Here is a 72,089-nt window from a genome sequence, read left to right as displayed (position 1 = left end):
TCTTATAGTTGAAAAAGGTTCTTTAGATTTTCAAAATGTTGAACACGCTACAGCACATGTGTGAGGAGCTGGAGTACACAGAGCTACTGGATATAGCAGAGCTACTGGATTTAGCAGCTCAAACCGATGACCCCTATGAACGCATGGTACGCTCCAGCTCTTAAAGCAACAGTTCACCCTAAAATAATTCTAAAATGCCCTAAAATTCTGTTGTCAATTGCTCACCTACAGGTCCTTCCAAACCCATAAGACTTTTGCTTAAAAACACAAATGAGACTGAGAGATTTCTGTCCCTCAATGATTTTCAAAATGTTCTACATACTATTTTAAGAACTGTTCACTGTTAGTTTTTTTGACGTCACTGTGAAAACACACTTTTGAGACCTTTATTTTTAAGTCTGTAGCTAGTTGCTAGTGCAAGATAGTCTGTCAACTCTGACAAACCATAATGGCCAACTAAATGAAAATCAAGTTTAAAAGTCAGTAGTCCAGTTTATCAACCATCAAAACCAGATTATTGTCTTGAATCCAGACCAGCAAAGTAAAACCAGTTACATATGTGACCCTGGACCACAAAACTAGTCATAAGGGTCATTTCTTTAAATAAATTAGCTTTCCATTGATGTATGGTTTGTTGGGATAGGACAATTTTTGAAAATCTGCAATCTGAGGGTGCAAAAAAAAATTGAAATGAAGTTGTCTAAATGAAGCTCTTAGCAATGCATATTACTAATCAAAAATTAAGTTTTGATGTATTTATGGTAGTAAATTTACTATATATCTTCATGGAACATGATCTTTACTTAATATCTGAATGATTTTTGGCATAAAAGTCAAATCGATCATTTTGACCCATACACTGTATCATTGGCTATTGCGACAAATATACCTGTGCTACTTAAGACCTTTTTTAGGTTTTGTGGTCCAGGGTCACATAGAGTTTTATCTTAAAGGCAGTCCAGAGCATTGCTGGGCAAAGTTACTTTTAAAAGTAATGCATTACAATACTGAGTTACTTCCTAAAAAAGTAACTAATTACATTACTTAGTTACTTTTTTATGGAAAGTAATGTTTTACGTTACTTTTGCGTTACCTTTTAAATCTGGGCAGGGCTTGCTTGTTTGTTTTTAATATAAAAAGTACTTTTGGCAAATGTAAAAGCCTTCTTACACCAAAAGCCTCAGGCTTAGAGAAAAGTAAATTCACTTTTGTGCAGTAGACCCCAGAAGTAAAATTTCAACTATTCAGCAATAAAAAAGGTAAACAGATGTTAGATTATCTTGAGTAATTTTTGCTTATTAGTATGGATGAATTAGATCATCGAAGGTCGGCAACAAGGACATCGGTTCATAAAATGGGATTAAATACATAAAGGATATTTGTATTATTTAACATTTAATTATTGCAGGTTTGTGTTGAATTTCACTGTTTTTATTAATTTTGCAGAATACTGTATCTGATTTTTGAGAGTGAGATGAATTAATGCATGTTCACATTTATTCTAGAGCTAAAGTAACATCGTACTCACGATTATTCTCAACATGGGGACAGGAGAGCTTTTAATTAATAAATGAGGGGGAAAGTAACTGGCGTTACTTATTTGAAAAAGTAACTTAGATATTTTCTTGTCAATTAAAAAGTAATGCGTTACTTTACTAGTTACTTGGAAAAAGTAATATTATTCTGTAACTTGCGTTACTTGTAGTTCGTTACCCCCAACACTGGTCCAGAGTGTCCGAGAAGAGACTTGCGCTCACACAGAAACATGCCCACATACATGAATGTTCATGCACTCACCTACATAGGTAGCGATATAACAGGAGCTGTTAGGTGGCTTGTGGAAGGGCGAACAGGGCCTGAGGCAGGAACACATGTCCCTTGGTGACCGGGAGGTGGGTATTTACCTCTGGCCTCATTAAGTCCTTTTAACGTAGCCTAGTTTTAGTGTCCACACTCAGTGACGCAGGCTCTGACACATTCAAGCTCTCGTTCTCCACACTGCAGCGCTGCTCATACCGTAGTAATGATGCTGCAGTGTAGGCGGCTGACTGCTGGACTGTTTCAGACTTTGAGTGAATCTCAAGAACATGCTGTTTTTCTCTCGGCAGATCAAACTAAAAATAGAAGTAAGAAATTATATTTCAATTAAAGATACTGGATGTTCTTTAGTGCATTTTTGCACTACAGTTTTATTTACAGTACAGTTATGAGCCCCCATTTTCATTACGGCAAAGCATTTTAAGTTTTAGTTCATTTCAAATTATTCTGTGTGATGTACTTTGCTGTTAAAGATTATTATTATTATTATTAATATTTATTAAAGATAATGTCACAAAGCACTAAAAATAAGTATTGTTATTATTATTATTATTATTATAATTATGAATTATTACAGTAATGAGATTTTTTCAGTGTAATGTGATTTATCAATTTCCTGAATAAGTAATTTTTTTTCATGTAATATATTATATATCTATATCTTTATAATTAATATTAAATATTATTTATTATTTATTATTATAATTAATAATTCTTAGCTGTCATGAAAATAAATCCACAAAGCACTAAAATTATTATTATTATTACTACAATGGTTACAGTAATAAGACGATTTCGTGGTGATGTGATTTATTTTCCAGAAAAATATTATTCTATAATAATTCATGTTTTTAATCAGCATAAACAGCAAATACTACAATGACACATACTATAAGTACTTTGCTATTTTAATATCATATACTAATAATAGTTATTATTATTGTTATTATATTAATGGTTACAGTAATAAGACTTTTTCAGGGTAATGTGATTTACTGTAATATTTAATGTTTTTTAATCAGCTTTAACAGGAAATGCTATAATGATGTCTAAATATTTAGGAATTTAAATAATATTTTTTTGTAATTATTAATTCTTAGCTATTATTTATTATTATTAATCATTATTGAAGATAATGTCACAGAGCACTAAAAAGAAGTATTATTTTTATAATTATTTTTATTATTATTAGATTTTTTTTTCAGGGTAATGTGATTTATCAATTTTCTGAAAAAGTCAGTCATTTCTTTTCCTATAATATTTTATATATCTATATCTTTATAATCTATTTTGCAATTTAAATATTATTAATTATTAGCTGTCATGAAAATAATACCACAAAGCACTAAAAATATTATTATTATTATTATTATAAATGGTTACAGTAATAAGACGTTTTCGGGGTGATGTGATTTATTTTCCAGAAAAAAATATTATTCTATAATAATAATATGTTTTCAATCGGCATAAACAGCAAAGAATTCATTAACACATATTATAAATACTTTACAATTTTAATATGATATAATAATTATTATTAATGATTACAGTAATGAGACTTTTTCAGGGTAATGTGATTTATCCATTTCCCTGAAAAAAGTCAGTATTTTATTCTGTAATATTTAATGTTTTTAATCAGCTTTAACAGCAAATACTATAATGATGTCTAAATATTTAGGAATTTAAATAATATTTTATTATTATTAATAATTTTTAGCTATTATTTATTATTATTAATGATTCTTGAAGATGATGTCACAAAGCATTAAAATAAGTATTATTATCATTATAAATGAGATTTTTTTCTCCATATTATTTTATGTAACGTGATGTATTCATTTCCTAAAAAAAAAACAGTATTTTTTCTCCATATTATTTTGTTTTAAATAACAGATAATATATATATAAGTTAATAAATATTTTGCAATTTAAATAACATTTATTATTATTAATTATTGAGTATTATTATTAGTAGTAGTAAAAATAGTTACAGTAAAGAGAGTTTTCTGGGGTGATGTTATAATAAATGTTTTTTCTTTAATAATTATTGTTTTTAATCAGCATAAACACTGCAATGACACACTGTAAGTGCTTTGCAATTTTGATAAGATGTTTTAATAATAGTAATAATAGTAATCATTATCATGTAACTATTATTATTATTAATGATTAAAATAACGAGACTTTAATGTAAAGTAATGTGATTAATTTTCCTGAAAATAGTGTCCCAATGCACACAAAAAGATTTTGTTTTGACCTGAATCTATGCACACTGTTTGTGTGGATGTAAGGCTCTCTCAAGGCACATTTATCCTGTTATCTAGTTTCAGTAAGCACTGCTTGGTCAGTGTATAGAGCACACAGTCTATCTGGACTCCATGGTTTCAGTGGTAATGAGTGTATTGACAGCTTGCTTTGTTTGTGTGTGCAGGCAATCGTTGCGGCGTTTGCAGTTTCAGGATATTCCTCCACCTATTATAGAGCGGGCAGTAAACCCTTTAACCCCCTTCTGGGGGAAACATATGAATGTATCCGTGAAGACAAAGGATTCTGCTTCTTTTCTGAACAGGTATGAATTCATATCTCTCACACACACTGCAGTACCTGTTCCAGGTGAGTTCCTGTCCTTCACTGTAGCACTGCACCACTTTCACTGTGTGTGTGTGTGTGTGTGTGTGTGTGTGTGTTTGCTGGAGGCAAGGCCATCAATAGTCCTCTGGCGAAGGCTCTTCCTTCGTGACTTGAAAAGGGTCTTTGTCAGCAGTGAACTTTCCCACAGGCTGTGTGTGTCTGACATAATGCAGTGTGTTTATCGAGGGCCGTGATGAGAGAGAAACACTTGCACAGACTCAGCGTAGCGTAATCCATCTTGCTTTATCTCACATCCACACGCTGGTGTAAACTGACCGACATGTGTCTCTCTCCACTGGAGTCTGTTGATATGTAAGAAATAAACTGATACCCCAGCCCTTCATTTTATCATTCAAACTTTTGTTGTTTTCGAAACCGAATCAGATGAACGATTACTTTTTATTTCACTATTGACCTTTACAAAGGATAGCATTTAGGAACATTTTAGAGCCAATTTTGTATGGCTCAAGGAGACTTAAAGGGACAGTTCACCTGAAAATGAAAATTTGTTAAGTTACTCACCCTATTTAAGTAGATGAACCACTTGAGTAGAACAGTAAAAAATATTTTTAGCTGAAACTGTGATCCTTGGTAATTCATAAAATGAAAGTCAGTTGGTTTCTGATGATATATCGAGGCCTGTGCATTATTTGCAACATTATTACTTGTAACCTGTAGCCTCAGGTAAACAGTCTGGAGTGATGTGTGGTTAACAAATGAATCATTCTTTTGAACTGGTTCTTTTTGGTGAACGAGTTGAACCAGTTCACCAAATTGGACTGAATCATCTGAAACAGTTTGTGGCTTGAACAGTACAGATCTACAGGTTACTCAATTAAAACTCATTGGACCAGTTCATCCAATAGTTCAGACTTGAATGAAGGTGAAATGAAAATTGTTATGGTTTCTCGTGGTTTATGTGAAAATGTAAGTAGATTAAGAAAATTTATAAACTTTAAACATGTAAAACATCTACGTTTCACATCATTATTTGGTGCTATAATAATATAATTGCGTATATGCTACGTAAATTGCATGATTACGTAAATGAACTAGTGAACTGAAACGGTTAATTGAAGTGAAATGTCTAAAATAAGTTTGCAAAAAATAATTGGATTTCCCCGTTTGCCTGAAGTGATGGATTATATCGTAATATTTCGAGAATAAAGTCGAAATATTTTGAGAATTAAGTAAAAATTATGAAAATAAAGTCACAATGTTTAAAGAAAAAAGTCAAAATTATGAGAATAAAGTCAAAATACTACGAGAATACTGTTGAAATATTTCGAGAATTAAGTCGAAATTACGAGAAAAAAGTTGAAATATTACGAGAATAAATCGAAATATTATGAGAATAAAGTTGAAATATTTAGAGAATAAAGTTAAAATTAGGAAAATAATGTCAAAATGTTTAGAGAACAAAGTCAAAATGTTTTGAGAATAAAGTCGAAATTACGAGAAAAAGTGGAAATATTTTGAGAATAAAGTTGAAATATTGAGAGAAAAATCTAAGTATGGGAATAAAGTCAAAATATTACAAGAATAAAGTTGAAATAGTCGAAAAGTCGACTTTATTCTCATAATATTTCAACTTTATTCTCTTAATTTCTACATTATTCTCGTAATTTTGATTTAAAATTATGTAGTGTTGGCTGTTTATACTGATTAAACCCATTATTATTACAAGAAAATTATATCACATCACCCCAGAAAAGTCTCATTTCTGTAACCGTTTATTATAATAATAAATGTTTACAGAAAAATTTCTAAATTAGGAGAATAAAGTCTAAATATTTCGAGTAAAACATCGAATTTACCAGAATAAAGCTTAAATATTACATGAATAAAATCTAGCTCTAATCTAATCCCTTCTGATGTTCCTTTACATTTATATTGTGCTATATACTTGAAATAAAAAGGAAAAACACATTTATAATTTGTATTTTGTGATCAAATTTACAGAATTTCTGAAAGCAACAAAGCCCAAAATAACTGAGATTACTGGATGTCTGGTGCACTACAAATAATAAATGGAAGACGTTAAATATTATTTTCTAATAATGTGCTGTATTATACAGTGAATACAACAGCTTGTGAATACTCTCTTCTATACCTCAGAAAAGGCAACAATCTAACTAATGTTAACAAAGTGGAATATTATTTCCAAGCATACTGTTCCTGCAAGTATAACACAATGTATGATTTCTGCTAATAATCTTGCATATATTCAATTATAAAACGGTTAGTTCCATTCCTCAATTCTGATTGGTCAGCAGCTGTGTTTTATCAAAGACTATAGAATACCAAAGACATGTCACTCGTGTAGTTTTGAATGGGGAAAAATGCAACGGTCATCATGGCCGCGAAGCTCCGCCTTCTTAGTGAAAGAGCCAATCGTTGATTAGTAAAGTCAGCGCGTCACTGCAGCTACCGTGTGAAGTTCCGGTTGCTATAGAAACAGTCGGCGCTCTAGACGCGCGTTCAGTAGTGCGCATGTGCACTGGCTCATCTAGCCGGGAAAATAAGCGTTTTTTTAACGCTATTAAAGCACAAGGAACTATATTTATGAGGCAGTTCTTGTTGGATTTCTGTGGAGATTTCAAATATGAAATTTAATCGTAAGTTTGGCAAACAGTTTTGGAGAATTTGATGTTTCCCCATTCAAAGGGATAGGAGCTGCACTTGTATGCCCGAGAGGCGTTTCAAAGATGGCCGCCGAGTGACATGACTTGTCTTAAAACGACTTTGGTTTTATTCACGATACAGCACGGCTACGACCGCTTCACTCAACGTTCTGTGTATCATTGAACCTCCTTAGCAACCACCCTTAGCAATGTAAACAAAGCTTTAGCAGTTAGGGACTACTTTTTACAGCGGAAGGCAGTTAATGATTTTACTTTATGAAAACGTACAACCTAATATATATATATATATATATTAATATATATTTTTGATATTAATATTTTTATTGTGTGGTAACCATTTTATAAAAGCAATAAGGTATACAGCACGGCCTCTCGTACCTTATTGCTTAAATAAATTCTGGTGGCCTTACAACTTTTTCCGGTGCTCCAATCTAGGCCATTTGCGTGTGAAGGTTATGCTCTCAAAATATTAGAACTTTAATTGCTACAATTTAGTTCTCAAAACATTTCAACTTTATTCTTTAAACAGTTTGACTTTATTCCCAAAACATTTGTACTTTATTCTCAAATTATTATGACTTTATTGTCACTAAAATGCCGTCGCAAGTGATGGCAGCCGCTGACTTAAATTTTATGACTCACCAAGGCTCACGGTTTCAGCTAAAAATCTTCTTTTACTGAAGAAAAAAAGTTCTACAGTACTTTTTAGAACACTAAAGTAGGAGACAGTTTTCATTTTTGGAGTGTTTCTTTAATAAATTCTGTGCTCAAAGTGCAAATCTAGTTCACATGAATTTATGTGAATTCATTATGTTGTAGAAATGCTACTAGATGTGCTTGACTGTATCTTTCTCTCTTTGTACAGGTGAGCCACCATCCGCCCATCTCCGCTTGTCACTGTGAGTCACAGAACTTCACTTTCTGGCAGGGTAAGACTTGATACCGCTCCTATGTTTTACTCTCAACACCTTTTATGATCACACTCAAGTGTGTTTGTTTGTGCTTCAGACGTCAGATGGAAGAATAAGTTTTGGGGCAAGTCTATGGAGATTCTCCCCATCGGAACAGTGAACGTCATGCTGCCCAGGTACAAGCTCTATCTATTTCTCTGCACCGTTTATTCTCCCTGCATGTGTCCCTTCATCTGTTGACTCTCTGACTGTCATGTTTTTTGGCATATGTCTATAGTTATGGGGATCACTACGAGTGGAACAAGGTGACGACGTGCGTCCACAACATTCTGAGCGGGAGGCGATGGATCGAACATTACGGCGAGATCACGATCAAAAACACCCGCAACACTACCTACATCTGCAAACTCACCTTTGTTAAGGTACATGCACATCTGCAGTTGTTTTTATAATCATATCATGAGTCAGAATATAAATGTGGGGTGTCTAGAGAATCCCAGCCCTAATGTGTGTGTGTGTTTGGCTCCAGGGAAACTACTGGAGCTCGAATGTAAATGAGGTGCAAGGATCAGTGATGGACCAGGAGGGGAAAATCATTCACAGACTGTTTGGGAAATGGCATGAGGGTCTGTACTGTGGAGTCCCACCTTCAGCCAAATGCATCTGGAGACCAGGTATGTACACTCAGTGTCCAGGATGAACACTTGCCATGTGCCAATTGCTAGTAAAAATAAACTGGCACAATATAAGGCCCATTCTAAAGAACTGGTCCAAAGTCAGAGTTGAAAAAAATTGTAAGTATGCAAATTGTATAATATCCAAGATACACATTTCTAGTAATTGTGCAATTCTCATCTTGTATTTTCAGAAAGTTTTGGAATATTTGTCCTTTTCCCAATTTTGTCACTACGCAAACACGGCAATAATTTAATTAGAATAATTAGTTATATTGACCTATTACGATTTTTCTACTTTGTACATGTAGCTCCAATTCCAAAATACAGTCATGTGACAACATCCACATCACTCGTTGGCCAGATTTGTCATTGAACGTATTTTCTGAGCTGCTAAACAATTAGAAGAAATTGTGGCGTTCTTCTGAATTTTCAAAAGTTGGGACCTAAGATTATCATCAGACCAAATTTATGAGGCTCCGCACCTCCTCACAACTCCAAGTTTGTCCGCTGCTATACTTGTTGGACTTCGGCAGCTGGATTAGTCCAAAAAGGCGCAGTACTTTTTGTGGTTGGGTCTGTTATGGAATAACTCACAAAAAACTGTGCTTAAGTTTAGAAAAGTGGTGTTCGGAAGTGACGTTCCTTAAAGTCACACACAGATTTTTAACACATTTAGCTCGAAATAATGGAGCGTTTGTACTCACACCTTGAGAGAAAGGTACACATGAATATTTCCTGATCATAAATTTATGGATTTACTTAAAATCAATCTCGGCCAGTAGATTAAAACATACAGTAGTGGCATGAAAAATGGGTCACATTTTTGTACACAAAGTTTCGTAATTTAAGAAAATATAGAATAAATATATTTGTTTAACTTCGCTTTTAAAAAAAAGTCAATACAAAAAAAATACAAAAAATATTTTAATATCATTTCCATAAGTTGAAATTTGGGGGTTAAGGTTCGGGACAGCCACCTCCCAATTAAAAGTACCCATTAAATGATGATTATATATATATATATATATATATATGAAGCTTACTGATATTTTAAATATTATTGTTGGTTTCAATAGATAATAGAAGGATCTTAATAAACATCTAAGATTTGAATACTTAAATGTTTTTTAAATGTGTTTTTTGGTTGTGGGACAGCACCAATTCTGTAGACTGGCCCATAAATGTATAAAATATAATAAAAAGTACCTAAGGTTATACCCTCACTTAAGTAAGGTAAGTGGATCAAATCAAAGAGATACAAGCAGTCTGCTAATAAAAAAAGATCAAAATCTACTCTGTCACATTTTTTTTAAACCTACATCTCATGGGGCAGCCGTGGCCTAATGGTTAGAGAGTCGGACTTGTAACCCAAAGGTTGCAGGTTCGAGTCTCAGGTCCGGCAGGGATTGTAGGTGGGGGGAGTGAATGTACAGCACTCTCTCCACCCTCAATACCACGACTGAGGTGAGTCCCTTGAGCAAGGCACCGATCCCCCAACTGCTCCCCGGGCGCCGCAGCAATGGCTGCTCCGGGTGTGTGTTCACGGTGTGTGTGTGTGTGTGTGTTCACTGCTGTGTGTGTGCACTTGGATGGGTTAAATGCAGAGCACAAATTCCTTGTATGGGTCACCATACTTGGCCTCACTTCACCCCCCTTTCCCTTTCCCCTCATCACTTACCACTTTATTAATACGTTAATACTTTTATTCAGAAAGGACACATTAAGTTCATCAAAAGTGACGGTAAAGACTTTTACAAAAGACTTTGCATTTTAAATAAATGCTGTTCTTTTGTTGAGTATTAAAAAGCACAACTGTTTTAAGCATTGATGATTCGAAGAAATGTTTCTTGAACATCAAATCAGCATATCAAAATGTCTTCTGAAGGATCAACACGTCATGAAGATTATGCTGAAAATTCATTGACTTTTTTGCTATTTTACTGTAAAAAATATCTAAGTGACCCTAAACTTTTGAAGACTAAGAAAGTAAGACTTTGACCAATAAGTAACTACCTAGAAACTGTGACAGAAAGTACATGGGTACCCAGCGCTCAGATCTGTTGTAATTGAATAAAGTACACTTTATTGGCCAGTTGGAAATATCCATGATGATAAATGCTCTCAGTTTAGCACTCATTTGCAGTTATGACCTTACACAACACAACAGAGGGCAGATCTAATGCTGCGCAGGCAGTCGAATGTTTGAGAGTGATGCTAATGCTAATGCTAATGTTCCACTTACAGCGACGACTCCCTTCGGTGTGCAAATGAATGTTGTGTTTGTGTGTCCAGGGTCTATGCCCACAGACTATGAGCTGTACTACGGCTTCAGCAGGTTTGCTATAGAGCTCAATGAGCTCTGTCCTGAGCTGAAGGAGCTGTTGCCACCAACAGATGCTCGATTCAGGCCGGACCAGAGGTATATAATGTCTCATATTACACTCTTACTATAAAAACATACTGGCAGAGGAGAGTAACCCACAGCCTCAAAAGAAGAATTCACTGTAGTAATGATTTCGACCTTGTTTTTGAAGGATTCCATAAAGCTTTGCTTATCTTTGTAAGGCTTTGACAGCTGTGGCTTTTCATGTGAAAACCTCAGCTTATAAAGACTCGATGAAATGATGTGACACATGGAGTATTGATGTATTTACTATTGAAACCGCAAAGTGAATGCAACATAGGTTAAATAGATGAGGACAATGAAGATGTTTCATGAAAAGAAATAATTCCAGTCAGTTGCTTTGTAACAAATTGACCAGAAAACCACTTGCTATTAAGACTATTGATGACTATAAGGCTATTTGCAATTACTAGTGGATGGCAGATTGTATTAGGCAGTGCGGCATTGTCATTTTGGAAAGCATTTGATTAGACAGACAAATCTATACACCACTATGTCTATATTTTAAGCATATTTTGCTTATTTTAAATGTGTTACCTGTTAAAAGTTAAAAAAATAAATTTTGCATCCAGGACAGGCAAAAATTGTTGTTTAAAATCTCTTTCAGTATTGTTGTTATTAACTAGATCTAAAACTATAAAAAATATCAGTATTAGAAAATCTAATTAAAGCTGAAATAAAATAATATATAAATATTAGATGGAAAAAAAAAATTAAGTTAAAACTAAAATAAAATAAAGGAAAAAAAATCTAAAAAATGTCTAAATTAATTAATTGAAAACTTAAAAATATAAAATTAAGTATATAAATAATGCTAAATTAAAACTGGTCTCTTTATTTTAGGGATATTATAGTGCTAATATAATTTTGGAGGAACGTGTATTTTAAAGGAGTACTTCACTTTTAGAACAAAAATTTACAGATAATGTACTCACCCTCTTGTCATCCAAGATGTTCATGTCTTTCTTTCTTCAGTCGTAAAGAAATGGTGTTTTTTGAGGCAAAACATTTCAGGATTTCTCTCCATATAATGGACTTCTATGGTGCCCCCGAGGTTGAACTTCCAAAATGCAGTTTAAATGCAGCTTCAAAGGGCTCTAAATGATCCCAGCCATTAAAAAGTATATAAATTGTATTTTTTTTTTTAGAAAATAACCCATCTTTTGCTAGATAAGACCCTTCTTTCCTCTGCGGTGAACGTTTAGAGCCATTTGAAGCTGCATTTTGGAAGTTCAAACTCGGGGGCACCATAGAAGTCCACTATATGGAGAGAAATCCTGAAATGTTTTATTTAAAAAAAACATAATTTCCTTACGACTGAAGAAAGAAAGACATGAACATCTTTTCAAAAATCTAAAGAACCTTTTTTCGACTATAAAGAACCTTTTCTGCATTTGAAAGCTTCCATAGATGTTCAAGGTTCTTCAGAAAACCATTGATCTTAATAAAGTGTAGGTGAAACTGTCTTCTTTTCAAAATCAGCATGATATTTTGAGTAAAAATACCTAACGAAATGTTAAAAATGAACTAATGAAATAGTCTTTCATGTCACATTGTAATTAAACTCAATATTAAAGTGTATCGAATGTATATTACTGCTCCCTGAGAGTTTCTTGCTTAGTTCAGCTCTTTCAGGCTCCTAGAAACCAGTGGAACAAAGTTTGCGCTGAGTAATCATCTGTGGTGAAGCTGTGGTTTAATGTGTCTCACAGGTATCTGGAGGAAGGAAATGTCCAGATGGCATCAGCTGAGAAACAAAGAATCGAAGAGCAGCAGAGAAACAGGAGGAAGTGGCTGGAGGAGAACAACATCAGACACCAGCCGCGATTCTTTAAGTGAGTGCACTTCATCTTCTGGCCTCGTCCTCTTCTGCTATTGAACTCCTGTCATGCAGACGGGACCTTCTCTTTGTATTGATCTGTTCCAGCTCTCAGGTTTTAATAAGAATTCATCCATTTTATAGGCAGTGGGCAAAATTCATCACTTGAAATAGGACAAAAAAAATCCTTTGACATTTCGGTTGAATTATAGGGATAGTTCACCCAAAAATGAAAGTTCTGTCATTAATTGCTCACCCTGATGTTGTTACAAACCCATAAAACCTTTGTTCATCTTCAGAGCACAAATTAGGATATTTTATTCTCATAGCTTCATACCATTATGGTTGAACCACTGATGTCACGTCGACTATTTTTATTGATGTCCTTACTACTTTTCTGGCCGGTAAATGTGTCAGCTGCGTTGCTGTCTATGGAGGGACAGAAAGCTCTCGGATTTCATCAAAAATATCTTGATTTGTGTTCCAAAGATGAATGAATGTCCTACGTGTTTGGAACGACGTGAGGGTGAGAAATTAATGACAAATTTTCAATTTTGGGTGACCAATCCTTTTAATCACATGCTGTTGAAGTGCAATTCAGAGAAATTTGTTACAAATACTAATTTGTAGTCCCTAATCTGTAATCTCCCAGCACCCTAGATTATATAGAATAAAATAACATCGATATTTTAGTTCAAAACTGAAACTAAAAGATCATGTCTTCACTTTCTGCTTCTGCTAAATATTTTCTGCTAAATTGCAAAAAAAAAAAATTGCCTTTTTTAACCCATTATTTTGACATGTATATTATACACTTATTGTCATTATAAAGCTCAATAGTTGTTTGCACAAAGTACTAGTGGTATTTGCAAACTAACAGAGCTATTGGAATTTTTTTTGTAACCCATAAGATTCAACCGCAAATGTATTTTTAAATGTAACAGAACTGAAAGTCTGTTGTGCAAAGCCAGTTTGGAAGAGGAAATTCTGTAATTCATGTGTGATTTATTACACTGAAGCTGGGTGATTCAACCGAAAATATATATGTTCAGATTATAAACATACAAATGACAGACTTACTATGACAGGGCTGAAATTATGTAACACTTTCTTCAGTGAATGATGAGAAGAAGAACACTATTTTCCTAACCTGGGGCTGGATTCAAACTTTTTAAGACACTCCAAAAATGTTTTGATCTAAACATAAACTTAAAATTACATACAAATTTTCCATTCATTTAGATTACATACAGTCAAGCCCGAAATTATTCATACCCCTGGCAAAATCTGACTTAAAGTTCCCTTTTTTTTTTTTACCGGAAATGACACAGGATTCTCCCAAAAGATAATAAGACGATGTACAAGAGGCATCATTGTGGGAAAAAAAATATTACTCATCTTTTATTTACATTTGAACAAAAAGTGGCATGTCCAAAATTATTCGTACCCTTCTCAATAATCAATAGAAAAGCCTTTTTTGTCTATTACAGCAATCAAACGCTTCCTATAATTGCTGACCAGCTTTTTGCATGTCTCCACTGGTATTTTTGCCCATTCATCTTTAGCGTGAGCTCCAACTCTTTCATGTTGGAGGGTCTCCTTGCCATCTCCCTGATCTTTAGCTCCCTCCACAGATTCTCAATTGGATTTAAGTCAGGACTCTGGCTGGGCCACTGCAAAACCATTGCTAACCATTTCTTCACCACTTTTGCTGTGTGTTTTGGGTCGTTGTCGTGCTGAAATGTCCACTGGTGCCCAAGGCCAAGTTTCTCTGCAGACTGCCTGATGTTGTTGTTGAGAATTTTGATGTATTGCTCCTTTTTCATGGTGCCGTTTACTGTGATTAGGTTCCCTGGTCCACCGGCTGAAAAACACCCCCAAAACATTAGGTTCCCACCACCATGATTGACAGTGGGGATGGTGTTCTTAAGGTTGAAGGCTTCTCCTTTTTGACGCCAAATGAAGGCTACATCATTGTGGCCAAACAATTAAATTTTTGTTTCATCTGACCATAAAAACAGAAGACCAGAAGTCTTCTTCTTTGTCCAGATGAGCATTTGCAAAGGCCAAGCGGGCTTTTGTGTGCCTTATCTGGAGAAGTGGTGTCCTCCTTGGCCTGCGTCCGTGGAACCCAGCGGTGTGCAGTTTCCGTTGGACTGTCTGCCTTGAGATGTTGCCACCAGCAGAGCCCAGATTCATCAGGACGGGCTTGGTGCTGATCCCGACCACGTCCTCTGAGATTTTTCACAGTGCGGAACGTCTTGTATTTTTAAATAATACTTTGCACTGTAGCCACTGGAACTTCAAAACATTTAGATATGGTCTTATAGCCCTTTCCTGACTTGTGAGCAGCCACAATGTAGGGCTGGGCGATATGGCAAAAATGTAATCTCGATAATTTTTTTTCCCATATTGAACGATAACGATATACATTTCGATATAAGCTGTTGATGTTGCCAGCTTTAAAATAGTATCCCAACAATGACTAAAGCCACAAAAATGAAAAGGTTCATTAAATTACATTTAAAGTATAATTTATTAACAAAAACAGATTACAGATTTGGCCTTAAAAATTAAAACAACTTACTAAAATAAATTAAAAAAATAAAAGTTGTGACAGAGTATGGTAAATGAGAGTAAATGTACAAAATGTAAACAAAATTATTGTAAAAACATAATTTGTAACACAATTATTTATTTATTTATTTATTTATTTATTTATTATTATTATTAACACAATTGTTTATTTTCTCTATTATAGGTTGAGCTATTTAAATTAGAGGCAACTACTGCATTTTGAAACAATCTACAGTATAAATAACAAACAATTACGACACAGTTCTTTCTTAATCGTATTAAGTGCAGACAATTCAGCCATAACCTAAGTAGGCTACTCTCTAAATATTCAAAGTGCAAATAGAGACCGAATATTTCAAGCATGATACAGAGCTATAGACATACACAACCTATCATAGCCTACATACTAATAACAGCCTAGATATGTCATGTAGCCTAATTTGCGTGCATTGGGGAGTCACTCTCTAAACAAGGGGGATTAAATTGCTTTTGAATGCGCGTGCGTTTTTTGCTTTCGGTTTCAGTTTTAACAATCGCGCCAAACTCTCAGCTGAGCTAAGAGTCACTTTTGAGGTAGCCAAACCACTTATATAACGGAATTCGTGCTACCTTTTTTTGTCGACAATTTCAGCATCTTTGGATAATAACTCGAAGTTAGTTTCACTTTCGTCGCTGCTTCCTCTCTCTTTTTTTTTTTCGTCCTGGTGCTTTGCTTCGCAAAGTGCGGTAGGAAATGAACTTTGTACTTTGACATGCACACGCACGCTGTACGCTGATTGGCTGTTGTCGCATATTTCTACTGTGTGATTGGCTCTTAGATTAATCCATATCGAGCAAAAAATGTCTAGAGCTTATCATCGTTATTAACATAAATTTTATCGCGATTCGATATGATATCGTTTATCGGCCCAGCCCTACCACAATGTGCAGCCGCAGGTCCTCAGTGAGCTCCTTTGTTTTAGCCATGACTGTCCACAAACCAACAGCAGAGAGCTTCTGTTTTTCACCTGCTGAGTTGATTAAAACAGCTGTTCCCAATGAATCAGGGTAATTAGAATGCTTTAGAACAGCTTGACTATTTGGAATTTGAACTTTGGATTTCCCCATAGATTGGGACAGTTTGCAAAGGGTATGAATAATTTTGGACATGCCACTTTTTGTTCAAATGTAAATAAAAGCTGAGAAATATTTTTTTTTCCACAATGATGTACATCATCGGAGAAGCCTGTGTCATTTCCGGTCAAAAAAAAAAAAAACTTGCCGGTTGAATAAAAGAAACTTTAAGTCAGAATTTGCCAGGGGTATGAATAATTTTGTGCTTGACTGTAGTTTTAATACAAACATATAAATAAACTTAATGTGATTATATGCATCAGTCATAGGTGAATGAAACGATAGGTGATAGGTGAATTTATGTGATAGTTCCCAGTGTTAAATAAGCACTGCTCATGTGTTTCCACACTACAGAGTGTTCAAGCAGCATTGACGCAGTATTGGAGTTAATGAGATAATAATGTGATGATCGACCATTAATGATGAACACCTGCTGTTAATAAGCAGAATCACCAATGGAAAGAGAAACACAAGAACGTACTCGGTTACTAACGTAACCTCTGTTCTCTCTAGAGAGGGAACGAGTACTGCGTAAGTATCTTACGCTAGGGGAAAATCCTTTTCTGCGAGATATTGAAGCCAAAAATTATCCTTAATTTTGAAATAATGTAAAGCGCGTTGCAGCAGCATACAGACATAGGCGAAACAGCTTGCGCGCCTATTGGCTGCTCTGCGGCAACTGCAGCAGCCTATTAGAGCGAGGCCTGACGCGACGCCAGATCCAATGGGGGCATTTCGCGCCCTTTGCGTCGCTTCGCGCCCTTTTCGTAGCTTCCCGCCTAAAAGGGCGTGGTCTAGACCTATAAAGATCGCTCGTAGGCAGCTATTATCTGGTTTTTCATCATCGAAGCAACCAGAGCGTGCGCATGCACGGCAAGATACGCAGTACTCGTTCCCTCTCTAGAGAGAACAGAGGTTACGTTAGTAACCGAGTACGTTCTCTTACGAGAGGTCTCTCGTACTGCGTAAGTATCTTACGCTAGGGGACCCAGTGTAAAACGCCGTGCATGCTGAGATCTGACACCAAAGACCCAAGGGCGAAAGCCCGGGGTTCATACAGTTCATAATCACCTATAGAACTCACAGGGAGTCCGGGGAAGAGGGAGGGGCAACGCCGCACTCTTCCACATAGTGCAGCGTCACTCAGATTGCCCAGACACATCTCGTGCTATTACTTTCACTGTCGACCCTAGAGCTGTGCTCAGTAGACGCAGCATTCCGAGCTGATAACATCAGGTCAGACAACACTGAACATCTAGACTGACAGCAATCTGGCCTGTAAGGCGGGAACCTCCAGGTTGTAAAACCTTATAAATGTAGACGGAGAGGCCCAGCCCGCCGCCGTACAAATATCTTGCAAGGCAATCCCACTCGACCAAGCCACGATGAGGCCACGCCCCTCGTGGAATGTGCTCTGACACCCAGCGGGCACTGCATGCCCTTGGAAGCATATGCCAACGCAATAGCATCAACTATCCATCTGGATAAGCTCTGTTTCGACGCGGCCAGTCCCTTGGGACGCCCGTAAAACGAAACAAAAAGCTGCTCTGTCTGTCTAAAAGCAGACGAGCGAGACACGTAAGCTCGTAATGCCCTGACTGGGCATAGGAGGCTCGCGTCCGTTTCCTCATCATTGACCGGTAGGGCTGACAGCGCGATGACCTGTGCCCTAAACGGTGTGTTGAGTGATTTTGGAACGTAACCATGTTTGGGTTTGAGTATGACTTTAGAGTCATTAGGTCCAAATTCCATGCACGTCGCGCTCACAGAGAGTGCGTGCAAATCCCCTATGCGCTTCACTGAAGCGAGAGCCAGCAGAAACACAGTCTTAAGAGACAGGTATTTCAAATCAATCGTCTGCAGAGGCTCGAATGGTCCACCTTTCATGGCCTCTAGTACCACAGAAAGGTCCCATACGGGGACTGAAGGAGGTCTGGGGGGATTTAGTCTTCTAGCTCCCCTCAGGAAGCGAATAACTAAATCGTTCCTTCCTATTGACTGACCTAGCGTTGTGCTCGAAAACGCTGTTATGGCCGCCACATAGACTTTGAGCATGGACGGGGTTCTGCCCTTGCCCAGCAGCTCTTGTAGAAAGGAAAGCACCTCCATCACACCACAGTTAGTAGGTGACGAGCCGCGGGCTGCGCACCAGCCCGAAAACACTGACCATTTTGAGGAATAGAGCCGTCTCGTAGAAGGGGCTCTAGCCTGCGTGATCGTGTTTAATACTCCTTTAGGGAGTTCATCATATATTCGCTGGTGGCCCAGACATGAAGGGACCACAGCTCTGGGTGAGGATGCCAAATCGAGCCGCTGGCCTGAGAGAGAAGGTCTCTCCTCACTGGTATCGGCCACGGGGCAGTGCTCGTCAGCTGCATCAGCGCTGGGAACCAGGGCTGGTTTTCCCAAAACGGCGCTATCAGCAGTATTGAACATCCTTTTTCCCTGACCCTCTCTATCACCTGAGGTAGGAGAGAGACGGGGGGGAAAGCATAGAGATGACGGCGGGGCCATTCGTGGGCCAGCGCGTCTCTGCTTTTTGAGTAAAATTCTAGACAGTGAGCGTTGTTCGGAGACGCAAACAGGTCTACCTCCGCTCTGCCGAATTTTTTCCACAGTAGTTGTACTGTCTGTGGGTGTAGAGACCATTCCTGGACAGTCTGTCTGGCCCTATGTTTAGAAGCCCCGGCACATGCGCTGCTTTCAGCGAGCGCAGGTTGCGCTGAGCCCATACCAGGAGGCGTTCTGCAAGTCTGTATAGGTTTTTGGACCTGAGACCGCCCTGGCGATTTATATAGGAAACCACTGACATGTTGTCCGAGCGGACTAGTACATGGTTTCCTTTTATCTGGGGACAGAAGCGCATCAGCGCGTTCTGTATACTGCCAGCATTTCGAGGCAGTTGATATGCAGGAGCTTTTCCCGTTCTGACCACTGGCCAAAAGACGGTCTGCCCTCGAGCAGAGCCCCCCATCCCGAGGTGGACGCGTCCGTAGACACCACTTTTATTCTCGAGGAAGTCCCCAGGCTTACACCTAACTGGTACCAGTCGATTGCTCTCCACGGTTTCAGGGCTGTGACACATTTCTGATTGACCGTGATACGAAGCCGACCGGACGCCCACGCTTGACGCGGGGCGCGCGCTTTCAGCCAGAACTGCAGTGGGCGCATACATAGCAGACCCAGCTGCAGAACTGATTACGCTGAGGCCATGAGACCCAGCATTTTCTGAAATTTTTTGAGCGGGACAGACGCGCCGCAGCGGAACGAGCCCGCTGTGCGCTGAATGTCTGCTGCGCGCTGTGGTGACAGCCGCGCTATCATTGACAGCGAGTCCAATTCTGTGCCCAGGAAGGTAGTTTTCTGACTGGGGGACAGGGAGCTCTTCGCCCAATTGACTCTGAGACCCAAATTCTCGAGGTGATCGAGTAACATGGTCGTATGCTGTACAAGCACTGAGCGAGACTGCGCTAGAATCAGCCAATCGTCCAAATAGTTCAGAATGCGCACGCCTTTCAGTCTGAGAGGAACGAGCGCTGCGTCCATGCACTTCGTAAATGTACGGGGTGCCTGGGACAAACCGAACGGCAGGACTGTGTACTGATATGCCTGGCCCTCGAAGGCGAATCTCAAAAATCGCCTGTGACGTGACGCTATCTGTATTTGAAAATACGCGTCTTTCAGATCCACTGACCAGTCTCCTTGGCGAACTTGCGCGAGGATTTTTCTGGTCGTGAGCATCCTGAACCGACGCTTCACCAGCGCTTTGTTCAGTTGCCTTAGATCTAATATGGGTCTGTGACCACCGTCTTTTTTCGGTACCAGGAAATATCTGCTGTACAGCCCCCCTTCGCTTTGAGCTTGAGAAAGGGGCTCTATGACCCCTTTGCTCAATAGTTTCGCCACTTCGGCTCGAAGCAGGTGTGCTGCTTCTGTCTGCATTGTGGTCTCGACGCGCGCTGTATAGCGGCGCGGGCGTCGGTGAAACTGTAGCGAATAGCCTCCTTTTATAATGTCCAGCACCCATTTCGAGACCCCTGGAAGCTTTTCCATGCGTTTGCATGAATAGCTAGAGGTTGAATACGAAGCGCGCTCCGTTCTATCCGTATAACGGAGTGGTTTCGGTATGCTGTGGCACCAGAGACGTGCTCGTGACATTTGGGGCGTGGGGCACGCTGATAGCGGGAACTATTATGTCTGTGTGTGGATGTGGTTGTGTGGCAACAGGCACATTTAACACACTGCAAACACCGTTCGCCTGCATACACGTTAGTTTCGTTTTACAGAAACCTTTTGACGTGCATAATGTGATGTCTGTGGGCACTGTGAAGTGGGCACGTTTACCACATGTGAAGCGCAATCGATCTGAGCCGATTTTATGTGCGCAGGGTCTGTATGACAGGTTGTGCTTGTGTGTAGAAATGGGCACTGGAGGAGTGGGCATTTTGACTACACGTGAAACACCATCGGCCGTGGCCGGGACTCCAGAAAATACACTCTATTGGGGGTTTATCTGGGTAGCCGTGAAAACAACCTTTGTGTGCAGGCAAGCGGGCGACAGAACCGGCTTGTTGGCTGCAGCAAACACTGGAACAGTCACATTTAACACACTCCAAACATCGTTCGCTTGCATGGAGCGAATGCACGCTGATTTCATGCAAAACGTGCTCGTGACATTTGAGGCATGGGGCACGCTGATAGCGGGAACTATTATGTCTGTGTGTGGATGTGGCTGTGGGGCAGCGGGCACATTTAACACACTCCAAACAACGTTCGCCTGCGTAGAGCGAATGCACTTTTGGTTTCGTTTTCACAGAAACCGTTTGACGTGCATAATGTGGTGTCTGTGGCCACTGTGAAGCGGGCATATTTACCACGTGTGAAGCGCAATCGATCTGAGTCGATTTTATGTGCGCTGTGCTTGTGTGTAGAGATGAGCACTGGTTAGTGGGCATTCTTACGACACGTGAAACACCATCGGCCGTGGCCGGTTGTGAAGCGCAATCGATCTGTGTCGATTTTATGTGCGCTGTACTTGTGTGTAGAGATGAGCACTGGTTAGTGGGTATTCTTACGACACGTGAAACACCATCGGCCGTGGCCGGTTGTGAAGCGCAATCGATCTGTGTCGATTTTATGTGCGCTGTGCTTGTGTGTAGAGATGAGCACTGGTTAGTGGGCATTCTTACGACACGTGAAACACCATCGGCCGTGGCCGGGACACCAGACAATACACTTTATTGGGGGTTTATCTGTGTAGCCGTGGGAACGACTTTTGTGTGCAGGCAAACGGGCGACGGAGCCGGTTTGTTGGCTGCAGAAAACACTGGAACAGTCACATTTCCTGGAACTGGACGAGCGAATAACTTTGGTGGGGGTCCGGCAACAGTGGGACTCGTACACCGTCGTTTTCCCAGTTGTGCTAGGACGATTTCGGAGGCTCAGGTTTCAACTCAATCCTGGGCCGCGGGCCGCGTCTGGCGGGGCGGCGGCCAGACGAGAAAAACGTCAGAAAGCGTTAACCACGGGTGCCTCTCAGCAACGGTGAGAGACCATGTTACGCAGCGCTGACGCGGCTAGGCGGCGGCGAAAGCGCGGCGAAGCAGATTGACGTCTGACGGCAAGCTTTAGAGGGGAGGGCCGACTTAGCACGCCGTCCAGCGGAGGGCAGACATAAGTGGGCTGCTATCGCCTCTTCTGAGCAGCATGCGCGTTCCCGCTTTGGCGGGAAATGGAAATCCTCTTCCTCCTTCATGGCCCCCCTCGTCAGCGGCGTCGATGGAAGCGGTGGCATACAGCGGCCGCTTTACGTCCGGAACAGAGGCTGACGAGGTCGATGAAGCAGGCGGGCGAACCGGCGAGTTTTGTCGGCTGGGGGAAGTGTCCGGGGCCCGCTGGGCACGGCGCTTTTTACGGCGCTACACCGCGGCGGGCGGGGGAGCAGTCTCAGTGAAGAAGGCAAGGCAAGTCCTCAGAGTCACCATTGGCATCTGCACGAGCCGTATGAAGGCATCTTTAAAAAGACGCTTTGCTCTTTTTAGAGAAACAGTGTGTATCGCAGCGGCGACACACACTGTAGATTATAAAGGATATAGGCGCCGGAAAGCGCAGCAGGAAGGCACGGAAGGCGGCGTGGCCAGCAGCTTCAGTGGCTCATCCCGCTGAGATGCTTGCAGTCAAACGGCGGCTTCTTATCCGGCTCCAGCGATGCGTGTGCTTCGCTTGAAGGATGAAAAATCAGATAATAGCTGCCTACGAGCGATCTTTATAGGTCTAGACCACGCCCTTTTAGGCGGGAAGCTACGAAAAGGGCGCGAAGCGACGCAAAGGGCGCGAAATGCCCCCATTGGATCTGGCGTCGCGTCAGGCCTCGCTCTAATAGGCTGCTGCAGTTGCCGCAGAGCAGCCAATAGGCGCGCAAGCTGTTTCGCCTATGTCTGTATGCTGCTGCAACGCGCTTTACATTATTTCAAAATTAAGGATAATTTTTGGCTTCAATATCTCGCAGAAAAGGATTTTCCCCTAGCGTAAGATACTTACGCAGTACGAGAGACCTCTCGTAAGAGAACTACAACTGACTTTAGCCACAGCCAAGATTTCAGAAATCACCTGAAATAAAACAACTCCATACTTTATTTGAACTAATTACTATTGCCTCATTGCTATTATATATGTATTTAAGTCATTTTAAAGGCTATTGTTAACTAAGGTCTATTTTATTATTACAGTTTTTTTTTTCAATTATCCGATTACTTGATTGTCAGAATAATCGACAGATTACTCGATTACTAAAATAATCGTTAGTGACAGCCCTTATGCATTGCAATATTACTCGGGACTAATCGGCAAAGATGACAATGTGTTTCTGACACACTTGGCTCTGCTAACACTCACAAATATGTTTTTAAAACAACAAAAACTCTATTTATGCAATCTCAGTGTTATATTGTATCATGTTTAGCAAAATATTAGCTTTTGTGTCTTCATTGTTTTTCATACAGGCACTGTATGAAGCAGTGCATAAAGGTTTTCTCTTTCTGTACATAAAAAAACATCAGTGTATTTGACAAATGTTGAATCTAATCCACTTCCTCTGTGAATAAGCATGCAAATACTCCATTTTGAACTCCCCCGACTGCAAGCGGGGAATCTCGCTGATTGGTTAAATCCAGCCGCAGCCGAAGTAGAACAAAACCAGTCTTTGAAGTGTTTCTCATCAAGTTCACAAATCTGCCTTACAGTCTAACAACACTAAAACCCATAAAACTACAACCTATTTGAGACTAACTTAACCTGTGCTTCTTCTGTGTAACAGGAAGGTTATGGACAGTCACCAGAGGGAGAGATGGGTGTCTAACAGCACATACTGGGAAACACGCAAGGACCCTGGCTTCCTCAAACTAGAAAACCCTCAGCTGTGGTAGATCCAGATACCTGTGCTGATGACGCCTTCACTGCTGACTGCAGATGCTTACTATGCAGAACAGGAGCAGCCTGGGACTTCCCTCTAGATTTGGATTTTATCTCCAGAAACGGACTGAAAAAAAAAGACTCTCTTCATATCACTTCGGCAGGCTCCGCCTCCATAGTCTCCCTCTCCATAGTAACAGAGACAGCGCTGTTGTCAGGGCAACAGTGAGAGCTGTAGAGCTGTCCACATGAAGCCGGTTGTGCTTCCTGTTAAGTCCTTGCCTTAAGAAGTCGCTTCTCAACAACAAAGTTTTACGCTTTTAGTGAAATTCCCTCCACTTCTTGGTTGGACTCGAATTTGCTCTTGGTTCCATTCTGCATGTGTAGATGGCAGCTTTCATCGGCAATATGTTACATAGACTACATTTAGACGATTTTAGTGGTATTTTTGTAAACGACCAAAAGAAGGGAATTGCTTTGGCAGTTAAAGCTGTGCCGTGACTGAAGTCGAACTCTCCCTCCTCGTATTCGACGGCAGCCATCAGAGGGGCGGCTCAGTGTGCTGAACTTGTGACGGTTTTATAATTGTGCGCGCCACCTTTCGAACCCTTCCAAAGAATCAAGCCTGAAAGAGAGTTCCTGGACCCAACCTGCAACACTGTGCAGCAAGACCACCAGACTCATGCCCCAGGCCTCACAGACTCCTGTATCTCTGTAGCTGCAACTGTACATTAGCGCTCTTCATTTTAAAGCAGACGTGTGACATTTATGCACCGCTAACGGCACCAAATCAAATTCAAGAAATTATTTTTTTTCCAAAACAGGTTCTACTAGCACTCGCCACCTTCAGAAAAACTAGTCATTGCCCTGCGAAACAGATTATTACAGGTAGTTTTTGCCCTAACGTCACGCCGGTCATTAAACCAGAAGTCAGACGCACACTGGATTTAAAGGAATAGTTCACTTGAAAATTAGATATCTGTCATCAGTTTCTTGCTCTCAAAAGCCAAGAGACTTTCATTCATTTTTGAAACACATTATTTTGAATAAAATCTGAGCAGCTTTTGTTCTTCCATTGACCAATTTTAGGTAACCAAAACTTATAAGATCCAAAAAGGTTATAAGGTCATTGTACAGTTTAGATGTAAATAAACATAAAATCAGTTCATCATGTCAAGTGGCCATATCTCTTCAAAAGATTTGGATTAAAACACTTGAGACATTTGTGATGGATTTTTTTTTTTTTTTTTTTTTTTTGATCTTTTAAGTTTTGGTTACCTGGACTGACAGTGGAACAAAGAAAACTATAGAAGCCCATTTCCGCCACTAAATAAAAAAATAATAAAGGTAATTGTGACTTCTCTCACAATTCTGGCTTTCTTCTCGCAATTGCAAGTTTATGCAAGTGTGAGAAAAAAAAAGTCTGAATTGTGAGGTGTAAACTCGCAATTGCAGGAAAAGTCAGAATTGTGACAGAAGTTACCCTTTTATTTTGTATTTACTCTGCAAAACAAAGTCAGAATTGCGAGAAATAAAGTGGCAGTTCTGATCAATAAAGTCAGAATTTCAAGCTATAAACTCGCAATTCTGAGAAATAAATGTGCAATTCTGACTTTATCAGAATTGCAAATTTATTTCCAAGAATTGCAAGTTTATAACTAAGATATAAACTTGAAATTCTGAGAAATAAAGTCACAATTCTGATAAAGTCAGAATTGCAAGATATAAAGTCGCAATTCTGAGAAATCAGAATTTTTAGAAATAAAGTCAGAATTGCGAGATATAAAATCAATTCTGAAAAATAGTCACAATTCTGAGAATTAAAGTCAGACTTTCAAGATAAAAAGTTGCAATTTTTAGAAATAATGTCAGAATTGCAAGATATAAACTAAATTCTGAAAAATAATCACAATTCTATGAAATAAAGTCAGAATTTCAAAATATAAACTCAAAATTCTTAGAAATAAAGTCAGAATTGTTAGATATAAACTCAGTTTTAAAAATTGTGACAATTCTGTAAAATAAAGTCTGAATTTCAAGAAGACGCAATTCTGAGAAATAAAGTCGCAATTCTGATAAAGTCAGACGTGCAAGATATAAACTGGCGATTTTGGGAAATAGTCACAATTCTGACTCTGAGAATTGCAACTATTTCTCAGAATTGTGACTATATCTCCCAATGGTATTTTTTTCTTAGAATTGCAAGTTTATATCTCACAATTCTGGCTTCATAACATACAATTGCAAGTTATTAAGTCATAATTGTGAGATATAAACTCTTATTTCTAAGAAAATAGTCTTTTTTTCTCCCTTGAAATTGTACTGTATAACTCTCAGTTGTAAGTTTATATCTTTCAGTTTTGAGAAAAAAGTGTGATGAAAAGTTGCAATAACCTTTTTTATTTTTTATTCAGTGGCAGAAATGGGCTTCCATTAAAATACCTCTCTGGTTTGATAAACAGTATCTTAATTTGTGTTTCAAAGATTAACCAAAGTCTTATAGGTTTGGAATGACAACTGGGTGAGTAGATGATGCCAGAACATTCATTTTTGGGTGAACTATCCCTCCAAAACACACAAATAACCAGCAGACATGTACACTACATAAGTGTACACCATATTATCCCTGAACCCGCTGTTCTAAACACAAACTTCACAACAAGAGCGGCAGTGGCCTCTGCTGGGTTCTCAGTGCTACTGCATACTAATTACTTCAGTGCCCAACATCTCTGCTTACAGCATATAGGAGACAGATGTCAGGAAAGACCTGAGCAAAGTGTGGCCTGGAAGTCTATCGTACTGCATACTACACAGTATTTCACATGACCTCACCACATGTTTAATTCAGAGAAGTTGACATTGTTCGAAATTTGTGTATTTCCAATAAAACTTTTACCTTTGGAAGTCAGATTATATAATAATTCAAAAAGATTAAAAAACAGGGTTGATATTTGCAGTTATTTCCATCACGGAAATGGAAAGGGAAGACAAGCATGATGTATTATGGGATACATTATTCGGTGTACTCAGGTTATACTAGTATGCGGTAGTAAAAGTAAAATCAGTATTCTAGTGTGTGTTTCTGAATTCAAAAATCAACGTAAATTGTTTAGATATTTGGTGCATACTAAAAAAACTTGCATGTTGTGCAAACAAACTGTAGTATGCGAGTATGCTACGCTGAATAGCATACTACTAAGTACTGCTTCAGCTGTATAACTCACAATATAATATTTACAGTTGAGGTCAAAAGTTTGTATCCCCCTTGCAGAATATGCAAAATGACTAAAATAAGAGGGATCATATAAAATGCATAGTATTTGTTATTTAGTACTAACCTGAATAAGATTACACATTAAAGACGTTTACATATAGTCCATAAGAGAAAATAATAGTTGAATTTAAAAAAACGACCCTGTTCAAAAGTTTACATATGCTTGATTCTTAATACTGTGTTGTTACCTGAATGATCCACAGCTGTGTTTTTTGTTTTGTTTTGTTTTGTTTAGTGATTCATGAGTCTGGTGTTTGTCAGAAAAATCCTTCAGATCCCACAAATTCTTTGGTTTTTCAGCATTTTTATGTATTTCAACCCTTTCCAACAATGACTGTATGATTTTGAGATCTATCTTTTCACACTGAGGACAACTGAGGGAGTCGTATGCAATTATTACAGAAGATTCAAAAACTCACTGATGCTTCAGAAGAAAAGCAAAAAAACATGTTAAGATCTGGGGGTGAAAACTTTTGAACAGAATGAAGATGTGTAAATTTTTCTTATTTGCCTAAATAGCATGTATTTTAATTTAGTGCTGCCCGTCAGAAGCTACAGAAAATACCTACATGTTTCCCTTAAGACAAAATAAGTTACATTTACCCTGATATTCAAAATCCTAAAGGTTTTTTTTTTCTTCTGATGAACAAACAAGGTATTCATGAACAACTAAAAAAAACACACACACAGCTGTGGATCATTCAGGTAACAACACTGTATTAAGAATCAAGTGTATGCAAACTTTTGAAAAGGGTAATTTTATAGATTCAACTACTATTTTCTTTTGAGGACTATATGTAAATGTATTTTATTTAAAATATGTTATTAAAAAAATAAAAATAACATGCATTTTGTACGATCCCTCTAATTTTGGTGCTGTCAAATTGATTAATCACGATTAATCGAATCTAAAATAAAAGTAAATATAAATATACACGTGTGTGTGTGTGTGTGTGTGTGTGTGTGTGTGTGTGTGTGTGTGTGTGTGTGTGTGTGTGTATACACATAAACATACACAGTACACTCACATATATAATGTAAACAAACTATTTTAGATGTGATTAATTGTGATTAATCAACTTGACAGCACTAATTAAAAAAGAACAGAAAGAAGATAAAAACTGGATATCACTTCTTGAATTAAACATGCTGAAATAAGTCATGTGACAACAGTGTAGCAGGACACATTTCTTAATGTTTAGTTTTGCACAATGCATGCTGTTTTCCATACTATTTTTAAAATAGGCAGTATACAGTATTCAGCATAGTATGCAGTATGTAGTACACTAGGATTCTAGAGTGAACAGCCATCTAGTTCCTTACTCATTCATCAAACACATTCAAAATCATTCATAAAACGTGTAATTTGTTGCTTTCGATTCGTCAGAATGTTTTTTCTTCAGATTTAATTTTTCAGATAGTTGTAAAGATTATTTTACGTGAGTAGTTTGAAAAGAAACAGTAGGATGTCAATAGATGTAAAAAGAAAACGCCAAAACAGTGTAGTCACAGTGACAGAGCTGATCTCTGCCATTAGTAGACCTGTACGTCACTGTTTGAGTCCTTCACTGTGCCTTAACGCATATGAAACCATATCAACACTCAACTGAGCACAGTCCATCCACAACACGTCATCTTCTGCACACTGATGCACTTTTCTCCAGTAAGAAAAGTGACACACTATAAAACACAGACTGCTGGATTTAAACAGCAGTCGAAACAAAACAGGCCTGAAACTCCGTCTTCAAAGAGGTGTGCATCTACAAAATTATGTTGAGTTCTTATATTACAGATACTTTGTGTTTGTGGTTTTCTATGGCAAGCCGTTTTAGCCTAAAATATACTATGCGTTACTCGTCGTAATTGCATTTTTACTAGTAACAATTCAATTAGAGAGCTCTATAATTCAGTTCTTACTAGTAACAATGCCAATTAGAGAGCTCTCTAAATGAATTTTTACTAGTCATATGTATTGACTTCCATTCATTTTTAATTACAGAGCTCTACAACATAATTTTTACTAGTAAAAATTCCAAATAGAGAGCTCTCTAAATGTATTTTTACTAGTCATATATTTTACTAGTCATATGTTTTACTAGTCATATGTATTGACTTCCATTCATTTTTAATTACAGAGCTCTACAACATAATTTTTACTAGTAAAAATTCCAAATAGAGAGCTCTACAAATGAATTTTTACTAGTCATATGTCTCCACTGACTTCCATTCATTTTTAATTACAGAGCCCTACAACATAATTTTTTACTAGTAACAATTACAATTAGAGAGCTCTCTAAATCAATATTTACTAGTAAGAATTTCATTTAGAGAGCTTTCTAATTCAATTGTTACTAGTAAGAACTGAATTAGAGAGCTCTTTAATCCAATTACAGAGCTCTGCACTTAAACATATTTAATGTGGTTTTTTACTAGTAAAAATTGAATTGTAGAGGTAATAGCATTTTTACTATATTTAGTAATTAAACAATTACAATAATTAAATTAGAGAGCTCTCTAATCAGAATTGTTAATAGTAAAAACTGAATTAAAGAGTTCTGCAATTGGAATTATTACTAGTAAAAATTGATTTAGAGAGCTCTCTAACTAATTTTTACTAGTAATAATTCAATTGTAGAGCTCTCAAATTGTAATTCTTACTAGTAATAATTCAGTTGTAGTGCTCAATGGAAACATATGACTAGTAAAAATTCATTTGAAGAGCGCTCTATTTGGAATTGTTCCTAGTAAGAATTGAATTAGAAGAGCTCTGTAATTGGCATTGTTACTATTAAAAAAATAATTATAGAGCTCTCTAATTCAATTCTTACTAGTAAAAATGCAATTACGACGAGTAACACTTACGTTTATTTTAGGCTAAAATGGCTTGCCATAGTTTTTACTAGTAAAAATTGAATTAGAGAGCTCTGTAATTGCATTTTTACTAGTAATAATTAAATCAGAGATCAATTCTAATCGGAATTATTACTAGTAGAAATTAAATTATAGAGCTCTCTAATTCAATTCTTACTAGTAAAAATGCAATTACGACGAGTAACACTTAGTATATTTTAGGCTAAAACAGCTTGCCATAGTTTTCTTTAGTTGACATTGAGATGAGACGCTCCTTGAAACCGTCTTTGCCCACACATCGAAATGAATGTTTCTGAAACGTATAAAGATTATTTTAGATTTATCAAACCTAAAATGGCAAGAAATACCAGGTTCTGTCGAGTTCCTCGTAGGGAAAGGCGCTGTAGTGAGTGCATCCGCTGTTAGTTTCTCACCATTGCATGAAAACATGTCACAGCCTGCCAATGATCTCTGATGCCTTATTAAAATGTCCGTTTGGTTTTGATCTCATTCTATCCTCACTGAGACGTCCTGCACTGTGTGTGGGGGGTTTCATTCAATGTGTTCAGCTTTCCTCTGAAGAAGTGCAATTGTACGATGACATCTCTCTCTGTTCACAGCTGCTCCAGTGCTCTACTGCTGTACAACTCCTGTCGTGTCATTAGGACACTCTCCAGACCTGCTGTTTCACATTTAAATACATAGTGAGAAATACATATTTATGTTCTAAGTCATGATCTGTACCCTGTGTCTGTTGTTTATTATTAATCTCATTATACAGTTACCCCTAGTTTCACAGACAAGGCTTAAACCTAGTCCCAGACTAAAATGTAAGTCTGAGCTGTTTCAGCTGAAGGAAACTTGCATGGATTGATCTCAAAATATGTCAGTGTCCTTGTTTTGTCTCAAGATGCACACCAGTAATATTTTTTCTAAGGCATGTTTATACAAATTACTTTAATATCCTAATCGAACTATGGCCTAATCCTGGTTTAGTCTAAGCCCTGTCTGTGAAACCAGCCCATAGAGTTCAGAACCTCAGATTAAAGAGATGCGCTGAGGAGGTTTTAGGATTTATTCATTATTGACTGGACAAAGTCAGTATGCTATTCTTATATTTTACTTTTATTATTGTATTATTGTAAATTGTACCATTTTTCAGTCTCAGTATCTATAAATACCAAAATGGGTGCCCTAAGCAGAACTGTATTGTTGTGCTCCCTCTCCAAAATATTATGGAAGTTAAAAAAAAAAAAAAAACTACTATAGAGGTCAAAATAGAACTTATAAAAAATATATAAAAGTAAATTAATACATATATTGCAATTAAATTGTACTATTTACAAATTACAATTGTAGCTCTAGGCAGTATTAATACAGTTGTCTGATTTTTTACTCTCAAGCATTCATAAATCACACAAAAGAATATTAAGCAGTTTTACTACGATAAAACCATGGTTATATTTGTAAGGGTTGTGATGTTCACATATTATTGTTGAAGAAATTATAGCATTTTCAATTATTTGAATTAAATGTATTTTAAACAAGGATTTGATCATCCTGTAAGTGTAACAACAGCAAAAATGCCCCTTCTGCATTTGTAATATGTACATAAATTGTTTATTTTGTGTTACATTATGTATTTTAACAGTGTTATTTAATGAAACCATATGATTATTATTGCTTAACCAACCATGATTGCCTCATTGTTTTTATATAAAACATTTTAATTCAGTTTAAAGGCTGTTGTTCACTTAGGCTTGTTTTATTACCACCAAAAAGAATACTTACTTGTAAATTATTATTTGTAGTACTAGTAACAAAACCATGGTTAATTTGTTGTTACCATGGCATACCAAGAACCATTTTTTGTTTTATTCGTAGTAAAACATAATGGAAACTCAGAGAGAATATTAACGCAGATGCGTTGTGAACGTGAAAGTGATGCACTGGCTTCATACTGAGCTCTTTCCTTTTTCTTTTCCTTTCTCTGCGCCAGACTACTGATGTCTTTTCCCGGTATAGTTCTCTTCCCCTCTCAGAATTGGTGCCCTACGCAAACTGCGTACTTGTTCGTGTAAGGAAGTGACGTCTTTGGCCCTTGGACGTTTCCGGTTTAGTTAACGTGCATATTCAAAACACTGGCGGGAGACGGTTAATTTGTTCTTGATTAAAAATGTCAAAATTAAAACGAGGACCGTGTTGTTCGGTGGTTGGATGCTCTCTCAGACCAGGAACTAACTTGCTGTCGGAAATTAAAGTGTTTCGATTCCCGAAAAACAAAACACAACGTGAAGCTTGGATTGCAGCAGTGAAGAGAGAAGGCTGGATACCGACTAGCAACTCCAGGATATGTAGCACTCATTTCATATCTGGTTAGTAAACGACGTTTTTGGAAATGAATGATTATTACTGGAGTAATTTATATTCCCTGGTTCACTAGTCAAGAGTCTAAATTTAGTTAGCATTGTGGCGCCGTCATTGTTTTCATAAGTAACGTTAGTAAAACTTTTGTAGCGAAAAAGCCCGGTTTTATTTCTGTTTTCATTTCTAAATATTCTGTGGGATGTAATTAGGAAAGTATCCGTTTGCATTAGGTGTCTAGCCATCTATTCAGCAGACAGATGCAATGCGTAACACTTTAGACTATTGTTGTATTGTGTAACATTAGCTAACTGCATTATTTCACAAAAGAGTCCATATTCACAAAACATTTTAAGGCAAAAAGTAGCTCAAAACCTGACGATTTAGGAGAAAATCTTAAAAATAGTGGGCGTTCCTGCTGAAAAAAAAGCTAAAACCAGCCTAGGATGGTTGGCTGGTCAGCAGGCTGGTTTTAAAGGGATTTTGGCCACTTGGAAGTAGCTGGACTGGCTGGGAGACCAGCTAAAACAGCTACTTCCATCAAGACCAGCCTGGTTTTAGCTTTTTTTTTGTGTGTCTGACTGTCAGTCCTAAATTTATGACTCCTACATACAAGAGTATTTCACAAAGCATTTTAGCTCAAAAACTGGCTCCTAAATCTGTGAAACATTAGAAGTAGTAAGGAGGACTCCTAAATTACTAAGGCCAAATCCCAACTATCCTACAATGGCTGTTGCTGGCAATCTGCCTTCCCTGATGAAAAAAAAAACAAAAAAAAACCCCCAGCTAAAACCAGCCTAGGCTGGTTTTAGCTGATCAACATGCTTGGTTTTAGCTGGTCAGCAGGCTGGTTTTAGAGGAGTTTTGGCCACTTTCCCAGCTTAGCTGGCCAGGCTGGGAGACCAGTATACCTCCAGCTTAAACCAGCTAAGACCAGCCTAGGCAGGGTTGGCACCTAAACTCATTTATTTTTACACACATACTTGTTTAATTAGTGACGCTTAGCCTGCATTTAAAAATTTTTTATTTGAATGTGGCAACACTAAATCGGGCTCTACAATATTTATGAACAAATCTCTGTCACAGACTCCTCCCCTATCAGCCATTCACTGTGTGCATAGGTAGTAGGCATGCTGAGATCATCCATAGCAACAAGGTCAACTCCGCCCTTACTCTCACCTTAGTGGTAAGATAAAATGTTTTGTGAATATGGGCCCAGGGCTCTATGCTTAATTTGACTTATTCTCGTAGTCTTAGATTTTTAATTGTCTAACCTGGAGCTAAACCCCTGTCATATAAAACAAACAAAATGACCTACTAATGGGTAAGAAAAATTACCTTTTTTTTTTTTTTTTTTTACTTGTTTAGTAAATGCTTCTTGATTTAGGAGTTTTTCGATATTCGGACTGGAAGCAAGACGACAACACTAAAAAATGTTTGCCGTCTATCTTAACCAGTGATGTGTGAACGCTATGGCATATCCCAATAATGTTTTTCTACTTCTATCTTTAGGCAAGCCATCAGATGACCCTCTAAGTCCAGACTACATTCCATCAAAGCTGCCAGACAGACCTGACTTCTCCAGAAAAATTGACCAATATCAGAGGTCTCTGAGACAAACATCAGAGGTATGTGGGATGAGCACTAGAGTTCAGCCTAAAGAGGAAGTAGAGGACATGGACATAGACGTAACAGAAGTTAAGCCCTACAGTGATATGTGTGTTGGAACAGATCTTACTTTAAGGGATATTGAAGACATGGAGAAACTAAACACATTTTACAAAGATCAACTGAGAAGCCCAGAGTCAAAGGTTCAAACCCTCACCTGTGAGAGGACACAACTGAAATCCAATGTGGATTTAGAGGATGATCAAATCATTCACTTCTACACTGGCCTTCGCTCATCTAAAGTTTTCTTTTCGCTTCTGACATATCTCACCACCGCTTGGAGTCCGAAAACAAAGAGTCCTCCAACAGCTATCCAGTTTTACTTAGTCTTAATGAAACTGAGACTTGGCCTCACTCATCAAGATCTTGCCTTCAGGTTTCATTGCAGTTGTGCAACAATCTCTGCAATATTTCACGACTGGTTGAACATAATGGCACAGCGTTTCGCCTCTCTAATTCATTGGCCTTCAAGGGAAGAAATTAAAAAGAATCTTCCTGCCCTGTTCAGACGCCCCCCTTTCAATTCAGTGAGGTGTATCATAGAGTGCAGCGAGATATTCATTGACCGACCAACATCACTCAGTGCAAGAGAAATGACCTGCTCCAAAAATAAGTCCCACAACACCATCAAATTCCTGGTTGGCATCAGTCCAACAGGGTCAATCACATTCCTTTCCAAGTCTTGGGGTGGGAGAGCCACTGACAAAACAATCACTGAATCATCTGGTTTAATTGATCTTTTGGAAGAAGGAGATGTTGTCATGGCTGACAGAGGGTTTAGTTTTCCTGAGTATTTTGCTGCAAAAGGGGTCCAGCTACTCACACCTGCTTCAACTCGTGGAAAGACGCAAAAAGTGTCCGTGTCACGTCACGTGTCAAGGATGAGGATTCATGTGGAAAGAGCTGTTGGCCGCATTAAAAATTACTGTATTTTGCGACAAACACTCCCCATAAACTTGGTCAAACGAAGACCAAAAGACACAGAAGCAACAGTTGATAAAATATTACTAGTATGTGCTGCATTATCTAATTTGGACAAGTCATTAATTCAGTAGAAAAATATATCATAGACACTGACAAGTGGTTAGAAAACTTTTATTTTGTTATTGATGGTGTACAGCATTAATACTACTGGTAGAATTAACACATGAAAAATTGCACTAGATTTTTCTTTGGCTTGGGTTTGACCTTTAATTATTTTTCTAACTACCTACAATTAAACATTTCATTGTTAATTTCGAAAATTGGCTTTCTTGCTATTGATTAAATGTACATGACAACAAAATTAAATGAACTGAAACAGATTTTAACTTTAACAGCAAATATTTTGTGCTCAGGAAAGTTTATTGAAATATGTGGTATGATGCATCATTCTTGATCTGATCTTTTAACAGGGTTTGTACAAGGTGCTTGAAGTACTTGAATTTGACTTTTTGAAATTTAAGGCCTGGGAAACCCTTGAAAATAGCAATATTCCTGTAGAGGTACTTGAAAAGTTCTTGAATTATTGAAAGACAATGCATCTATGAAATAAGTGTTTCATTTTGTAAAATGCACATAGCTATTCTCACAGTTAAAATGCATCATATTGTTTATTTATTTTTGTCTATTACAATTAGTCATAAATCTATCAAGCTAATCCAGTAGTAGTACTGACAGTGTCGTGTAAACATGGCTGGAGATGCAAAAAGAGGAACAGATGAACCAAATCAATTGAGTCGTTTACGCTGGAACCGCTCAGAGTGATTCAAACTTGTGACTTTTCATTTCAAGCGATTCACTAGCAAAAACCAGATCAAATTAAAAGAGCCATTCATTTTTGAATTTCAACATCACTTGTAGTCATTTTAAAAATCATTTGATTTAGATCGGAACCTCAAGTCGCCTATCGCAAATCATTTGATTTAGATTGGAGCTTCACGTATCGCAAACCATTTGATTCAGATTGGGATTTCAGAGTGTGGATCACAAATCATTTGAATTTAAATTGGAACCTAGGAGCAAGTATCGCTAATCATTTGGTTCAAATCGGGACTTTGGAGTGGGTTCTTGAATCATTCTGCGAATTGAATGATTCATGCTCCGACTCCTGATCTGAAATGATGGTTTGTGTATCATTATTCAGATCATGACTTTAGAGTGTGGTTCGCAAATCTTTTACTTTAGATTTGAACCTAAGGGCGAGGATCGTGAATCATTTGATTCAGATCAGGACTTCAGAGTGGTTTCGCACATCTTTTTTTTTTTTTTCTTAAACTGTAGAAAACATCAAACCATAAGTGAGATCTCTGAAATTTTACATTTATCTTTTTTTTTTTTTTAATTATCTAATTTTACAGTATCTGTATGAACCCTGTTTTATTTTGCTCAAAAATAATATGTGAATGAATCCATACAATAACTTACACCTCTTCTATGGGCATGGTATTCACTGTTGGGGGTAACACATTACAAGTAACACAATGTACGTAATCAGATTACTTTTTCAAGTAAGTAGCAAAGTAATGCATTACTTTTTAACTTACAAGAAAATATCTGAGTAACTTTTTCAAATAAGTAACTCCAGTTAGTTAGTTTTTTTCCATTTATTCGCTGACAGCTCTCCTGTCCTCATGTTGAGAGAAATCAGGATTAAGACTAAATGTGAACTTGCATTTACTCATCTCACTTGCACAAAAACCTATTCAGTATTCCTCAGAATGAAATGCAAATTCATAATATATTCATAAATATATCTTTGCTGCTGATCTGTGAAGATCCAATTCAACCATAATAAGAAACAAAAATCACTTTAGATAAACATTAGTGGTACACTTTGCATTGAGTAAAATTTTGCAGGAATGCTAAGGGGTTAATATAAACTGAAGTGATTAACATTTCAGACACAATATTGGCTTTTTGATATATTGGCATTTTCAACTCATTTTAAGGGTCTTCAGTTCTCATTACTGCTCAACCAAAACAGGTTGTACTAGACTACTTCTATTTTAGGATGGTTTCACTTCAACTTTTTCACACTTCTGCTTATGTAGCATATATTGGGGGTGATAGAGCAGATGGCAAGGTATGCAAATAAAAGACTCCTGTGCCATCAAAGCAGTTAAATACCATACAAGTAAGTGCCAGATTAAGAAATTTCAAAACATTAGTCAGCAAACACTTTCGGTTTTAAACCGCACCACTCTGGTGAAAAAGCACTATGACAAAACAATGATTTGGCTTTAAAAAAAGCTTTTTGAGTTATGACAATTTGTAATGAAATTACAAACTACACTGAATTAGAGGAACTTAATTAAGTTTCAGTAACTTTCCTTTGCAAATATCCAATCTAGTGAGAACCATTTAAGTAGCAGAAATTTTGCACACAAAAAGCCCATTGATGGAAATACAAAAAGAAATTAGGCAGGCAATCCAAAAAATAACTTTATGGTAAGTGAGATATGTTCACAAGGTTATTCTTTTAGACTTAAGTATGTCATTAAAAATATGTTTATCTAAAGAAGTTTGAGGTGCAGGCATTTCATGCAAGAAAATATACTGAAATTACAGCCATTAAATACAGATTATAAATGTTGCTACAATGTTATCTTTTGGCTTAGTGTATAGTATATTTTTAACATTTAATTAGTTCAGGGACAGAAGATGAAAATGACCTATTTTTACTTAAAGTGCCACATTTATATAACACCAATGTTAATGGATGTGTGCTGTCCTTGATAAATAAATAAATTCACAGTTTGTTTTGTTTATTATACATGCATTCCTATAAAACATGTACAAACACAATACAAATATTAAATATTTACAAATATTCCATTAAACATGAATATACTACATAAATGCTTTCAGCCACCTGGTCCCAACTGTTGGTCTCTGATTTTGTTTGCCATGTGCTGCTTTTTTTCTGGCCAATGCCTGCATTGTCCTGTTGAAGGAACAGAATTTAAAGTGGAGTAGATTTTATGACTGATTCTAATATTGCTTCTACCATTTCAATATGAAGGGGATCTATGAACTAAAAAGGGTATGATACTTGTCCCAGATTAACTTACATATTGAAATATAATACCTTCAGTTTTAAATAGAGGATGCAAAAACACTAGCTACAGTGTTTCGGTTTTTAAATAAGTCTAAGTAAAATTGAAAGATTGAAGGGATTAACCATCTCCTGGGTGAGCTAGGACAGGGGCTGAAAGCTGCTGTGAGCTCTCTGCTTAAGGTGTGCACTGGTTATCTACTGGGGCTTGACGGTTCTGCCTTACCAGTTTAAGCACCTTGCTTTCAACTCTCTGTTTTTATGTAGAGGTGGCTCACACACATCTATGCTGTCCTGTTGACGGAACAGACATAATCATGCAATGCTGGGCAAGTTTAAGGAGTGCCTCTTAAATGTAAAGATATATCTTTCTATTGTTTTGAAATATAATGTAATAGGAATTAAGACAGACCACCTAGACAACATGGTAGTGTAGGCGAAAGCTGTGTTAATTTTTTTAAGATCTAAAAATATGTAAAAACATGAGGGAAAGGACTTACAGCGGCTTGCTGCTCCCAGTGTCTCCACTACTCCCTCCACTACTATCTCTGCTGCTCAGTCATCCTAAGGTTAGCTCCCTGTTGAGGGGAACTTGCATCTGTTTTCCTCTTTTTATGGTTATGGTGAGCACTGTCGCTTTTTTCTGAGACTCTGTGGGCACTGCCTTTGCCGGTGGAGACCTAGCAAGCACTCCTGCTCCTTCTGGGGTCCCAGTATGCACAGACGGTGCTATTGGGCTCCTGTCAGGTTAAGGTAGGGACCTGGCAGGCATGGGTGTACCATGTACAGAAGAGGCTTGAGGCTTCTGCTGCAGCAGTTTCTTCCTCAGCCTCTCTGAGCTTTTTAGTCTTTGCCTCTGGTCTTACTGGGGACAGGTACTCCCTGAGGAGAAGAGGCTTGAGGCAACAGCCCCAGGGGCTCAGGAAATTTGGGTCTTTGCCTCTCTGAGGTCATTTTTTGGGCATGGGTACTCCCTGAACAGAAGACTCTTAAGGCTTCGGATTAAGGCAGCTCCTGCCTCAGCGGCTCAGGGATCTTTAGACTTTGCCTTTGTTTGGTCTTATCAGGCATGGGTACTCCCTGAGGAGAAGATGCTTGAAGCTTCTGCTGCATCAGCTCCTACCTCAGTGGCTCAAGGATTTTGGGTCTTTGCCTCTCTGAGGTCTTTCTGGGCATGGGTGCTCTCTGAGGAGAAGATGTTTGAGGCTTCTGCTGCAGCAGCTCCTACCTCAGTGGCTCAGGGATTTTGGGTCTTTGCCTCGGTTTGGTCTTCTCGGGCACAGGAGTTCCCTGAAGGGAAGGTACTCGAGGCTTTTGCTGCAGCAGCTTCTGCCTTAGTGGTTCAGGGATCTTTAGTTTTTGCACCTTCGAAGTAGGCACAGGTGGTCTCTGCAGAGACTTGTTGGACATGGGTGTTTCTTTGGACACTGTGGGGACTGGTGCTCCCTATGGGAACCTAGCAGTCACAGGTGCTCCCAATTCAAAAGCAGCCTTTAGCAGATGCTGCCTCAGATGCTCGGGGATCTTGAGTTTTCCTCTTTGTTGGGACCCAGTGGGCACAGCAGGGGACCCAGCAGGCACAGGTGCTCCCTGTGTTGTCTTCTCACTCTGCTTCCTTTGCTGTTGCCTTCACTGCTTGGTGGTCTTCAATGTGGCATCTGAGAATGCTTAGTTCCCCCACTCAGCTTTCTCAGACCCAGCAGACACAGGTGCTTCCTCTGGGAACCCAGGAGGCACAGGTGCTATCTGAGGCTCCTTCCGCCTCCCAGTGGTCTTCAGTGTTGCTTCTGAAAAGCCTGAGCGCAGGGACTCCGCCTTCTCTGATGCATCACTGATGACCGGGGTTGAGGCGAGGTTTCTCTCTTCAACATTCTCGAGGGCCGTGATGAGCTCAACTGAGAGTACAGGAGACGAGGACACCTTTGCACTCTCAGGCAAACTTGTGGGAATGGCTGTTATACTTCTGTTATTTGATTTGATGGTAAAAAAAAATGATCAAAGAAGTGAACAATAATGCCTTTGTGCAATCTATCTGTGAAATATTGTTAGAAAGGGAAGATAAATTGAGCAAACATAGCTTCCAGACTTCCCATCTGGAAGCTGGTTATCTTACTTTACATATATATTTGCTCAGCCACCAGGCTGAGCAAATGTAGCCATGAAACCTACAACACTATATTGGCCAGTGTTTCAGTTTCATTGTCCAACCCCTGTATATATACACACACACAATGTATGCCCAGTGGGGGTCCGTTGGCGGTTTTTATCAGTTTACCAAGTAATGTGCATAACTCAGATGCTTATGAATGTAGGAGGAATACAATTCTACATGATATGTAATCATCGTAAGAGGTAACTATTTAAGCTTTCAGAATGTATTATAATAAAGGCGTGGTGGATGGAGTTTCTCACATAGACAAGACAATGCCTATGGGTCTCTATGAATGTTTATAATGGTCGTAGTCTGTATTTGGCACTGCAAGATTTGTTTCAGTGATTTAATATACTAAAAAGAATTGTGTTGATTATAATGAGTCATTAAATAAAAATGAAGACTCCAAGCTCTAAATTTAGCCTGAACACAGAGAACTCCCCGTATCCCAACCTTGAATAGTTAGGAATGAGGAGTTGGGGTGGAGAAAAGATGCTGGAAAACTGTTGTGGGACAGAGTTAAGTTGGCTGTATATACAGTATATTTACTATTGTGTTTATAATCTGTATGTTTGCCACCTGTTTTAAATTGGTTGATTATCGGAATGTGCTCCTCCTGAACTTTGTTAATAAAACATCTTGTCTATTGTGGAGAACTGTTTATCGATTGGCAAACAGTATAAAGCAAGTAATCTACTTGCAGATTTGGTCTGAAGATTCAGTATATGTGCCCATGGACCTCAAAACAAGTCATAAGGGTCTATGTTGTTTAAATAGAGATTTACCTGAATAAATAAGCATTCCATTGATGTATGGTTTGTTAGGACAATAATTGGCAGAGATACAACCATTTGAAAATCCAAATATTGAGAAAATTGCTTTTAAAGTTCCAAGTCCAAAGGAAGTTCTTAGCAATGCATATTACGAATCAGAAGTTATGTTTTTATGTTTACAGTAGGAAATATCTTCATGGAACATGATCTTTACATAATATCCTAATGATTTTTGTCATAAAATTGTTGATAATTTTGACCCATTACAATGTATTTTTGGCTATTGCTACAAATATAACTGTGCTACTTAAGACATTTGTGGTCCAGCGTCACATGAGTGATTGGTTTCACTGAGTGTGCCTCAGATACAACTTTTAAAGTGTAAGCAATTAAAAAAAAAATGTATTTGAGTCAGGTTTCATGCAGTGACAAAGACAAAAACAAGTACATCCGACTTGCTCCAGTTTGAGGTTCACGGTAAATTTGGCTGTAAATGTAGTGCTTTGCAACATCCAAGAATAAACTCAGTGTTTTAACACAGAAATGTATTTATTTTCTGCATAGAGTAGGCTCTCTTACAGCAGAATGTGTCCATTGGTTGCAGTGCTTGAGTATGCTGTGTGAAACAAGCCCAGGTCATCCGCTCCTCAGGGATCAGAATGTGCAGAATTCATGTGCACACTAATCCCAGACCTGCCATTAGTGTTTACTAGCTACCATCTTGAGATACTGCAGGGCGTTATGTGCTGCGGTGTTGTGGGCGTTACTGCTGGTCATCCCTGTACCGTGGCACACAGTCACCGGTCTGGTGGACAGTTCCACCAAACACTGATACTGGCCGTTCACCGTCAGCTCATCTGCAAAACACACATATATATCAAACATATCCAGCCCTGATGAGACAAATAAAAAAAACCTGAGAAACGAGAACCAACCGATGTCTATGTATGTGACCTGAAAGCCCAGCTCCAGTGAGATCTCCAGCAGCATCTGAATGTAGTCTGTGTTTGGGATGCTGAGTGGTGTCCTCCTCAGGAGGGAAATCTTCTCCGCAGTGGACTGACGTAAGCTTTCCACATGCACACGAGAAGGAGGGCTCTGAGGAACACAGTGGACAATGGGTTAAAACTGGACATGTGAGCACATCTGATCTGAATTAAATCCTAACTCTTTCACAGTACGATCATGAGCTGCTCATTTTGTTTTTGTGAGTGGAAGCACCTCATGGTGACTCATTCAGCCGTGATTTGATTCCAAATCAATTCCTCATGCTGAAATATTGATGCAATGGCACAAGAGCACAAATCATTTATGAGTCAAGGTGACATGTCATTCTGTTTTAAGAGCATTTTTCTTCAACTTTGGGCTCTTTTGTTTCAGAGGATTATTTTTCTTTTTGTTACATGAAGGTTACATTAAAACTTTACCAATGCAGTTTAAATGTGACCTTACTTTAGCTACTTAAATGTGAAAATAAGGTGTATTATTTGCCCTTGTCCCATGCCTAGATTTTAAAAATCTTAAACTATGAACATCCATCATAAAGTCATGTATTATGCTTGATACATGAACTGTGTACTACGATAACCATCTAAACCAGGGTTTACCAAATGGGGGTTTTGTTAAGATGATCAACATATAATAATAATTACTTAAAACATACAAATATGACATTAAAATAAACAACTAATAAATTAATTGAAGGGGGGTACTTCAAGAAAATATAAGTACTTTAAAGGAGAAGTCCAGTGTGATATTGACCTAAAGTGTAATGAATCATGATACCGAGTGTGAACTTACCTTTCATAGCTCATCTTGGCTTTACCCCTGCACTCCGAAATCTGGCGTTAGTTAGCCGATGCTAACAACAGGTTGTCTTTGAGGGTGAATAGGGCATCGGACTAGCCATGTAAATAAATCACGGTTTTACACCATTTACGAGGCACAAAGTAGCGCCACACTTCATTGGTAGACTTCCAAGGGCCCTGACATTTAAAACGAGACATTGAGAACTTTGAAAAAGCACCGGTAGTTTATTTACAAGATTTATACAGGCAGTCCATTCAGGAAATTTACCGTTCGCCGCCATCTTGAATTTAGTCACGATAAGTCGAGTGACGAGCAGGAAGGAAACTAAACTACTACTTCATAAAACTCAGTAGCTTCATCGTCCGACATCCTTGCAATTGCCAACTGTCTGCACTAACTCCAGTCCAAAAGTAACGCGAGTACTTACGTGACTTATCAGGTTGTAGTTTCCTTCCTTCCGTCAAGCCGAGATGAGCTATGAAAGGTAAGTTCACACTCGGCATCATGATTCATTACACTTTAGGTCAATATCACACCGGACTTCTCCTTTAAATGTCAAAGAGCCTCAGCTGATGAATAATCCCAAACCTAAACAATGAGTGAAATGCACTACACGTCAAAGGTTTTTTTTTTTGGGGCGGGGGGGGGGGGGGGGGGGTTATAGAAATGAATACTTTTTTTATAGTACGGATGCTTTCAATTGATCAAAAGTGATGAAAAAGGCATTTATAATGTTACATAAGATTCCCATTTTAGATAAATGCATATTCATCAAAAAAAATTAAAATAATAAAAATAAAGCAGCAAATCAAAATCAACTTTGAAATCACATTTTAAAATATTTTCAAATAGAAAACAGTTATTTTAAATGTAAAAATTTAACTTTTTGCTGTATTTTGGATCAAATAAATCTTGAATTTAGTTAAAAAAAAGCAATCTTACTGTTCAAAACTTTTGACAAGTAGTGTATACATTGGAGGTTGGGAAAAATAACATGCCAATTTCTACACTTAATATCAGCAGTGTTTAAACTTCCTGAAGTAGCTACGTAAATATTTTTTCCCCAAATTTGTTGGCTAACAAATGTTTAATGTTCTGTTATTTGTTAATAAATAAAACCAATCTCACACTGTAATGTTGACTGGCTTCAGTATCAGTGAGACTGGTCTTCACTTGCACTACTCAGATGCCATTAAACAAATACTTTAAATGCAGACCTTGAGCCAAAACCAAAACACCAATGACTTGTACACACACTATGGACAGAAGTATTGGGACACCCCCTTCTTTAGAACAGAAAAAGGCACTTCCAAAACTGGCAACAAAGATGGAAACATATTCATGTATTTAAAATTGTATTTCCATCCCTGTTGCACCAGTTTTGGAAGCATCTAAAATGACTGTACCCATATGTACAAGTCATTGGTGTTTGGTGATGAGTTTTTAGCCCAAGGTCTGCATTTAAAATCACTCCACAGGTGTCTTGGCTTTATGCAGACCAGTTAAGTTCTTCCACATTGACTGAATCAATTTCTTTTTGAACCTTGCCTTATACACAGGCATTGTCTTGTTAGAATAGAAAGGGGTCAAACTGTTGCTATAAAATTAAAAACACACAAGTCCCAAGAATATTTGGGAGTAAAAATGTTAATGTTTAAAGTAGTCAAACCTGTTCTTTAGAAGGGGGTGTCCCAATACTTTTGGCAATATAGTGTATTTATGATTACAAATTTTAAATGTTAGGTGTGATTCTTAATTAAAAGCTCATAAATACAGTGGTGGCCAAAATGATTAGAACACTAGTATTTTCACCAGCTAAAAATGGTTTTAATTCAGTTTCTGCACAAGGAGTCTGACAACAGCCAGTGCTCCACACAGAGATCTGATCTCAAAATCATCCAGTCCATCTGGAATGACATGAAGAAACAGAACAAACTGAGACAGACTAAATCCAGAACAACTGTGGCAACGTCTCCAAGATGCTTCAAGAAACCAACCTGCAAAGCTACCTGAAAAACTGCTCCTAGGGCAAAAGCTACTTTAAATGGCAAAGGATGGTTACACCAAATGTTGATTTAATTTAGTTAACAGAAGTTAATTGATCAAGACAATTAATCTATAACATTGTTTTCGACAGCATCCTCATTTTACAGCAGTGCCTAAACTTTGCAGGTGGGTTTCTTGAAGCATCTCGGAGACGTTGTAAGTTATTTTGGATTTAGTCTGTCTCAGTTTGATCTGTTTCTTCATGTCATTCCAGACAGACTGGACGATGGTGAGATCAGATCTGTGTGGAGCACTGGCTGTTGTCAGACTCCTTGTGCAAACAAAAATCGTACTGGATTATTACAATTAATGGCAAAATGAATGTTTGGAAATGTAAACTAATATTTTCTACTGACACACTACATCAAACGATAGAAATAACTGACTTAAAACCATTTTAGCTGGTGAAAACACTAGTGTTACAATAATTTTGGCCTCCACTGTAAGTGCAATAAATTAGGTAAAAAATGTCCTAACAAGGTTTTCGCAAACGACTTATTTAACATTATAAATTCATCTTTTTTTGTCCAAGGCTGTTACACTTATTTGAAGGCTCTCGGACATATTTGTGTGTGCTATAATCCCATGTAGCTACGCCTTCCAAAAACTTCTAATTATAAACTTTCCAGAATTTTTACTAAAAGAATCACAATGCAAAAGTGAACAGATGAATGTCACTAACCCACGTGATCTCAGGAGATCCGGACAAACTCTGCAGCTTCCCCAGCATGCGTTCAGCTGCTGCACGTCTGGCCAGCTTTTTGGAGCTGCCGGTGCCTGGTGAGCAAAAGCACATCAAAAAGCATCAGTACTTGTGCGCTCAAAAGTGCAGCAGCAGTATGAATAGCAGCTAACAGCACCTGACTCCTCCAGTCCTTCTAGACGACAGGTAATGGTGAACTCCTTCATGTGATCAGGCCCTGCCTCCAGACACACCACATACTCCGGCAGACACCAAACCCTCTGCATGGCCAGCTCCTGACAAAACACACAGCAGCATTTAAATACACCCAAAACAAACAAATACCCCTGCCATAATAACAACTAGATTAAAAAAGACTGACATGGAAGAAAATAAATTGTTGAATATAGTTAATTTTGTTTGCGTACAAAAGGTAGTCTTGTAGCATGATAGATCGATGCATCGTGATTCATAAAACAATTCTCCTCGGAATCGATTTTGAGCTTAGTTTTTAACAGCAGACGGTGCACTAATCTAGTTTTTAACCCCACACTCAAAAGCTCACAAAGAAGAGCGCTTGTGCGTTCGGCTGAGTCTCAGAATGCTTTTATGATGCAAGATCAATGTAAAACTCACTGTGAATTCGATTGTAATTCGATTCAAACTTTCTTTAGGTTCAAGTGTTTGGAAGTGGAATTGTAAGGTATGGCTATTTCTAAAGCATGTGACATCTGCTGTTAACAACTAAGATAACTGATTGAAAAAAATTTCGTGATGTATTCGGAAATTCTCAGAATCATTTCTCGATTCGATCATTTCATCAATTTATTTTCCAAGCCCTAATCATAACAATACGGTTAAACCACTGATGTCACATGGACTATTTTAATCATGTCCTTACTACCTTTCTGGGCCTTGAACGTGGTCGGATTTCCTCAAAAATTTCTTAGGTTGTGTTGCGAAGATGAACAAAGATCTTACAGGTTTGGAATGACATGTGGGTGATGAATTAATGACAGAAATTTCATTTTTGGGTAAACTATACCTTTAAAGCTGTAGGTTTACATTTTAATCTCAGAAAAAGAAGAACAGTAAGCTTTCCTAAGCCAACATAATAATAGCACAATGGTGAGCAGATACCTGCAGTACTCCTACAGGATTAGATCCGTCACCGGCTTCAGGAGAGAGACCATCTCTCTGATCACTGTGAAAGATTGGAAACAAAACATGGATAAGTGTTAACTCAAGTAACTGATCTATAATAGTTCATATCACTATCTATGTGGATTTTACTTTTGCTGGGTGTCTCGTTTCAGTAACTTCAAGGCGGCTTCTGCAGCTTCATGTTTAGCAGCCTTTTTAGTGGATCCTTGACCTTTAAGAAGAAAATATTATCTGTTAGAAAAATTATTGCCAACTCTATGTGAGCCTGGACCACAAATCCAGTCTTAAGTAGCACGGGTACATTTGTTGCAATAGCCTTAAATACATTGTATGGGTCAAAATGATCAATTTTTCTTTGATGCCAAAAATCATTAGGATATTAAGTAAAGATCATGTTCCATGAAGATATTTTGTAAATTAGTAATATGCATTGCTAAGAACTTCATTTGGACAACCATACATCAATGGAAAGCTTATTTATTCAACTTTCGAATGATGCATACGTCTCAATTTAAAAAAAAAAAAGACACTTATGACAGGTTTTGTGGTATAGGGTCACATATATTGTTTATGCTATTACTAGGAGGTGTTTAAATAAATAAACAAGTATGTATGTAAATATCAGACCTTTGCATGTGACTTCTCCTATGGTTACACTGAACAAGAAGGAAGGCTGGTGCGTGTCTCCATCAGCCTGTATGAGCTCGTACACGGGCGCGCTGCCGATTTTAATGCCATATTCGTGCAGAATCTGGATGGGTGTTTTTTCCTGACAGCGTTGATGAGCCATGGTCATGACACTGAAACGAGAACAATATGTTAATACCTCGTCCAAATAATAATGTAACAATACAAAGATGCTAACTGCACAAACTACAGTGCGCAAAGACAAACACAAGCCAAGAAAACATCAAAATATATAATGCAGATATGGACCACTGAGTAGGAGACCCTCCATTATAACATCCACAAACAATACATCCTGCCTGTCTGTATGTGTATTCAATAAACAGTCCGCCATCGGAAACCCTGCAGATATACTAAACAAACACGTACGTGTTTAAATACAACAGTTGTTAAATATACGTGTGTTTGCGTAGAAGAAACGCTTGAATATCAAAATGTAACAGCGTCTTACTGAGAATCGGCCATTATTGCTATCCGTGTGCCGCTTCGACGTCGATTGGCAAAAACAATGGCCAATAGAATTCCACTATACTGACTAAGCCCCGCCTTTCGAACGTGCTGCGCCAGAGCCCCTCCCACAGGGGAAACCCCAATGTTACGAAAAATGCGTAACGTTGCGGAATCCGGAGGAGGAGACTCTCGACTCGAATGTGTTTTCCTTGAATGAAAGTCGTGCTATGTGTTGAAACAGCTCCCCACAGTATTGGCTGACTGCCTGTCCGATCATTTGGCACTTGATTTTAGAGTGAATTGTAGACATCAGGAATGATTTTGCGACTGATGCGGTTAATTTTACGGCACAGCCTTTTCACTTCTATGGGATATCAAAGACTATAGAATACCCCAAACGTGTCACTCGTTTTGAATAGGGAAAAATGCAACGCATCCTTAAAGGAGTAATTCAATTTCAGAACACAAATTTAAGGATAATGCACTCACCCCCTAGTCATCCAAGCTGTTCATGTCTTTCTTTATTCAGTCGTAAGGAAATTATGTTTTTTGAAAAAAAAAACATTTCAGGATTTCTTTCCACATAATAGACTTCTATGGTGCCCCCGAGTTTGAACTTCCAAAACGCAGCTTCAAAGGGCTCTAAACCATCACAGCTGAGGAAAAAGGGTCTTATTTAGCAAAACAATGTATTTTTTTTTCTCCAGAAAATAACCATTTATATACTTTTTAACCTCAAATGCTCATTTTGTCTAGCTCTATGTGTACTCTGTGTAGAGATTAAAAAGTATATAAATTGTAAATGTTTTTAGAAAATAACCCATCATTTTGCTGGATAAGACCCTTCTTTCTTGGCTGGGATCATTTAGAGCCCTTTGAAGCTGCATTTCGGACATTCAAACTCGGGGGCACCATAGAAGTCTATTATATGGAGAGAAATCCTGAAATGTTTTCCTCAAAAAACATAACTTATTTACGACTGAAGAAAGAAAGACATGAACATCTTGGATGACAAGGGGGTGAGTAAATTATCTGTACATTTTTGGAGAATTTGATGTTTATCCATTCAAAGCATAGGAGCTGCACTTGCATGCCCGAGAGGCGCTTCAAAGATGGCCGTCGAGTGAAATGACTTGCCTTAAAGGCACTTTTGGTGGCGTTTTGAACGCAGATCCTGCATATATAGGCCTATCTAAGGTTTTGAAAGCCATTCATGTAGTTACCTAATTTGACGCCGAGTGTGCCATCTCCACTTTTGATAAGATGAGCTCTGGCTCCACCATTCCTACTGTACACTTGTGGGATTGGTTGTAGCCTTTTTATTTAAAGGGATAGTTTACACAAAAATGAAAATCTATTATTAACCCGTTTAATCCCAAATTTGCTTTGATGCAACCATCATTAACTCATGTGTCATGTGACAATTTACTCTAACCATGTGAAACTGCACATATTTAAATGACACCCTTTATTTTTTCAGATTTGCAGGAAGTGAACCAAAACATCAGTCAGTAAAGCATTTAGAGCTTTTACAATGAAACATGTTTTTATGGTCACAACCCTCGTGAAAAAGCAGCTAAAACCAGCCTAGGCTATCCCTGGCTGGAAGACCATCTAAAACCAGCTACTTTCAGCTTAAACCAGCCAACCAGCCTATGCCATTCCAAATCTGTAAAACAATGTAAGACATAAACATCAACTTTCACTTTACATGAAATGTCACAAACTGGCAGATTTAAAGCAGCAAACAAAAGTGCTTTAGCATCAAATAAGAGAGCGCCAGCACTTTGACAAATACATACAAATACAATAAACTATATACACGTTTTCTCGTGTCTTTTCCACAGCAGAAACATAAACAGCACTGTTTGGGGCGAATTTGGAAATGCAATGTTCTATTACCACTTCATCTGGCTTCTGCATTCAATATATCATCTACCGTAAACCCGTAAGAAAATCCTTTTGAAAGAAAGTCAACAATAAACATGACATTTATCCTGCATTCAGATGTAACTGGTAGATCTATTGAACACATCCCCCTGTGTGCAATATGTGCTTATGTCCTACCTGAGGAAAGCATGAAACGTCCATTCAAGTTTCAGGTAAATTACATAGATGTTCATTTGAGGCTTAGGTACCTTGTATATCATCCTCAATACAATTTTAAAACAACTTCATAGTTGTATATTACATAAAATATTAACATTTTTGTTTGGTACTTCCAATATGTGCCCCTTGTTTCAATTAAACAAGATAACCAATCATCCCAACCAGCTCAGCATGTTAACACTGCTGATGAACGTGTGTTTCTGTGGTATCATGGACTGCAGTAGGACATTATGGAAAGGGTGGAGGATTTTTGGGTAGAGGGAAAACCAATCTCTTGGTGAGGGTGAACTCTGGCTGTGGCATCTGCTTCTTCAGACCGCTTTTGTCCGACTTTTTGCTCACATCGCTGTTCACTTGCGTCAGAATGGAGAGTAGATCGGAACCCCTACATGCACATAAGACAGAGAGAGACACAAGATTAGAGATCCAACCGATGTCCAGAATCAAATTATTATACAGTTACAGACAGTGGAGAAACCCCATCCACCCAGTCCCTCCTTGAGTTTGTGAGCCTTTTGTGTGATTCATTAAAAGAACCAGCTCATAAGAGTCATTTATTCTTTGCAGGCAATATGCAAAAAACAAAGACAAGGATGTGACAGAAGAAATGTAAAACGTTTAAAGGCTTTATAGGCTATGTTTACACTGCAAGTTTTAATTCTCAATTTAAATTTTTGTATGATCCATTTTTTTTTTTGCACAGCTGTTCACATTGTTTTTTGAATGTGTGTGAACAGATCTGTTTTTTTTTTTTTGTTTTTTTTTAGAAATACAGGATATGAACTGACTAACATGTGCAGAAACAAAAGGGAAGGAGTAAATATCCCATTAGCAGAGGTGCTTTAAGCCACAGAGTAAAAAAAAAGAAAAAAACCTGCAGCAACATTGAAAAAGTAGCCCAATTTCATGGGAAAACTGTGGACTTGGCAACAGTTGTTTAGTGCACCGTCATAGTACACGATAATGCATTTATTTATTGTGTGATCTGCTGCAAAAGTCAGTTATCACTGTAATATTTCTGACACTTCCACTGACTACTTTTCACAACTATCTTGCAAAATGACTCATGTCCGTAGAATCATGACGAATATTGATCTAGTATGACGTAAAAGTTGCACGATTTACAATATGACTGTTCAGACTGCAGTTGCATTGCAAAACACATCGGATCTGTATTGTATTTAGTACCACATATAAAAGGCTACAGTATGTTCACACTGTGAGCCTTAGTGCTCAATTAAAAAAAAAAATTCTCAGGTCCAATTTTTTTTTATGCCATTTACATTGATGTTTTAAATGTGGCCAATATATTTACAGTGTTAACAGATCATGGTTCTGAACTGAAAAACCCAATATGAACAGGGTTGCCAGGTTGTTGTTTTTTTAAATAAAATCCATCCAATTGCTTCTAAAAACTAGTCCAATAATCACATTTCAGGGGGTTAATATCTCATTAGTGGGGGCGCTTGAACCCACAGAGTTACAAACAACCTGAGGCAACAGTGAAAAGGTAGTCCGATTCTGTGGGAAAACTGTGGACTTGGAGGTTAACACAAAGGAAATTAAGCAAGCAGTTATGCGTTTATTTATAGTGTGATCTGCTGCAAAAGCCAGCAAAATTATGCACAGGCAATATGAAAAATAAAGACAAGGATGTGACAAGAGTTTAGAAACTTTTATGATACGAGCCCTCATGTTTTGTTGAATATAGAGTTGTCACTGTAATACTTATGAGTTCTGACACAGCACACGTCCACTGACAACTTTTCGCAACTGTCATGCGTAGTAACGCCCATGTCCGTAGAATCATGACGAATATTGATCTAGAGTGACGTAAAAGTTGCACGAATTACAATATGACTGTTCACACCGCGGTCGCATTGCAAAACATCTGTATTGTATTTAGTACCACACATAGAAAGCTACATTCACACTGCGAGCCTCCAATTTGATTTCAAATCTGATTTCTTTTGTATAGCTTTTCACTTTTTTTTTTAATGTGGCCAGTATCAAATTTTCCAGTGTGAACAGATCTTGGTTCTGATCTGACTAACATGCTCAAAAAACAATACGAACAGGGTTGCCAGTTTTTTTTTTTTTTTTTTTACAATAAAGTCTGTCCAATTGCTTCTCAAAATTAGTCCAAAAATAGCCTAATTGCATTTCAGGGGGTAAATATCACATTAGTGGGGGTGCTTCAACCCACAGAGTTGAAAACAACCTGCAGCAACAGCGAAAATGTAGTCAAATTCTGCAAATTCTGGACTTGGCAACACTTGTCCAGCATGCCATCATAATGTAATCAATTATGTGTTTATTCATAGTGTGATCTGCTACAAAAGCCAGATATATTATGCATAGGCAATATGAAAAATAAAGACAAGGATGTGACAGAAGAGTTTTGAAACTTATGATATGAGCCCTCATGTTTTGCTTGTATATAGAGTTGTCACTGTAATACTAATGAGTTCTGACACAGCACACTTCCTCTGACTAATTTTTGCAACGGTCTTGATAACTGTGGGTATGTAAAATCTCACATTTCCATAGAATTGTGATGAATGTTGATCTAGAGTGACGTAAAAGTCGCATGAATTACAATATGACTGTTCAGACTGCGGTTGCATTGCAAAACATCTGATCTGTATTGGATTTAGTACCACATATAAGGCTACATACAAGCCTTAGTGATCAATTCCAATTTTTGCACAGATTTTTTTTTTTTGTATAGTTGCTCACATTGTTTTTTTGTTTGTTTGTTTTATATATATTATGGCCAATTTTAGATTTCCAATGTGAACAGATCATGGTTCTGAACTGACAAAAAAAAAGAAAAAACAATTTGTACAGGGTTGCCAGGTTTTCACAAAAAATCTGAAAACGCATTCCAGGGGGTAAATATCATGTTAGTGGGGGTGCTTTAACCCACATAATTGAGAAACAACCCGCAACAACAGTGATAAAACCCAATACCACAGGAAAATTGTGGACTTGGCAACACTTGTGCAGCACGTTGTCATACAAAAGTAATTACGGAGGATATAAGGTAAGTGATTATGTGTTTATTAATAGTGTGATCTGCTGTAGAAGCCAGCAAAATTATGCACAGGCAATATGAAGTTTTGAAATGTTTAGCCCTCATGTTTTGCTAGTATATAGAGTTGTCACTGTAATACTTATGAGTTCTGACACAGCACACTTCCACTGATTACCTTTCTCAACTGTCTTGATAACTTTTGGTTAAGTAAAGTTTTTGTGACTCCCATGTCCGTAGAATGATATGACTGTTCAGACTGTGGTCGCATTGAAAAACATCTGATCTGTATTGGCTTTAGTACCACATAAGCTAAGTTCGCACTGCAGGCAAATGTGGCCCAAATTCAAAAAAAAAATTTCATGTGATTCAGATCTGTTTTTGTGCATGATAGTGTGAACAGCATAAAACACATGGAATCTAAACTTTCTGTTTCCGATTTGTGCCACTTCCATATGTGGAATTAAATCCGATACAGGTCAGATGTCACACACCCAAAGTTATCAAGACAGTTATCAAGATAATTGCTTACTTTATGTCCTTTGTGTTTACTTCGGTATGACAGAGTGCTGCGCAAGTGTTGCCAAATCCACAGTTTTCCAGTTCATTGTTGCCACCGGTTGATTTTAACTCCATGGGTTAAAGCCCAAAACATGATATTTACCCACCAAAACGTATTTGGGCTAGTTCTGGACTAGTTTTGAGAAGCAATTGGGCAGATGCTGTGTAAACCTGGCAACCCTGTTCGTATTATTGTTATTTCGCACATACAGGTCAGTTTAGAACCATGATCTGTTCAAACTGGAAATCTCATATTGGCCACATTTAAAACAAAAATCGGAAATGAGCACCAAGGCTAAGTGTGTGTGAACGTAGACATAAGGAAGTGGTACAAATCAGTAAACATTTGCCTGCAGTGTGTTACACTAGTCATAGTGGCTATGTACAGATACCCTGAATTATGTAACATTTCTTCAAGCATTTATCGCTACCTGTTTTTTTTTTTTTTTTTTTTTTTAAAGAGCCTGGCGAGAATATTTCCATTATTGGATCATGTTTCAAAAGACACCTCAAGACCCTCATCCTCTGTACTGCATTTAAAAAAATAAAAATAATTCTAAGCGCCAAGCCCTATAAACCCAAGACGTGTTCTGTGTGAATGGGCCCCTAAGTCCCTCACAGTCTCATTTTCACCCCCCAGTGAGGACAAAGTAATAGAAAGTCTTGCTCACCTTGGCACCAGCAGTTTCAGGTTGCGGCAGAGGGACTGTATAAACCAGGTTCCTTTTTCTGTTTCCCTAAATGAGGCATAGTACGGTACAGTGGACATGGCTAACAGGTAGTCTGCCATCTCAGGTATGGTGTCTCTGGGTACAGCTGCGTCGCTGGCTAGCGTGTCCTCATCTTCTGACACAACTGGAGGAAACGCTGCTGGCTGACTGTCAGTACCCCTGCAGGCTTGGATAAAGAACAGTTTGGGTTTCTTGAAGAGAGAGGGACACTGATATGGAGTCAGGGTCTCTACCAGCTTCCTATAGGTGACAATCTGTTCATCAACCCCGAGGATGCCTTCTACTCGTCCATGGCTCAGCACGCAGCACACCACGCAATCCGCCGATTTGTGATCACGTGCAGCCAGGTCCCTCAACGCCTGCAGAATTTCATGGCTACTACAGTCCTGTTTGGTCAGGACCTCAAAGCCCAACCACTCAAACACAACCTTTAGACTTTCTGTGTGGACAAAAATGGACACAAGTATTATGTAACGGCAGCAGCTTTGTCCATGTGACCAAAAACATGACTTTTATTGGTTGGGCAGATTTCTCTGCAGCGCAAAACCAACCTGCTCTAATTCACAACATTTAATTTAAAGATGTTGGTTGTATACAGTGCCTTTCAAAAGTATTCATACCTTTGCATTTTTTTCACATTTACATCTACACGCCATGGTTTATACAAGTGTGCTTGTTACACTAACCTTTGTCAATGTCTGTTCCTCCTCTGCTCCGTAGTGATTTGAAGTTTAAGTTGTTGATAATTAGACAGACTCCTCTCCATTCTCCCTTCATCTCATACTGCTGGATCTACCACACAAAAGTCACAAGTGTTTAAGCAGTGGTGTCAACAAGAACAGAGTCCAGCATAACTTACTATAGTATAAATACATAGTTAGCTACACAGATCATGGCCAAATAGAGCAAAACTAACTCATAAACATTTCAAAAGCTCCTCAATGGGGTTTCCACTATCTTTGTGTGCATATAACACTGGTCTTTGTCAATCTATTCATTCTTTAGCGCCAGTTGTGGTTTCAACCCATGCATCTTCATATCCTTTCTGGTGACTAAGCACATATACCAAAGTGCCAAAACATTATGACCACCTAATATGCTGTTGGTCCTCCTTGTGCTGCCAAAACAGCACAGACCCACCGAGTCATGGACTCTACAAAACCCCTGAAGGTGTGCAGTTGTATTTTGCAACTCCAATCCCTTAAGTTATGAGGCTGAGCCACCATGGATTGTAGTGGTTGGTCCAACACATCTCACACATCAGATTAACACTAAAGAATTTGGAGATCAGGACAACACCTTTCATAACTCTTTAATTTGGTTCCTCGTATCATTCCTAATGTGTGTTTTAAGTCATACCCATCCATGACCCATTGTCAATGCCCTGGCTGGCTTTAATGCTCAGGCCTTGACAGTATATGGCCCCGTCCATCATCCCTTTGAAGCGATGCAGTTGTTCCGTCCCTTTAGCAGGAAAACACCCCCAAAGTTTGACAGTGGGGATGGTGTTCTTGGGGTCATGGGCAGCATTCCTCCTCCAAAAACGGCGAGTTGAGTTGATGCTGAAGAGCTTGATTTTAGTCTCATCTGATCACAACACTTTCACCCAGTTCTCCTCTCAATCATTCAGATGTTCATTGGCAAACTTCAGACAGGTCTGTACATGTGCTTTCTTGATCAGGTGGACTTTGTGGGCGCTGCAGGATTTCAGCCCTTCACGGCGTAATGTGTTACCAATTGTTTCCTTGGTGACTATGGTCCCAGCTGCCTTGAGATCATTGACAAGATCCTCCCGTGTACTTGTTTGGGGCTGGTTCCTCACCGTTCTCATGATAATTGAAACTCCACGAGGTGGTGATCTTGACAGTTTGATTAGCGATCAGAGATCTTGAGATTGAAAGTTATTTTGTGTTTCTTCCATTTGCGAATAATCGCACCAATTGATGTCACCTTCTCACCAAGCTGCTTGGTGATGGTCTTATAGCTCATTCCAGCCTTGTGTAGGTCTACAGTCTTGTCCCTGGCATCCTTGGACATGGCGGAGAGTTTGGAATCTGATTGATTGATTGCTTCTGTGGACAGGTGTCTTTTAAACAGGTAACAAGCTGAGATTAGGAGCACTCCCTTTAAGAGAGTTCTCCTAATCTCAGCTCATGAACCGTATAAAACATCGGCAAAACTTTTTCATAGTGCCTAGAACTATTGGCGTAAGTTCCCGCTCTTTGGCATGTTCGCACCGCAGGAACTAGGAACTTATTTAGTTCTAGGAACTCCATTTGCGGGAACTAAATTAGCTCATACCTGAGAATTGGGTCTTAAACAGTTCTATAGGAACTACCAGTGACATAAGTGTACACTGACTGACCAAATGCATACGAAACACTGGCTACCCAGCAATTTTAAAAAGACATGTAAAAAAATTACTCTACGAACAAAATAACGATAATAATGGCATTTAGCTTCCTGTTCTTTTCTCAGCCTTGACAATATGTAACACTACAAGTTGTCATAGGAGATTTAGTCAGATTTCCGTGCTCTGTTAATCGTGTCAATTTTGTGTTTAATTGGGCATCTCCAATCACGGAGTCCTCCATTCACCAGTTGTTGATGTTTGTAAATGCCGACAAATTAATTTACCATATAAATTACCCAGACTTTCACATGTGACCTTTTTAGGAGATGATTAACAGTATTCATTTCATCTATATGTAGTCATAATGTTTTGCCTCATCGTCTTTGTACATACATATGCTAAGCTTCTTATTTAATGCATGTTGCTTCCTATTCTATATATGGTCATGGCATCCTAATGCATTTTCTACTATCTAACCCTAATTTAACATAAACATTAAACCAGTGAAAACTACTGAAAACAATTCCCAAGTGAACACAGAAATTGTATAAACATTTAAATTGTTTCTGAAAGTCCACTGATAACAGCAGGCAGAACTTTTAAAGGTACATTCTGGGTTTAGTAAAAGTAATTCACTTCCATTCTCCAAGTAACCACAATTTTAGCAAGAACTGAATCAAAATAATGTGTAAAAATCAACATTATGCCACAAATGATGTTGAGATTGTGCTAAACACAAATTGAGCACAACATAAAGATCTAATGTATAAAAGGCTTGATCTTACATCTACATGTTCAGTCACTGAGTGGGAATCCATATGCTGGCTCTGATCTAAAACACAGAGATGAAACAATTTTTTAGTTTAGGTTTAAAACAGAAATCAAACATGATGTTGTTTTGGAGATTTACTGTAGTACCTTTACTAATCGCAGCAGCACCATCGGTCAGACTTAGTCTGTGTACCCGCTCCTCAACGTCAACTGTCAAAAAGAGCAACAGCTATTTTTTTTTTTTGTTGCTGTATTTAAGACTACATGATTTCCAGAGCTGAGTAGACATACAAATTGTAATCTGTTATTGATTCCAAAGTACATGACAAAAATTTGAGTAAGATAATCCATTACATTACACATGTTAGGTAATATAATCAGACTACTTTTAGATTACTTTTGACCTAACTTGTTTATCACACTGATTAACTTGTACCATATTGACATAAATATACAATGAGTAAGAAAATATCTACCTTTTGTTGAAGTGCAATAAACATGGCATTATGTAAAGGTTTCCTAAACAAATAACTGTAGTCTGATTATGAGTATTTTAATGTAACGTAATCTATTTACAAGTACTTAATTTTTGGAATCTGATTACAAAAATTAGATAACATGTAATCAGTTATCACCCAGCTCTGATGATTTCCTTTTCCTTTGTGAATAATGTTAAAGGAGTAATTTCCAAATTCACCTGCAAGTACGGCTTTATAGTCTTTATAGTGACACCTCTATCTGTTTATAAAGATAAAGTGAACCACACACATCTTTTAAATTCCAGTTGTACAGCATGACATACATAACTGACATCTGCTTCTATGAGTGGTTCTTTGTTGTACAATGTTTCTGATAACATTATTTTCTGCAAAACATATACAAAATAAACTCACCCGATGTAAGTGATGTAGGTGACGTCAGTGCCTGGGGCTGTAAATGCAAGAGAAAGACAATCAGGTGGTTTCCACAAAAATATTAGCTATATTATAACTAAAATAAATGTTTCTAAACAAGAAAATCAGCATATTACAATGATTTCTGAACGGTCAGGTTTCACTGAAGACTGGAGTAATGATGCTGAAAATTCAGTTTTGCATCACAGGAATAAATTATATATTTAAGATATTCAAAGAGAATATTCATCTGCAGAGTGTAGATAAATATTTCAATAAACATCTGAAAATCTTTCCCTCCAGCTCTTAAAACTCATCTATGCATACACATGGACATGAGCATAATAAACATTTTTCCTCTTGTGTTCCACAGAAGAAATATTGCATGGGAACGGGTAAAACATCTACAAAATTAATGCAAATTAAGTTATACCGATGCAGGTGTGTATGATGCAGAAGTACTATCCCCAATCTCCTGAACAATAATCATTCCACCTGCTGCAAAAACACAAATAAAAATGTAGGTATCTTGTAATACAAATTATTGTTTCATTCTGAGGTTCAACTCTTCACACTGTAGCTTATGCATAAAATCCACTTCCTCCCTGCAGTCTTGATTTATAGTAGTATAGTTATCATGAAAATTATTATATAACGATATAATAACAGCCACTCACACTCATATCTTTCTGTTTTGTACTGAGTAATTCTTTTTTCTAAACTGGGATTGATCTCTGCTATTATTTTCTGCAGAATGTCCAGTTTATTTTCATCTAAAAGGTCTTCTTTTTCCATCTCCAAAAATAACTGCAACAGCGTCTAAAAGACATGATTAAAAGAAAGTTTAGTCAGGCGTTATAGTTTTGTCACATGCAAATGTGATATCAGAGCAGCAAGGCTGTGTGTCTCTCACCGTGTCTTTCTCCAGTTTTTTGCGTGATAGTGTTTTCAGCAGTAGGAATTTGATGTTTTTCAGGTCCTGCTCACAGATGGACTCTGACAACTCGTACAGCAACTTTCTGAAATACAGAATACAGAAAAAAACAAAAACAAATACTGATGATAATAACAAAGGAACTAAATAGATTGAATCGCCCCCAAAAAACACAAATGTGTCATAAGGGTTCATTTTTGGAACATGATTTATACATCATGTGTAAATCATTGATGTATGGTTAAGATTAAGACAATATTTGGCCGAGGTACAACTATTGGAAAATCTCTAATCTGGGGGGGGGGGGCATTCTGATAAGGGCATTCAGAATATGTGTGCTACCCAAATAATGACTAAAAGTAAGTCTTCGAGAACGGGCCAGGTGGCGCATTAGATCAGGCGCTCATCTCCTGTTTCCAAAATGCATCACAAACTGCTTGACAATTGCATTTACAACATAATTACCTATACAAACTTGTGTAACCAAGTACTTCTGCGCAAAAGGCTACATGACGTGCTCGTTGCAGTTAAATACACAGACGCGCACGGGCATGGATATCTGCGTGCATAGTCTTCCATTAAACTGCGTTGCTTTTAGAAGCGTCAATTCAGTTGTTGCATATAGTTAAATGTCTTTATTTCGGGATTATCAAAGTAAATTATAACTCAAACTTGAGATTTTACTGGGGCACAGCAGATTTTCACTGGGGCAAATGCCCCAGTAAAAAGGGTCTAGCAACACACCTGCCCTTAAGCGGCTTCATAGCTGCATCCATGTTTGCACGTCTCATTTGATGTGGTAATTTCACAGAAGTTGAAGACTCGTTCTCGCCCCCTACAGTGCAATTTGACTAGGTATACCTCATCCGCGCTAAAATATCAAGGTGGAAGTCATCATATCTTGCGTAGTTTAGACCCAGCTCCCAACCCAACTTTGAGAATAGATTAACGGCGAAATTTTTTTTTGTCGCCCGATAAGAGTCTCACGTTAACGCAGCACGTTAACGCCGATAACGGCCCCCTACTAATACATTTCCAGTACGAAAACCTAAATACTGGATGAAGTCAGTTTCAAAATTCTTGTTTAATTTTAACATATTAATGTCAAAAGTTTTTACAGAGAGAATATTATTTTGTCACAACTTAATTCAGAAAAAAAACAGACAGGAAACACATATATATATATATATATATATATATAATTTTTTTTTTTTTTTTACCATTTTTGGGGGGATAAAATAACCAAATCAATATATACAACCAAGCCCAAAATAATTACCCCTGGCAACCACATACTCCTGGCAAATTCTGCTTTAAATTTACTTTTATTCAACAAGCAAGTTTTTTTTGACCAGAAATGACACAGGCTTCTCCCAAAAGATAATAAGACGATGTACAAGAGGCATCATTGTGGAAAAAAAATATTTGCAAACTGTTCCAGTCTATGGGAAAATCCAAAGTTCTATACCATTTAAAACAGTCCAAGCTGTTCTGAAGCATCCTAATTACCAGTACCCTGATTCTTTGGGAACAGCTGTTTTAATCAACTTAAGGGTTGAAAAACAGAAGCTCTCTGCTGTTGTTGCTCAGGAAAGTCAGGAAAGGGCTATAAGACCATATCTAAATGTTTTGAAGTTCCATTGGCTACAGTGCAAAGTATTATTAAAAAATACAAGACGTTCCACACTGTGAAAAATCTCAGAGGACATGGTCGGAAGCCAAAAGTGACACCTGTGCTGGCCAGGAGGATAGTGAGAGAGGTAAAAAAGAATCCAAGGATCACCACCAAGGCCATCCTGATGAATCTGGGCTCTGCTGGTGGCAACATCTCAAGGCAGACAGTCCAACAGACACTGCACACCGCTGGGTTCCACGGACGCAGACCAAGGAGGACACCACTTCTCCAGATAAGGGACACAAAAGCCTGCTTGACTTCTGGTCTTCTGTTTCATTGTCAGATGAAACAAAAATTAAATTGTATGGCCACAATGATGTAGCTTTCATTTGGCGTAAAAAGGAGAAGCCTTCAACCCTAAGAACACCATCCCCACTGTCAATCATGGTGGTGGAAACCTAATGTTTTGGGGGTGTTTTTCAGTCGGTGGACCAGTGAACCTAATCACAGTAAACGGCACCATGAAAAAGGAGCAATACATCAAAATTCCCAACAACAACAACATGTTGAAGAAATGGTTAGCAGATAAAAAATAAAAACATTAACGCTTTGCAGTGGCCCAGCCAGAGTCCTGACTTAAATCCAATTGAGAATCTGTAGAGGGAGCTAAAGATCAGGGTGATGGCAAGGAGACCCTTCAACCTGAAAGAGTTGGAGCTCACGCTAAAGATGAATGGGCAAAAATACCAGTGGAGACATGCAAAAAGCTGCTCAGCAATTATAGGAAGCGTTTGATTGCTGTGATAGCCAATAAAGGCTTTTCTATTGATTATTGAGATGGGTATGAATAATTTTGGACATGCCACTTTTTGTTCAAATGTATATAAAAGATGAGTAACATTTTTTCCCACAATGATGCCTCTTGTACATCGTCTTATTATCTTTTGGGAGAAGCCTGTGTCATTTCTGGTCAAAAAAAAACAAACTTGCTGGTTGAATAAAAGTAACTTTAAGTCAGAATTTGCCAGGGTTATGAATAATTTCGGGCTTGACTGTATGGCGTTCCGAAATGAGGACGTTTTTTTTTTGTATTACCTTTTTTCAATCAAATTTAAATTCTAGTTTATATAAACATTACTCACAATCAAAAAAAGAAAAGAAAAAAACAGCTATGTTTTATATTTTTAAATTAACTAACTTTAAGTCAGAATTTGCCAGGGGTATGAATAATTTCGGGATTGACTGTATGACGAATCCTTCTGTAAAAACCTTCAGGATATAGACAGGAATAAAAATTTTTGGTGTGTGTAAGTGCGACTGAAGTGGAGATTTATGGCTCAGTGTAGAAAAAAAAAACTCATTTTGAGAAAACAGCCTTTAAAAATATGCATTGTAATTGAAATCTATTGACACAAATAGATAAAGTGCTATTAGAGAAACACTTTACATGTTTTTTTGGATGTTTTCTTTCCACTAGTCTGAAAAAACACTATGAAACACCAAAAAGCCCAAAATCTGAAACTTCATAGGTGCATGAAAAAACAGCAAAACAAAAATAAAAATTCCTTGGTATATTTTCTCAGTCCTCATTCTGGCCATTGACCTGAGCAAACTATTGAGCGTCTCTATTACTAGCAGCTGGATCCTCACCTGTATGGAGAGATTTGTTGAATATATGTTGTGCCGTTGGCTGGCATAAAATCATCTAAAGTCAGATTGCGGATCAGGCTTTTCCGTTTTATGATCCTGAGCAGCTCTAGAAGCAGAGACGCATCCTCCCCCGACAGCAGGGTCCTTTTCTCCAGAAGAGTGAACAGCTGTCCGGCGGAGGTCACGGTGCTGAGGTCTTTCACACTCAGCAGATCAGCGCAGAGGAACACCAGGTCCTGCACCTCATTGCCCGTAAGAGACTCCTGCACTCTTAACAGCACCCGTTGAAACTCCAAATCCATCTATAACACATGCATAAGACAGCTGAAATGAAATTAACATTTATTTTACATAGCAGGCAACCCCATAGTGAATAATACAGATAAATATGAAGCCTGCAGGCCTGTGTATAATGTATAATGTAACGTATTTTAAAGTACACTACTAGTCAAAAGTAGTCAAAAGATTTTTTATGTTTTAAGTCTCTTCTGCTCATCTGCAGACTTCTCTTAACTGCGTATACATTTTGTCTGGTGAATGAAATGAACCGTCCAAAAGAACGAGTTTACAGAAAACTCGAATCATGACTTCCTCATTGCCTAAGGCTATGGATTACAGGTAATAATAATGTTTAGCGTCTTTTTCAGATCAAACGTTTTACTATACAAACGTTTTTTTTCCATTGAGAATACCTCAATGTATTCTCAGGAGCCATGGGTATTAATTTCCTTATTTAAAAAAAAATGGAAGCTGCTGACCTGCATTTTATGAATCACCAGGCACCATGTTTTCAACTACATCACAGCTGAGTAAATTAATAGCAAATTTGTATTTTTGAGTGAATTTCTTTTTCTTTCCTTTGTTTCTCTCTATGGGGAAATGAATGTGTGAGAGAGTGAATTTTTTTCTTTCTTTTGAATTCATTTCATTCCAAACAGTGATGCAGCACAAATACTGGAAAACCCCCTTGGACCATGAAACTGGGCCTCACCCATATTGACATCATGCACAACGGTTTTATTGGTGCTGGGGTTTTTGGAGAGAGTGATTTGAGCAATTTAACCATGTTTTCAAAACTTTTTCTTTACGACGCCTATTCTCCGTTCAAGTTTGTCAAAGTGTGATACTATTAATGTCTTTCATTGTATGGGCAAAAACCACTAAGACATATTTTAACATATTTTTTTGTGTGTTTTTGCACAGTACAATACTGCCAAACTACTCAAATTAAAGCATAAATGCTATAATAATATAACTAAGTGGAAAACATTACAGAAAAGTTAAATCAAATGCAATGTTGTCTGACTTCCAAAGACAATCCACCACCATGGCAGTCTACACAGTGACAGATTAAAATAATAATAATAATAATGATAATAAAATAAAATACACTTGAAAACAAGATACAAAGTCAGCGCACACAACCTTGTCATAGAAACCAGCCGACACAGGAAAATGTGGCTGTCACAGGAAGAAAGGTCTCCACTGAAAAACAGTCAGTGTTGTATTGCACCAAATACACAGAGAGAAAAAAAAAAAACAGAATTAAACACAATATAGACTACAAAAACTGCCCTACTTATTAGGTAAATACAAAAACTTTACTTCGTCTAACTCTATATCTATATTTTTCTTGTAAAAGTTATGTTCTGTACAATTTCAATTTCTTTCTCATATTTCAAATTATGTACACTGACGCTCAAAAGTTTAAGCAACAGTAAGATTTTAATGCTTTTGAAAGACTTTTCTGCTCATCAAGGCGGTGATTTTAATATACTTCTAATAAAGCTAAATTTTCTGCATTATTACTCCAATATTGTCACATAATCCTTCAGAAATCATTCTAATATCCTGATTTATTATCAGTGTTGGAAAGTGTTGTTTTGGTTATTATTGTTTTTTTATTTATTTTTATTTTTTTGGGGGGGGGGGGGGCTTTTTTCAGGATTCTTTGATAAATAAAACACTAAAAAGAACAGCATTTCTTTAAACTAGAAATATTTTCTAACAATATATACTACTGTTCAAAAGTTTGTGGTCAGTACATTTTTATTCTTTCATGTTTTAAAAGAAATTAATACTTGTATTTCGAAAGGATTGTTAGAAAAGATTTCCATTTTGAATAAATGCTGTTCTTTTTAACGTTTTATTCATCATAGAATCCTGAAAAAAGTATCACAGGATCTAAAAAAATATTAAGCAGCACAACTGCTTTCAACATTGATAATAAAAGTAACAAATCAGTATATTGGAATGATTTCTGAAGGATCATGTGACACTAAAGACTGGAGTAATGGCTGATGGCTGACATTGTCTGGAGGTCTTGTAATATTTCCTCATGGAGGTCCTTGGAGGCAAAAAGGTTGAGAACCATCTAAACATAACCATACTCAACAGGTTCTTCACACATTATCAGTGCTTATACCACCTCAACCACCACAAAGAACCATGTAACCTTATATCCGGTAACAACACACATCATAAACTCATCTTTTTAGGCAAGTACCAGATAAAGGGTATCATGTATCTTCTGTAAAGCATCTCTGAGCACTGAAAAGGCACTATATAAATAAATTGTACATTTTTTTGTTTTATTATTAGTATTATTGCATGAAATGTTTTTAATGCAACAGAAACTGTATTCAAAGTGATCAGAGTTTAACAAAAACATTGTAAGTTGGGCCTATTAATTGTAATGCTTTCTTGCACGGTTATTCAAACAACAAAAATTTTATCGAGAAAGTGAGCAAAGAACACCGCATCAACTGACCTTTCTGAAACACCAAAGCAGTTAAACCATTGAGTCGCAAAATCATTCACTGTTTCCAAGTGCTTCAATTCGATCACATATCGCAAATTATTTCATTTAGATCGGGACCCACTGGGGATTAAAAAAATAAATCATCTGAGACAGGGATGCATAGATCAGAGGGGGGAAAAATCCCCCTAGCAAATCACACCCTAATTATAACACTTTGTTACTCAAAAAAACCCCTGAAAACATGATGTGGGAGTTTTTAGTGAGTAATCTTGTCAAATTCAGTAAACGCTGTGTCTATAAACCAATATTACTGAGCTTTAATGACTGGTGATGCAAAAAAAAAAATTACAAAAATAGTTAAAAGTTAATTATTAAAAAGAATAGCTAAACATAAGTTGGGACCTAATAAAAAGTACTGTTTAAATTGTTACCGTCTTGAGTTATTATTTTTGAATAATTGTAAAATGCTTGAGAAACACTACCTTGATGAGATTTCTAAATAGAATATTGATTACATTGTTAATTTAAAAATATAAATTGTAAGTTATTGTAAGTAAAAAAAACGTCCCCATTTTCAGAACGCCACCAATACATATATACAGTCAAGCCTGAAATTATTCACACCCCTGGCAAATTCTGACTTAAAGTTACTTTTATTCAACCAGCAAGTTTTTTTTTGACCGGAAATGACACAGTCTTCTTCCAAAAGATAATGAGACGATGTACAAGAGGCTTTATTGTGGAAAAAAATATTACTCATCTTTTATTTACATTTGAACAAAAAGTGGCATGTCCAAAATTATTCATACCCTTCTCAATAATCAATAGAAAAGCCTTTATTGGCTATTACAGCAATCAAACGCTTCCTATAATTGCTGAGCAGCTTTTTGCATGTCTCCACTGGTATTTTTGCCCATTCATCTTTAGCGATGAGCTCCAACTCTTTCAGGTTGGAGGGTCTCCTTGCCATCACCCTGATCTTTAGCTCCCTCCACAGATTCTCAATTGAATTTAAGTCAGGACAAAATAATAACTAAATTTATAAAAATGACTTAAAATGATTTAAGTTTACATACCCTTGAATCCTAATAATGTGTGTCGTTTCCTTTTGTGATAGTTGTTCATGAGTGCCTTGTTTGTCTTGAGCAGTTCAACTGCCTGCCGTTCTTCAGAAAAATCCTCTGACTCCTACAAATTCTTTGGTTTTCCTGCATCTTCTGCATATTTGAACCCTTTCCGAAAGTGAATGTATGATTTAAAGATCCATCTTTTCACACTGAGGACAACTGAGGAACTCAGACACAACTATTACAACAGATGAAAATATTTACTGATGCTTAAGAAGGCAACACAATGCATTAAGAGGCGGGCAGTGTAAACTTTTTGAATTAGATAATAAAGAGTAAATTATCTAAATTAGTACATTATTAGTAAATTATTGTCTTCTGAGAAACATGCAAATATTTATGAAGCTTCTGAAGGAAAAAATATGATCTTTAAACAAAATGAAAAAAAAAAATTACACATCATCCTGTTCAAAAGTTTACACGCCTGGGTCTTAATGCATCGTGTTGTCTTCTTAAGCATCAGTAATTGTTTTCACCTTTTGTAATAGTAATGCACAAGTTCCTCAATTGTTCTTAATGTGAAAAGATGGATCTCAAAATCATACAGTCATTTTGGGAAAGGGTTCAAATATGCAGAACATGCTGAAAAAACAAACAAAGAATGTGCAGGAATTAGAAGATTTTTCTGAAGAACTGCTCAGGACAAACATGGGACTCATGAACAACTACCACCAATTGTGAAAACAGTCATGGATCATCCAGGAAACAACACACAGTATTAAGATTTAAAGTTATGTAAACTTCAGTTATTTTGTCTTGTGGAGTATATATAAACATCTCTAATGTGAAATAGCTTATTCATGACAGTACTACATAAAAACAACAAGATCCCTTTTATTTAGATACAATTATTAACATATTTGCATATTCTATGCAATAGGGGTATGTAAACTTTTGAGCACAACTGTATGAGCTAATTAAGCTAAGCTTAAACCGAGAAGGGTTAGGTTTGTTATCCCGCAGCTCGGACAGGTTTGGTCACACTTCAGCTTTTACTTGAAATCTATCTTGTTACTGGAAAATCCGTAATCTTCGTAGAACGGCGGAACTACTGTCATGCTATTAAAAAACTAGTTAGGTTAGTGTCGCAATTTTTTGTTACCGTTCAACAATGCTTTGGTGTTAGTCACTCTTAGTGACACATAACTGTGTCATACAGTACAGCCCTTAACATTTTGCACAGATGGCCACAGTATTTCTAAGTTGTATATAATAGACAAAGTAGATAAGGTTTTAAACAAATAACAATAATAGTAGGCATATATTATATCTAGTTCAAAATTTATCAGCCCAGTGCAAAGTAATATGCCTTTACTGGATCAGCCACTGTCATCCATTCATTAATTTCAGAATCCCATTCACAAGAAATGGGAGGACTAATTATTAAATTAATAAATCAATGACCAATAAGACATCTTTTCTAATAAGAGATCTTCAGGAAATACACTGTTATAATGCAGTGTTTTAATACTTTCCCCAACCAATCCAAGAGACTAAAACAGAGTTAGAGAACCTTTAAACAACTATACAAGGGCTTAACAGGTCCTTTGTATGGCGGTGTAATTATTAAGTTAATAAATCAATAACTCGTATCACAAAAAAAAAAAAAAAAAAAAAAAAAAAATTACTGTATTCATGTAGAAAAGACCACTGAAGAAATCAATTGAACTGAAGTCTTTTTGGTGAACAGAAATCACTGGGATTAAAAAAGCCCTACCGGTTTCTAACAGTAGCCTGGACTACATGATCCAAATTCGCTACTAGCAGAACAGATTAGAACCGTTTTGCACAAACAGGAATTCACAACAGCATTTTTCATCTGTGTGAATGCCTTGAATATAGTTCGTGGCACCTGCGACAATAATTTATGAATTTGCAGCACACGAGGAGCTTCAATGAAAGGTCACTCTTCACTTACTCCGATTCAAATAACAAATAACAATACAATGAATTACAAATACGTTCTTTTTATCTGCTTTGATTATTGAAAATTAAAACAACAACAACAACTAAAAGCTTATCCAACGAGTCTTTTGTGATCTAGAAAACACTGTTTTTCATTTATGTAGCCTACAGAGTTAAGCAGCTAAACTCGTGAACTGGGCTCAGAGGCTTCATGTCCGGGAAGACATCAACAAATCACTATCCACACAATCTTTTTCTTACCTCTGTATGTGAAGTCATCAGACAGTAACCTTAGTTCTTCTCTATGTGAAGACCTCAGGGCTTGTCTCGAATATTTATCGGCAACATAACTTTCTCTAACATTTCGAAAGTAGTTTGTTGGCACGCCTCCTTCACTAAGTTACTTCCTCAATATGAGCGGGTAAGATAGTTTTGTTTTCGATATTACACAACATTACACACACACAAACACATTTAGAGACAAACAGAGATAACGTCTAAAGGGCTTAATAAATACTCTTTTAAATAATACCATTTCACAGATTTTTGTTTCCACTAACATTAGATATTATGAACACCAGTGTGCAAAAGCATGTGAGGTTTTTTTTTTTAATGCAAAAGCACGTGAGTTAGTGGAAAGTAAGGGACCGTGGAAAAAAGTGCTTTTCGTTGTTGTTATGACATGCATATCCAATATAAACGTTTTTAGATATATTTTTTATATATATTCACAATCTGACTTTGCCTAAGCCATTCGTAAATTCCTACTTAAATTAGAAGGTGAAATCCACACTAGAGCTAGTTTCGGTTGCACCAGTTATTCGTGGAGCATTTAAGCCCGTTTCACACCGCAAGCGTGAGCAGAGCGTGAGCGGCACGTATTTTTTTCGGCGCCCATGTTAACAAATGAGTGCATTCACACCGGCAGCAGGAGCAGCGCGTGAGCGTCAAGCAGGAGCGTAGCGTGAGCAGCGCTGACGCGATGGTTTCGGCGCCGAGTCTATTTTTGCTGCGCTGCTCACGCTCAAATAAAGGGACAGTACACTTTTGATGGCCAAAATAAATATGATTTCACACAAAAGTTTTATAAAATGCATGGAACAAGCTTAGAATGCACATATAATACGCATGTCTAGTGAGTTTAACAAGAATCGTAATCAAAAGAAAAAAAAATCCAAAATATGTAGGCCTAGGCTAGAAGATATGTGTTTTAATTATTCAGTTTGGTTGCAAGGCAAGCATGGTGTATTAAAAAAAAGCCAGAAACTTACTAAATGTTTTACGGCAGATTATTATTTGCATCGAGAAAAAGCTGCTTTGATTGAGTCTTGGATTGTATAAAGTACTATATAAATAAAGATAAAATACAATAATAAAATATAATAATAAATGAAAAATGTAAAAAAAAAAATACACATATCTAGCGCTACCCATATTTTACCTCATTCGTGTGCAGCTTTATGATTGGGGGAGCACAACGTAACACTTCTTGCATTTCTCAGTTTGTGTAAATGTTGTTTGTCTAGTACAAATATGTCGCTTTGTTTCATAATTACAGTGTATACGTATTTTTTTTATTTACCTCAAAAGAAGAGAAGTGAAGTGTGACAACATGCCAAGCTGGTGGGATACAATGTAACACGTGAGGAGCACGTTGTAACATCACCAAATGACAGCTTAAAATGTTATCTGATTGAATGAAAAAAATATACACGACAAACTTGTTATATCTTTGGGGAGAATGAACGTTGCATGAAGAATATGACACACACCAGCTTCGCTTGACTGCTCTGTTTACTTCGTTTTCAGAGACTAACTTTTTTTACCGGAACATTTCCGGAAAACGTAACAGTGCATTCTGGGTGCTGTAGTTAAACAACAATGCCGCAAAATATATAACATTTCCTCCCCCCTTACTTTTAAGGTCAACTTATATTAACTTTGAACTAGCACCATACAGAAGGAATGTATAACATTCATTTTCACTTAAACATTCTGTGAACATTTTTTTTTTTTTTTTTTTTTTTTTTTAATATATATAAATTCTCAGAACATTCAGTTTCCTCGTTAAATGTCTTAGATTTCTTAAATGTCCTTGGTAAATTAACACAACTAATTCCCTGGGAATGAGGGTGGACTACCTCAAACCCTAGCTTACCCTTGGGGGATTATTCTGCCCCGATGCAATAAGGGTAGCCCCTAACTAAGTATAATCCAAAAAACGCTGAGGTTGACGCCGCTCCCTCATTGGATACCGGCGGCCTACTTGGTTCCCATTCTCTATCGAAACAACAGGTGATGACAGTTCTTCAGTAGATGGAGAATTTGGGGTCTTGCTAGGCTCGGTAGTGACAGTCACAGAATCTGGTGAGCTGACATCTTCTTGATCCTGGATGTTGGTACCTTCAGGAAGGTCAGTGAATGTACTGGCTCCACTCAGTAACTGATCAGTGTGTCTCCTCCATAGAAGATTCCCAGCAGTTTTAACCCTGTAGGACACGGGACCCGTCTGGGTCTCCACAGTAGCTGGAACCCATTTTGGACCGGTGCCATAGTTCCGGGCCAGCACTGATGAGCCTGTCAAGAAGGTTCTGTCTTTGGCTCGCAGTTTCCGTCGCTGTACCTGATTTTCTTGTTGCTGTACGACAGTTTCTTTGAGTGTTGCTGGTTTAAGTAGCTCAAAGCCTGTCCTGAGCTCTCGATTGAACAACAAATAAGCTGGCGACACTTTGGTAGTTGCGTGTGGAGTACTGCGATAGCACAGCAAGAAGTCATGAAGGCGTTGATGCAATGTGCCTTGTCCAATTGAAGCTTTTAAAGCATGTTTCATGGTCTGAACGAACCTTTCTGCTAGCCCATTTGTGGCAGGATGGTAGGGTGATGACTTGATATGTTGTACTCCATTTGCAAGTAGAAATGTGCCCATCTCATGCGAAATAAATTGGGGTCCATTGTCTGAGACAAACTGCACTGGTGGTCCAAATCTACTGAAAATTTCTCCCAACTTCTCGATTGTCTTTTCTGCTGAAGTAGATTTCATGATGGCCACTTCAGGCCACTTACTATGTGCATCAATGACGACCAGCAGCATTTTGTCCTCAACTGGACCTGCAAAATCAGCATGAATGCGATGCCACGGTTTCTCTGGATACTCCCATGGGTGCAGCGGTGCCAGTTGTGGTACGTTGCGTATGCTTTGACATGACGTACATGTTCTTGCCTTCTCTTCAATTTGCCCGTCCACTCCTGGCCACCAAAAGTAGCTCCTGGCAATCTCTTTCATGCGGACCATTCCACAGTGTCCCACATGCAACTGTTTTAGCACTGATTTGCGCAGCGCTGGTGGAATGATCACTCTCCTTCCCCACAACAAACAGCCTGTCTGCACCGAAAGTTCATGACGTCGAGTGAGATATGGTTTGAGCTCTGGGTCATGGTTCTCACCTTTCCCTGTCATGACGATATCCATGATCTTGGACAAGACCGGGTCATTTCGTGTGCCCTTGCGCACTTGCGCCGCTGTAACTGGGGTCCTTTCCACTTGACTGAAGTAGAAAATTTCAGCTACTTTTGTCTCTTTTACTTGGTCAGCGAGAGGCAATCTGGACAGTCCGTCTGCGTTTCCGTGCAATTCTGACTTCCGGTACTTGATGTCATAGGTGTGAGCAGATAATAACAAAGCCCA

General features: G+C 37.8%; 3 protein-coding genes across 4 annotated transcripts in view; 1 reads left to right on the top strand and 2 right to left on the bottom strand.

Annotated features, from left to right (window-relative positions):
• Positions 1-24,019, top strand: part of osbpl6 (oxysterol binding protein-like 6) — a 51,437-nt gene extending 27,418 nt beyond the window's left edge. Inside the window, exons 15-22 of the mRNA XM_073845870.1 lie at positions 4,250-4,387; positions 7,960-8,023; positions 8,103-8,181; positions 8,283-8,427; positions 8,535-8,679; positions 10,975-11,101; positions 12,799-12,921; positions 23,911-24,019. Coding sequence (XP_073701971.1) covers positions 4,250-4,387; positions 7,960-8,023; positions 8,103-8,181; positions 8,283-8,427; positions 8,535-8,679; positions 10,975-11,101; positions 12,799-12,921; positions 23,911-24,019 — 930 coding nt within the window. The remainder of the gene's footprint in view (positions 1-4,249; positions 4,388-7,959; positions 8,024-8,102; positions 8,182-8,282; positions 8,428-8,534; positions 8,680-10,974; positions 11,102-12,798; positions 12,922-23,910) is intronic.
• A 17,633-nt stretch (positions 24,020-41,652) lies between these two features.
• On the bottom strand, positions 41,653-48,073 carry prkra (protein kinase, interferon-inducible double stranded RNA dependent activator). Of its 2 annotated transcripts, none has more exons than XM_073846034.1 (8): positions 47,962-48,073; positions 47,451-47,623; positions 46,953-47,034; positions 46,800-46,863; positions 45,838-45,955; positions 45,660-45,754; positions 42,058-42,220; positions 41,653-41,979 (listed from the first exon to the last, which is right to left on the bottom strand). In XM_073846034.1, the coding sequence occupies exons 1-8, from the start codon at positions 47,973-47,975 to the stop codon at positions 41,822-41,824; spliced, it is 867 nt and encodes a 288-aa protein (XP_073702135.1). In that variant the 5' UTR covers positions 47,976-48,073; the 3' UTR covers positions 41,653-41,821. The 2 variants fall into 2 exon arrangements, with proteins under 2 accessions (XP_073702135.1, XP_073702136.1); XM_073846035.1 differs by having other exon boundaries at positions 47,880-47,972.
• Positions 48,074-49,413: 1,340 nt separating this feature from the next.
• casp10 (caspase 10, apoptosis-related cysteine peptidase) lies at positions 49,414-68,930 on the bottom strand. The gene is made up of 11 exons (XM_073845741.1): positions 68,666-68,930; positions 62,612-62,913; positions 59,326-59,431; positions 59,090-59,231; positions 58,846-58,910; positions 58,413-58,449; positions 57,667-57,729; positions 57,534-57,580; positions 55,082-55,187; positions 54,336-54,834; positions 49,414-50,454 (listed from the first exon to the last, which is right to left on the bottom strand). The coding sequence occupies exons 1-11, from the start codon at positions 68,681-68,683 to the stop codon at positions 50,298-50,300; spliced, it is 1,542 nt and encodes a 513-aa protein (XP_073701842.1). The 5' UTR covers positions 68,684-68,930; the 3' UTR covers positions 49,414-50,297.
• Between the last annotated feature and the right edge of the window lie 3,159 nt (positions 68,931-72,089).

The sequence above is a fragment of the Garra rufa genome, chromosome 8, assembly GCF_049309525.1.
Source record: "Garra rufa chromosome 8, GarRuf1.0, whole genome shotgun sequence".
NCBI classification, from domain to species: domain Eukaryota; kingdom Metazoa; phylum Chordata; class Actinopteri; order Cypriniformes; family Cyprinidae; genus Garra; species Garra rufa.
The sequence above is the reverse complement of the archived record's forward strand: the minus strand, read 5'-3'. Positions and strand labels throughout refer to the sequence as shown.

Excerpts from the sequence above, each read along its gene's own strand:
- casp10 (XM_073845741.1), bottom strand. Across the intron at positions 59,232-59,325 it reads AAAAACTGGAGAAAGACACG|ACGCTGTTGCAGTTATTTTT; the intron begins GTGAGAGACACA and ends CATGTCTTTTAG. Across the intron at positions 58,911-59,089 it reads CAAAACAGAAAGATATGAGT|CAGGTGGAATGATTATTGTT; the intron begins GTGAGTGGCTGT and ends GTGTTTTTGCAG.
- prkra (XM_073846034.1), bottom strand. Across the intron at positions 45,956-46,799 it reads ATCCTGTAGGAGTACTGCAG|GAGCTGGCCATGCAGAGGGT; the intron begins GTATCTGCTCAC and ends GTGTTTTGTCAG. Across the intron at positions 41,980-42,057 it reads GGTCACATACATAGACATCG|ATGAGCTGACGGTGAACGGC; the intron begins GTTGGTTCTCGT and ends TGTGTTTTGCAG.